Raw genomic sequence first — 60,948 nt, forward strand, 5'->3', positions numbered from 1 at the left:
TGTCTGCCGGTGTCTGCCGGTGTCTGCGGGTGTCTGCCGGTGTCTGCGGGTGTCTGCGCGATGTCTGCGGGTGTCTGCGTGCAGGCCGACATAGGCCGATGTGACACTACTACTCCCATCGGCCTATGTCTGTTCCCCCGTCCACTCGTGCCAGCAGGATCAGCTCGATGGGAGCAGTAGTTCCCATCAGCCTGATCCTGCTATTTAAATTGCCCTACTGTGTCCTTTAAACTGCCCCATATGTTATTTTGGCCCCCATAGGTTTATATTTTTCCCCCTATACATGTTTTATTTTTTTAGGCCCCCATATTTTTTTTTTGTTTTTGGTCCCCAATAAATTTTAAATACATTTCATTGGTGGCCAGTGGTTACCTAAAATAAATTAGTTTATACATTACCTGTCCCCGCCGATCGCCACCTAAAATAAAGTAAAAAATAAAAAAATACACCTATACTCACCTAGACACCTAATTCCCCAAAGCCATCGATCTCCTGTAATAAAATATAAAATAATAAACCACAATTTTATCCTTACCCCTCCGTAGTAGTCCAAATCGAGTGTCCCACGATGATCTCCAGTTTAGAGCAGCCACATAAAATGTGACCGCTCTAAACCGCTGCCGCCGCTGCAATGACGGGGCCGTAAAGCAGCCCCGTCATTGCATAAGTGGGTTCGCCGGAGTTCAGGCAGCTCTGCTCCGGTGACCTAATTTACGGCCCCGCTGACCGTGAGAAATTCCCACGGTACAGCAGGGCCGTAAAGGAGGTCACCGGAGCTGCGCTGACTGAATGCACTCCAGTGACCTCAGTCAGGGGCTCACGCTGCCGGGAGCTGACGTGTTCCCGGCAGTGTGAGCTTACAGCAGCAATGACAGCTGTCACATCTCCAGATGTGACAGCTGTGCATGGGAGATCAGCGCAGGAACGTGGACAGGTAACTATTTTTTTTTTTTAGTAAACTAAGAATTAAATAAAATTGTGTGTTTTATTTCAAATAAATTATTTTTTTCTGGGTGTAGTGTGTGTTTTTTCTTTTTAACACTTTGTAGGTTAGTAATGGGGGTGTTTTATTGACGCCCATCATTACTAACCTGGGCTTCATGGCAGCTGGCGCTGACATGAACCCCACCACTATTAACCCCTGCCACCGCACCAGGGCAGCGTGGGGAGCGGAGGATCGGGATGGGAGGCTGCGGTGAAGCAGTATGGGGCTGTGTGATTGTTTAAAAGCCGGCGGCTTTTTACCGCCCTCCGGCTTTTAAACAATCAGGAGAATTCTCTCACGCTGGGATGGCATTCCGATATTTGTGTCCCATTGACTTGCATTGGTTTCCGGTATCGGAATCGGTGATATCCTATATTTTTTGGGTATCGGTCCGATCCAATCCGATCCGATATTTCCCGATATCGGAAGGTATCGCTCAACACTAGCCACAAATAAAAAGTAAACTTGTTAAAGATGTGAAACATTGTTTTTACACTATTATTGTTATATCTTTCATTTATTGTTATAATGATATTCTTGATAATGCATTGCCTTTTTTTGCATGTCCATTGTGACAAATTAAAAAAAAATAAAATGTGACATTATACAGAAACAGAAAATTCAGGATGCCATTTTTTTTAATAATTCATAGCAGGGTTTGCCAATTGTTCGATAGACTACTATCTCTCCCAGGTCCTCCATACACAGGAACGTTCTGCTTAGCCAAATGATCTTATGTTCTCTATGAGAGCGCTGTCAGACTACTTCAGCAGCAGCTTATTTCCTGGAGATCAAAAGGATTGGATGTCGTAAACCCGATGAGCTGAATCATTCTCTCCCTCAACATCATCTAATGGGGAGAGTTGGGAGGTCCTCATACATATTAAACTATCAGCTAATCCCACTGACATTGGCGGGGACATGGGAATCTACAGGTATGAAATCTCCATCAGCCATCAGATATTGACACGCTGGTGGGTGTGGACACAGTACGCCACGGACCGGAGAGAGCCTGGAGGGGCATAACTAAGCAGCCAACTGGTTCTTCACTAGAGCCCCTGATGGTGTGGTTATACTTGAGCCTCAGGTGGTCGCCTGGTACCCCTGCAGGACAGACCCCGGAACCGCAGCAGCTGACCCCAGGAAATAAGGACGCAGGAGCGGACTCGGAGTCGTAGGCTGGACCAGATGCTGACCCTAGTTCAGACAGAGGGAATTCTGGTTCACAGACAGGACGAAGACTGGTGCTGGTTCAGAGAGTGCGGATTCTCGAATACAGACTAGACGGTCACTAGTGCTGGTTCAGACAGTGCGGATTCTGGTACTGATATTTGACAGGAAAATATCAGGTGCATCTGCTGGCTCAGACTAGGCAGGTTCAGAAAGACAGAACAGGTTCTGGGAACAGGACAGGTACAGGAACAGGGATCTGCCAACAGACTTAGCAGCTTGAAGATCAACTAAATGCTAATGTCGCACAGGCACCTTCCAACAGGTGCAAGTGCCTTAAGTACTATGTGCCTCCCAGCTATTTGCTGGGGACACATCAGGTGCGAGTGCGCTGTCTCTTTAAGAGTCAGTGAGCGCGCCCTAAGCACACTGCCAGGAGACCTGCTTGGTGTGTGCAGACCCTGGGACACAGGAGGTGCAGCAAGACCCTAAACAGAGTACGCGACTGGAAGTCCGTGGTGGTATGTCGGCGCCCCTGGTGATGGGAAGGGGGAAGCAGCGTGCAGGGATGCCGGCGTTACAGATATACACATCAGCAAAGCCTGAAACTGTAGCAACTAACAGCAGAGACAAATTGAGTCAAAATCTATAGAGCAATCTTACAGGGAATTTGTCAGCACGTTTTTACATATAGAAGTGGAAGTATGGCTGTATAGGCACATGTACCTCCCAAAAAAATGATACCTGTTGTATAGAGATCCAATGTAGCAGTCATTAGAAATCTAGTCTATATGCCATTTGTAAATCAGACTGGAAGTGCACTAAGAGCGGGTGAATGCTCTTGAAGCAAGCAGTCTGTGCATTAACATGTCCCCTGTGCACTTCCAGCCTGATTTGCATATGACTTCTGCAACTAGATTTCTCATGACTAGCACATTCGTTCTCCACAAGAATATATCATTTTTATTCGGAGACAAGCACCTCTGCAGCCAAACCACTATTTTCATATGTAAAAAGTATAGTGATAGGTTCCCTTTAAGGCCCCCTATACATATTAAATTAAAGTGTGCTGATTTTACAAGGAATAGATGACCATCTGATGTGTATTAGGACTTCCTGAGAGAAGCAATGAGCAGTTTAAATTTCAATACCTACCTTTTGTTTCCTGGAACGATAAGCCACTGCCAAAAGTACTTGGCAGTGACTTTCCCCCTCTCCACATTTATGTGTTTGGGAGGTGGGAAGATAATAGCCAACTCTTTAAATTGCATAGGCTTTTTAATGACCTGTCAAAACAGATAGTGATTACCTCCATTAGTACCTGTGGCCATAGCAGGCCTCTAATACCTCTCCAGTTGAAATATGTGTTATGAAACTCTAATTTCCTCCCGCCTGGGCGGACATTCGCCCTTTTTTCTGCCCAATATATATACGAGTGGCCTATCACCCACACTGTTGGCTTAGCATCACCTGTAAAAGAAACAAACCACGTTAGGATAACAAGTCCGGTCTTATGTATATCGCCAAACACGTGGAACGCCATCTCCCTATCCTCTGAACTTCCGTTTCTGACAGTTCTGCTCTTGCTGCTTCCGTGGCCGCGCCTATGCGGAATGAGTGTGTCCCTTAATCTTTGGGGTGGTTCCCTGCCGATGTTATGCATTTATTAAACATAGCTTGGAACTGGTATCTTGATAATGGCGTTCCATCAATGTGTGATAGGAAGAAATTACTTTGTGATCTGATGGTTATATATGTTTTTACTATTGTTACCCGACTCAGTGTACCATTTGTGGGTTGTAGAAGTACCCAAGTTCCCCTGCCCGCTGGAGCCGTTTTCAATTGGCGTATGCGTAGACATATTGCATTATTGGCTATGACTACGTCCTGGTGTAATAAGCCTCCACTGGTGGTAATTTTGGATTGAGGGACTAATTCGCTTATGCATAGTGCCCCGAAGAAGGCGATCGCAAATGCAGTAGTCAGTAGTGTTGCTTCAAATTGTGAGTGTCATGTTAATGGTGTTAGGGATATGATGTGAGAAATCAGTTTTAGTGACACGGGACGGGACGTCTACACTCCTGACTTGGCTGACCCCTTTTCCACCCTTTTATGGATTGTCTGATGATGAATCTTTGTCACATCTCCCCAATTCAGTAGTTGGAAGTGAAATGCTACTCCGGTCAGACACCGCTGCGCTGATGCCCCTGATATGCCCCTCATCATTAGCTGGTGGAGAAATTCTATGGTGACTTGTGATCTGGCTTGTTCACATTGGTCAACCCGTCTGCCTGCTACTAGTCGTGTCCACTCTTCCCATGCCTTACCGTATGTTTGCCACGTCAACGGGGCAACTGACGCTCTGATTAATGGCATCAACTATTCGCCACTAGATCCCATAGGGAGGGTGGGCAACTGTTGCCCGATGCGTGGGCGTTGGGGAAGAGCTCTGTGAAAATCTGCCAATTGAATTGTGATAAAGCATTAGCAGCAGCTTTAGACCCCTCAGCATCGTGGCTAGCGCGGACCCATACATTGTGTTTTAGGCACAGGAATGCTAGCCGGCGTAGTAGGCCTAGCACTGGAAGAGACGATGATGCCATCTTATAAATGCTAGGCTGGTGTTTTTTTTTATGAAGCGTATATTTTTGTTAGCCAGGCGCGCGCCCCATATTTCTATTGCTACCACTGTTGGGAAGAAAAATTATTTTCAGGGCTAGATGCAGCTAAAAATTATTATTAATTTCAAAGCTGGTGTAGCTTGGTATAGATGGCCTAATACAATGAGTACCACACACTGCTGCAAGCCCAAATATTTTTTTCAGAACTAGATGCAGATAAAAATTATTTTTAATTTGCAACCTGGTGGAGGTTAGTATAGATGGACTAATAGACCAAGTCCCACACACTGCTACAAGCCCAAATATTTTTTCAGAGCTTGATGCAGATAAAAATTATTTTTAATTTGCAACCTGGTGGAGGTTAGTATAGATGGACTAATAGAACAAGTCCCACACACTGCTACAAGCCAAAATATTTTTTCAGAGCTAGATGCAGAAAAAAATTATATTGAATTTGCAACCTGGTGGAGGTTAGTATAGATGGACTAATAGAACAAGTCCCACACACTGCTACAAGCCGAAATATTTTTTCAGAGCTAGATGCAGATAAAAATTATATTGAATTTGCAACCTGGTGGAGGTTAGTATAGATGGACTAATAGAACAAGTCCCACACACTGCTACAAGCCGAAATATTTTTTCAGAGCTAGATGCAGATTAAAATTATATTGAATTTGCAACCTGGTGGAGGTTAGTATAGATGGACTAATAGAACAAGTCTCACACACTGCTACAAGCCGAAATATTTTTTCAGAGCTAGATGCAGATAAAAATTATATTGAATTTGCAACCTGGTGGAGGTTAGTATAGATGGACTAATAGAACAAGTCCCACTCACTGCTACAGGCCGAAGCCCAAATATTTTTTCAGAGCTAGATGCAGATAAAAATTATATTGAATTTGCAACCTGGTGGAGGTTAGTATAGATGGACTAATAGAACAAGTCCCACTCACTGCTACAAGCCGAAGCCCAAATATTTTTTCAGAGCTAGATGCAGATAAAAATTATATTGAATTTGCAACCTGGTGGAGGTTAGTATAGATGGACTAATAGAACAAGTCTCACACACTGCTACAAGCCGAAATATTTTCTTCAGAGCTAGATGCAGAAAAAAATTATATTGAATTTGCAACCTGGTGGAGGTTAATATAGATGGACTAATAGAACAAGTACCACACACTGCTACAAGCCGAAGCCCAAATATTTTTTCAGAGCTAGATGCAGATAAAAATTATATTGAATTTGCAACCTGGTGGAGGTTAGTATAGATGGACTAATAGAACAAGTCCCACACACTGCTACAAGCCGAAATATTTTTTCAGAGCTAGATGCAGATAAAAATTATATTGAATTTGCAACCTGGTGAAGGTTAGTATAGATGGACTAATAGAATGATGCTATGCCCAAAAGGTTTTACTTCACTAGGTGCAGTAAAAAAATTGGTATTCTATACACAGGTGGTGTAGCTTGCAACACAGATAGGCTACTCCACTGACTAATACACACTGCAAGAGGCCAAAAAGGATTTGCTTTGCTAGATTTAGCCAAATGCTGTGAAAAAAACTTGCACAGCACTGGCACAGACCTGCCTGGCAAAAAGTGATAGGAACTGATGTAACCTAGCCCTGAAAATGACTGCAATTACAATTAGTCTTTACTCCCAACCAATCTATTTAAGAGCACAGACTTGCCTGATAAAAGTGATAGGAACTGATATAACCAAGCCCTGAAAAGGATTGCAATTACAATTAGTCTTTACTCCCAACCTACCTATTTAAGAGCACAGACCTGCCTGATAAAAGTCGTGGGAAATGCTGTAACCTAGTCCTTAAAAGGACTGCAATCACAACTATTCCCTACTCCCAAGCTATCTGTAGATTTGTGCGAAAATTGGCTTGAAATTAACAAAGTATAGCGCACACAGCAACAACGGTGCCGTCTAACACGCAGCTGCAGCAGTGAGAAAATGGTGGCGACAGGGAAAATGGCTGGGCCTTATAGGGCAAGGACATGTGACATACACTGCCAATGACACATGCCCTTGCTTGTGTGAAAAAAAGCACTTCGCTCCGTGTGTGCGCTGCTGATAGGCTGACAGATTGCACCTCCTGTTATGTTCTGCTACCAGAGCTAAGGAAAGAGAGGAGATCTGTCCCTACGATAGAACTCAGCTTAATCCCTACGATGTAACAGGGAACCTGATCCTGCGATCAGACCTGCTAAAGTCCTAAGCTAGTCTGTACGGAGACCTATAGATATGGGGAAGGAATCCCTACAAGTACTAAGGACTGGGAGGAAAATGGGACACCTCCTAACAGAAATAGTAGCAGACAGACGAACAAACAAAATATATAGAACAAAGAGGTCCGTAGACCAAGCAAACTAACAGAGTTAGATACAGAGCACAGGCTAGCTAGAAAGTAGTTATACAATGAAGTCCAGCAAAGCCAGAAGGGCGGAGCAGGATTAAATAGGCCAACGAGGTCATGTGACCAGCAAAGGAAAAAACCTAAGAGCAAGGTTCTAACAGTACCCCCCCTTCTAAGAGGATCCTCCGGATCCCCTAGGACCAGGCTTATCAGGAAATCTCCTGTGAAACGCTCTGATAAGTCTGGACGCGGAAACATCATCCGACCTCACCCAAGAGTTATCCTCGGGTCCGAAACCTTTCCAGGCCACAAGATACTGCAAACTACCTCTATACCGTCTAGAGTTAAGGATGCGAGAAATTTCATATTCCCCGTCCTCCACCACCGGAGGAACAGAGGCAGAGGCGTCACAATCCGATACAACAGCTTTTTTCAACAGAGAGACATGAAATACCGGATTAATTCTCCAGGAGGTAGGAACCTCCAACCTAACAGCAGATTGGTTGACAACCTGAAGCACCTTAAAGGGCCCTACAAACTTGGGACCCAATTTCTTAGAAGGAATCCTCAACCGCAGATTCCTAGAGGACAACCAAACCATGTCACCAACAGCGAACAAAACCTCCTGTCGTTTCCTATCAAAGTAGTCTTTAGATTTTCTGTTGGCCTCCTGAAGATTACCACGCACATCCGTCCAAACTCTCTCCAAATCACCGGAAAAATTCTCCTCCTCAGGCACGGCAGATCCCAACTTGGAGAACGACCCAAACGACGGATGTCTCCCAGAACAACAAAAAAAAGGCGAACAACCAGCAGAAGAAGATGTATGATTGTTCAGAGCAAATTCAGCAAGTGGCAGAAACTCAGACCACCCCTCTTGATTGTCTGCCACAAAACACCACAAGAACTGCTCAACATCCTGGTTTTTCCTTTCTGTCTGGCCATTAGATTCAGGATGATATCCGGACGAGAACGACAAATGAACTCCCAACCTGTCACAAAAGGCACGCCAAAAACGAGCCACGAACTGAGGACCCCTATCAGAAACAATGTCAGTAGGAACGCCATGAAGTCTGACAATTTCCTTGACAAAGGCCTTAGCGAGAGTTTTAGCGCAGGGCAGTTTGATGAAGGGAACCAAGTGACACATCTTGCTAAAACGGTCCACGACCACCCAGATGACAGTAAAACCCTCAGAGGGGGGAAGGTCAGTTATAAAGTCCATAGCCAAATGTGTCCAAGGAGCACTGGGAACCTCCAAAGGACAAAGCAACCCCACAGCAGGAGTATGTGAGGACTTAGATCTAGCACATATAGTACATTGACGCACCCACTTAATGACTTCCTTCTGCCATCCAGGCCACCAAAAACTGCGACCCACCAGTCTCTTGGTCTCAGAGATTCCGGGATGACCTGCCAACCGAGATTCGTGACACTCAACAAACAAATCTCTCCTAAAGGTCCCAGGCACAAACAACCTCCCATGAGGAGTGTTAGATGGGGCATTCTCCTGTGCTTTAAGAATCTCATCTTCCAAAACGGAGTCCAAAGCAGCTATCACAACACCTTCTTGTAAAATGTTCTCCTCTTTCTCAGCACCGACTATGGGAGAAAAACTGCGAGACAAGGCATCCGCCTTAACATTCTTAGTACCAGGGATGTAAGTAACGGAGAAATTAAACCGCGAGAAAAACAGTGCCCACCTAGCCTGACGGGCATTCAGGCGCTTGGCAGCATCAAGATATATCAGATTTTTATGATCCGTAAGAACCTGAACGGGAAATTCCGCACCTTCCAAGAAGTGGCGCCAGTGTTCAAATGCGAGTTTAATAGCCAATAATTCCCGATTACCAATATCGTAATTCAGTTCAGTCTCCGAAAATTTTTTTGAAAAAAAGGCACAGGGATGTAATCCATCCCCGTTATCCTGAGACAATACTGCGCCAACCCCCACAGAGGAAGCATCAACCTCAACCAAAAACGGCTTAGTCACATCAGGCTGCATAAGGATGGGAGCAGAGGTGAACCTCTCCTTGAGATAGACAAAAGCTTCAATGGCCTCAGAAGACCACTGAACCGCATCAGCACCTTTCCTGGTGAGATCGGTCAGAGGTTTGACAATACTAGAAAAATTTTTTATGAATTTTCTGTAATAATTGGCGAAACCTAAAAACCTCTGTATCGATTTCAAACCAATAGGCCTAGGCCATTCCTGTACAGCTTGAACTTTAACCGGGTCCATCTCAAAACCTTCGCTGGAGATAATGTAACCCAAAAAACTAATTTTCTGTACAGCGAACTCACATTTCTCCAGCTTAGCAAAAAGCGAATTGTCCATTAATAACTGTAATACCTCACGTACGCTCCGCCAATGAGACTCCAGATCCGGCGAATAAATCAAAATGTCATCCAAATACACAACCACATTTTTGCCGATCAAAGGTCTAAGGATGTCATTAATAAGATTCTGAAAAAATGCAGGAGCATTAGTAAGACCAAAAGGCATAACCAGATTCTCAAAATGACCCACAGGAGTGTTAAAAGCAGTCTTCCATTCGTCACCCTCCTTCATGCGCAACAGATTGTATGCCCCCTTAAGGTCAATTTTAGAGAACCACTTGGCCCCCATTAACTGGTTAAACAGATCAGGAATCAATGGCAGTGGGTAAGGATTGCGTACAGTAATTTTGTTAATCTCACGAAAATCCAGACAAGGACGTAAACCGCCGTCCTTTTTTTTTACAAAAAAAAATCCAACCGCCACAGGAGACTTAGAGGGCCTAATGTGACCGGCGGCCAAACTTTTCTGTATGTATTCCTCCAAAGCCTTCCTCTCAGGAATAGTAAGGTTAAATAAACGATTTTTAGGAAGAGTCGCTCCAGGGACAAATTCAATAGAACAATCATAGTCTCTATGGGGAGGCAAAACCTGCGATTCCTTCTCAGAAAAAACTCTCCAAAAATCCTGAATAGGAACAGGCAATTCCCCCCTATCCAAAGCTGCAATACGCCCGTTACAACACTTGTCATAACATTTATGGCTCCAGGATTTAATTTCACTGGTAGACCAATCCAGTACAGGATTGTGAAATTTTAACCAGGGCAATCCCAATATTACTGGAGAAGGCAAGTTATTCAAAACTACCAAATCCAATTTCTCATGGTGAACACCATTAATAGTGAGAGGAAATTCACAGACCTTGAGAGTAATATTCTTCAAAGGGGAACCATCCACAGAAACCACAGCAATGGGGAATGATAAAGGTTCGGGTTTTAAATTGAGTCTTTCCAAGAATCCAGCATCAATTACATTCAGAGTAGACCCACAATCAACAAACACCCGAAATTCCATTAATTTTTCCTGAGCAATCGTGGAAGCAGCTAAAAATACACCCTTGGAATTTAAACAGGCAATACGGGCATGACTGACCATTTTTTTTCTTTCTTCATACGAAGCTCACAGCCTTTAATCAAATGACCAGATTTTCCGCAATAGAAACACAAGCCTTCAGAAAATCTACGGTCTTTTTCTTGAGAGCGAGGTGCCACCGATCCAATCTCCATCGGTTCACCACTGTTAGTACACACATTCTCATAACCAGAAACTGACATAGCAGAGGATTTGCTCTCATTAACCCTTGCACGCAGTCTCCTATCCACCCGAATAGCTAATTGCATAGCCTGTTGCAAATCTTCAGGTCTAGGATAAGCAATTAGCAGGTCTTTAACCCTTTCATTGAGCCCAGCAAGAAATAGACTTTTCAGAGCAGAATCGTTCCACCCTGTTTGAGTAGACCAACGATGGAAATGAGTACAATATTTTTCCACATTACCTGATCCCTGTCTCAAACGTCTTAACTCAGTCTCAGCTGATGAGACACGGTCAGGATCATCATATAATAGTCCCAAAGCAGAAAAAAAACTATCCACTGATCTGAAGCATGTATCACTAGGTTGCAAAGAAAAGTCCCACTCCTGAGGCTCTTTGCGCAAAAGTGACATTATGAACCCTATGCGCTGGGATTCATCCCCAGAGGACTTGGGTCTCAAACGAAAATACAATAAGCAAGCATTTTTAAATGAAAAAAATTCTCGGTGTTCACCAAAAAATAAATCCGGCAAACATACCTTAGGCTCCAAGAAATGTGCTCCAGGACAGTTACTCACGTGCTGACGGAGCTCGGCCACCTCCAGAGAGAGTCCCTGCAGGCGTTTAGCCAAATCCAGAACCGACACCATGATGGAACAGAAAAATCTTTCCTTAGAGAATTTGCAGGCTGGACTTACTGTTATGTTCTGCTACCAGAGCTAAGGAAAGAGAGGAGATCTGTCCCTACGATAGAACTCAGCTTAATCCCTACGATGTAACAGTGAACCTGATCCTGCGATCAGACCTGCTAAAGTCCTAAGCTAGTCTGTACGGAGACCTATAGATGTGGGGAAGGAATCCCTACAAGTACTAAGGACTGGGAGGAAAATGGGACACCTCCTAACAGAAATAGTAGCAGACAGACGAACAAACAAAATATATAGAACAAAGAGGTCCGTAGACCAAGCAAACTAACAGAGTTAGATACAGAGCACAGGCTAGCTAGAAAGTAGTTATACAATGAAGTCCAGCAAAGCCAGAAGGGCGGAGCAGGATTAAATAGGCCAACGAGGTCATGTGACCAGCAAAGGAAAAAACCTAAGAGCAAGGTTCTAACACCTCCCCACTGTAAATGCGGGAAAGAGAAAAAAAAATGGAGATCTTCATTATTCCTGCAGAGATCCATCCCCTGCCCCTCCCCCGCCCCGCTGTACACTCAAACTGCGTATTAACATTAATTTTCAGCATTACTGAGAAAAAATCCAGTTATGATTTTGGTGCACGAACAGTTATCGAACATAACCTCGAACAGCCGAATTTTTTTCAAATCGTTCGTTTTCGCCGAACGGCTCGAACACCGCCCAAAACAGCTCGAATTTGAGATTGGCGAACAGTTCGAGTCGAACACCGCTCATCTCTACTACAGATCACAATGTGGCTCTCATTCGGCCAGGTAGACATCACCATTGAAGTAGTTTGTTTGCAAGTACTTTGTTTTTCCTATATTTTTTTTACAAATCCTACACTTTTCATATCTGATATAAGAATACCAGAATTCTGGTGATTTAGGATGTGGTTTTCTGACATCATTTCTGACATCATTGTGTCACTATAGAAAAGCCATGAGGTTGGATAAACTCAGAGACGCATAAGATACATAATTCATCTTTCCTTTATTTGCATGAATATCATTACTATTTCTTCTGTAAATGATTATTCCACAGTTTACATTTTCTATTCTTTATTTTCAGAAGATTTGTATATAGCTGTCATTATAATTATACCAAAGTGTCACTGTATATTTCAATAATAACATATAGAAGAATAATTTACACTGATGCCTAGTTTTGTATTGCCGCTTATATGGGCATCACAGCTGATGAATTCGCTTTGGAAGGACCAAATCCACATAGAAAGGTAAGTTTGATTCTTTATACTGGGTAAGTATAATCATTTCTTTAGTCAAGCTAAAAATAATACTTTCCATTAAAAAAAGTTATTTTTTCTTTACAATTTACTAAATAGTATAAAGCTTTCTGTTCCCTTATGGTAAAATATCACTTATTGATTTTATAAATATATTTTAATACAACTGATGTTAGGGGAATAATACATGACAGTACCTTAAAGCAGATATTATTCAATACAGTGTATTTTGTAGGTACTAGCCGCTAATATTTTGTTTTCCCATATTAATCTACTGACAAATTATGCGATTGCTCAACCTGTTACTACATCTAGTGTCATTATAGGAAATATCATAAGGCTTATCTCACATTTTGCACCATAAATATGTTGAATTATTCTTAATATTTATATTAGGTACTTATAGGGGTTATCTACTTTTATAAACTCTTTTTTTTGCTGAGAAGGTTCAACTATTAAAATACCTAAAAATGAACTTTCAGGAATTTGTTTCATTAATCTGCAGTGCCACCGCAGGGGAAATGAGGTATTACACAGATCCAACTAAAATCAATAGGCTGACTGTGTAAAGCATGGAAGGGCTAGGTCCTCCAGAAAGCGAGAATGAAAATTTGTAGACACCTTAGTATTTAAGCTGATAATATAAGTATGATATTGTGTTATTTGCCTTATAGGACTCAAAGTCAACAATATAGTGAAAGAAGCCTTATAATTTCAACCTTTGTGAGATTTGTTTCTTTAACTCCCAATTAATAAACTTAGTCAAATAGCTTATAATTCACTTGTCAATCACCAACAATCTGTCGTAATTACACATTTCTGTGCTGCTCCGCATAATATATTTTGTTGCAGGGGGTTCTCCCTGTTCGACTGAAGTCTCCACACTGCTGACAGAGGTAGATAGAAGTGTAGAGGGGTTTAACCATAGCTTTCTGTATGGTTTTAGTAGAAGCATGAGAAAATGTAGCTTTAATTTGCATGCAACTTTCCTGCAAGTGCTTTCTGGTCAATCTCTAACCCTGAAGTGCTGGGTCTGTGCAGTAAGCGCTCCATAACCTCTTACCTCTGCTGGTGCCTCCATACAGGAGCCTGTGGCAGGCATCTCTCAAGAACAGACGGGAGGGATGGTGGAGAGCTTACTGCACAGATTCATGGGCACTTCAGCATTAGAGACCCCCCCATAGAGCAGCTGATAGAGCTCTGTGTGTAAAATTAAAGGGAATCTGTCAGCTGTTTTTTTGCTATGTAATCTGAGAGCACCATGATGCAAGGGAAGAGAGCCTGATTATAGTGATGTGTCACTTACTGGGCTGTGTTCTGCTATTTCAATACAATCAGTATTTTATCAGCAGGAGATTATCACTAGAGGACAAGCTGCCTCGTGCCTCCTAGTCCAACCACACCACTAGTGAATAGCAGTTTTCTCTTACTATACAATATACACAGAAGGCTATGGTGTGGGCAGCTTTACACAGCCCAACAACTGAACTCTGCTAGATCTGCAGCAAAGACAATTGTGCTGCTATCATAAATGCTGTAACCAATAAACTAAGTGACACATCCCTGGAATCAGGGTCTCTGCTCATACCTCATGCTGCTGTCAGATTACATAGTAAAAAAACTGATAGATTCCCTTTAAAATTGCAATTCTTTTTCTATCATGCAGCTGCTAAAACCCTACAGACTGGTACGCTTGGACACTTCTACAAGTCTCCTTTTCATCGCTGTCAGCGGTTTTGCATAAAACTGCAGGCAGACTCCCTTTAGGGGCTGGCAGATTTTAGAATCATTTTTAGATTGCAGATAATGGACATACATGAGCTGCATGCCGGGAAAAGCTCACAGATTTACACCGATTTCTACAAGGTATAAAATCTATGTATGTGATAGAGAATACTTCTGATCATCGGAAGTATTCCTAATCTACGACCTACACAGCTCGATCCATGGATTGCTGCTTAATGCTTCTTTTACCACTTGTCTAATGCCAACTCCTTCACTTCGTTCAATTCCATTATAAAGCAAATGGACAAAGCTTTTCATTAAAGGAATATTTATTTCCATAAATCAACATTGATTTAGGAAAGTCAATACATCCTCGACCTTCTAATCCAACATTCTTTGCACAAATGGGGAATTAAAGAAATTGAGTTTATGGCATTAAATGATACTTTTGGTAAAGCTTGTTTCATCCAAATGAATGAATATGTTTCCTAAAGCACGTGCTATTAAAAGATAAAATGCCTGACATTCTAGCCCAAGATTGTCCTCTTGTATAAGGTTTTCTCCTAAGATCTTCAGTTATTCATGAGTTATTGTGGTCTCCTACACAGGTTACAGATGCTGAGGGACAACCATTAGTAGGTTTTTCATTGTAACTTAGTTCTTTTATGACAAGACCAGTTCAGGGTCTATGAAAAGCTAGTGAAAAACCTATGGGTGGGCACCGTAGTGACTGTGTCCCAGCATCTGCTCCTTGTGTAGATAGCACAGTAACTGAAGTGGCTTTTAATAGCCTACACACAAGAGGACAACTCAAGAATTATATTTCCAAAATATGTTCCGAATTTGGGAAAGAATTCTTTAAAGGGTTTTATCACTTTCATTATTTATAGGGTCAATAATAAATGTGAGATTTCTGGGGACTCGCTCAGCTGTTTATTCTACAGATCGGCAGTGAGAGCACTTGATTGCCCTTTTCCTACTATTCCTCCTCACTGTGGACGTGTTGGTGATAAGGTCCAGGACACTGGAATCTTCTGCAGTAGACATTGGTAGGTTCCCAGCAGAAAGGCCCCTAACGATCTAACGTTTATTGCTTATCCTTGTACCTGTTAAATGTTCTAAGTTGGAAACTCCCTTTAAGGGTTGGTACCATTAAAATAAAAGATATTCACATTAATGTGGGATACTTAATTTGCATACTCAATAAATAGTTTCTTAACACAAAAACCTACATCAAGCAAGGCCAAATATCCCCATAAAGATGCATTTACATAGCCATCTTTTCGGTTTGTGTTACATTAGTATATTTCTTGCCCAAAAAAAAAGGAAGAAATTTGACAAAGGGAAAATAGAAGACTTTTCCTGAAGTTTTCTAATTTCTTTTGAATGGATTTGCTCACCTTTTTATATGAAATATATAGAAATATATGGCTGTAACCTGACTGAAATTGTGACTGTGTAAATACCTCCTAGGTAGAAAAATAAATGATGAGTTTTAGAGAACAAGTTTCCTTACTTCAGCCACAGTGAAAGCAGGAGATACTCATCTTTCCAGATATCTATTTTTCTTTTACTTAGGTTTTTTATAAAACTTTATTTTTCTAACATTTTTTAGTTATCTCAATTTTTCAATGATAGATAACTTTTGTCGTATTTTGAGAAATGTAGAAGATTTTGTATGTATATTAAAAAAGATCCTCTATTTTGTAGTTTTGATATATTTGTTATTATGACATTGAAATTACATTCTTGATTTTTTCATAATTTTAATTTGCATAACTTTAAGTTGCTTTTTTTCGATTTCAATTTGCATTTTTATGTTCCGCTACTGTGAATATGTTTCATTTAGAAAGCAAGTATAACATTTTATTACATTTTCAGCCTGTTTGAAAAGTCAAGATATGGAAACAGTAATGGGAATTTAATGTCTGCATTATGAATGCATTTTTCTATCGTGCGTTTTGCAGTATTGCACCAAACCAGCATTATATTGCTTTGCAAATTCATTGGTTGTTTCTTCATTCGAGAAAGGCAATGCCAGCAATTTTATTTGCCATGAAGCTTACAGAGCACCTTAATATGGTCACTAAAAAGAAATCCTACAAAACGATTGTATGCAATGAATCCATGCCGAACGTGCTTTATTAGTTTTTACTCAGTGTCAAATAGCGCTAAATTAACTTAACACAGTTAACACTAAGGACATGTCAGGGTTAGGTTCTAAGAAAATAAAGCAAATTACCAGAATTTATTGTATATTAGTATTTATAAAATGGAGATATACTGTCTGTTATATAGTATATATACTAGAGATGAGTGGATCGCTTTATGCAATCCTGGTGTAACAGGACAAATGAACCCCTGTCCAGATTAAACTTGGGTATAATTTGACCCAGGCCAGAGTACACCCCGGGGGATACACTGTCCTAGGCCAAACTATACCCGGGGGTGCAAAATAACCTAGGCCAAACTATACCCCTCCAGGTTACAATAGAGCCCTCTATTTTATGAGCCCTTGTAAATGAGATAGAATTTACATGCCATTTTTTAATAACTTAAAACTGACTTACACGTAGTGGGAAGGTATTTGTGTTGATAATCACATGATAAAGATTGATCTTACAATGCAATTACTGGTAACGGACAACAGTCATTACATCTGAGATTACATTGTTGTCCATTAAGATCAGTGATTTTACTTTAGAATGCAATTGTAACTTGGTCATAAGTCTTGATCATAAGTTGGTTTTCTTACCCTGTCTCTGATTGGTTGAAAAGTGTGCAGATCTCTTTCTATCATACTCAGACACAAAGCTGCTTTTAATGTGTAACTACTGAGAAGTGCAGTAGGATTCTTTACCTCATTATATCTTTGTGGAAGTCTAATATTTTTACTGATTGAAGTTTTTCTGGTTCAAGTAATAAAAGTCTATGTGTTTAGAACTTTAAAATTTAAGTCAGTTATCTTCTCACATAACTTACCTGACAAACCTGAACCCCCAATAACAAGTTGGAAAATGAAGTAATTCTTGTGTATATCACTCAACACTGCTGATATCAAGGGAGGTATAATCTGGCATGAAGGGGTAAGAAATGGCCTAGGCCAATTTATACCCTTGAGTATAAATTGACCTTAGGCATAATATACCCGGGGTGTAATCAAGCCTAGGCCCCTTTAACCCCTGGTATAGTCTGGACTTGGGGTATACTTTGGCCTGTTACACCAGTCCATGATCCAGGTCAGTATTCTATGGTTGTGGACAGAAGCTGCACTGCGTTTCCGTGTTCCCCGGCACCCTGATTGATTCTCTGGCTTGGCGTGATGTCACTTGTGCAGTGTGCAGGTGACGTCTCGCCAGGCTGGCTAATTATAAGCTGAGCCTGGGATCCCAGAGGGTAAGGAAATTCGCATAGCTCCTGTCCACGGCCAGAGAAGTCTGACATTGACCAAGGACTGGGGTTGCAAGAAGCGATCCACTCATCTATAATACATACCATAGATAAATTTAAGCAGCACTTAAACTAAATACTGTACAAGAACTGTTCTACATGGAGCTTTTCATGTTAATACATAAATTTGTCACTGTTTGCTGTAACTTAAAGAGTAAATAAACTCTGGTATAGTTTTTTATATATTACTGTCCCTTAAATTCCCTGCAGATTGGTGCAGATCTGGGTACTAAGAACCCTAATGAGTATTCAAAACTCAGAAGTGTGCAGCTGTACTCCACTCTGTGTGTGCACTCCGGCAGGAGCTGTGGGTTACTGCCTCCTGACTTGCACGCTTCGGAGAAAGCGGTGGGATCTCAGGCACAGGAGCTTCTACTGATCTGTAGGTCATTTAACGGACTACATAATATAAGAAAATTGTACCAAAGTTTAGTTACAGTTTAAATACAGAGCGTTTCCAATTATAATATCTCATTCCACTAATGTCATAATCACAGGGGTCCAGGAAGTTAAAATAAAGGACTGCTGGGGCAAAACAGGTGGTTAATAGTGAATGCAGTGGCATTGAGGGGGTCAGATAAAACCTATATTTGAGTATTTGATAGAGCTGGGAAATAAAATTATTTTACAAGTGACAATCATTGCATCATTATAGTGTGAGGACATCTTCAAACTATCCACTAACCACTCTCCATATATTAGTGTTCTGGACCCTTGTAAGTATGTCATTGGGTTGAGGAAAATGATGCTTTGGGTCCTTATGTCATTAAACATTGATTAGTAGGCTGCAGCCACGATCAAACTCCAAAAATCAAATTAATGGAAAAATGACACTGAAAATGACATGGTAGCAGAAATGATTTCATTGGTAAAATTCACTTGTCAGTTTTGTTATGAAGGGTCAATAGATTAAGATTATATACAAATGTTAGGGTGATTTTATGTTTGTGTTCTTACACTACAGTAATGGAATCCTATCATACGCCTTCTTATTAGTATAATACACCTAGAAACCAAACGCTATCCCAGCCCCTAACATTTAAAATGCCTTTTAAAATTAAGATTATTTTTAACAAAAAAATCATCCAGAAATTACTCACCACATACACGCTCTAACAATACTAATTTACAAGAAAAACAATCACTTTTCATGCACCAAAATAGCCTACACCATCTTGTTTCAACTGGCAGTTCTCATTATCGTGAAATATCGGTCTAACTTATTTATTAAAAATTTTTTTATCTTCATTGTAAATGAAAAGCATGCTACAATGCCTTATGGGCAAATTATTACAATTTCCAAAGCAATATTAAGGTTTATATATATATATATATATACATATATATATATATATATACTGTATATATATGTATATATATATATATATTTTCTGATGGATCGGTTAATATTTCCCATCACTGTTACTAATAAATAATGCTTTGTCAACATCATGTTCTCCTTGATATTTCAAGCCCGAAGTTATAAAAATGGGCCAGCTGAGACAACTTAAAGAATAATATAATTACATTTTTTTTACCTTTTTTTTGTTATATTGGCCTGGTGCCTGAGAAGCAATGTGCTAATGTTGGTAATTGAATTCTCTTATTATTTCTCTATTAGTAATAAACATTTATATACTGACTGGCACTGAAGAAACTGAGCTTGCTCTGGATTCCCGTGTTTTAAAATGTGGCATGGTGATTGTACAGCAAGATACTCCTACTGTTGCCTCGGGTAATTCATCTTCCTCAGTCCATTCATTAAGATCAGGGTTGTAGGTCTGAATGCATTTCTTGTATTTCTTTTCCACTTCATTCCAGCCTCCAGCCAGGTAGATTTTACCGTTTAGTGCAGAAGCACCTGCAGTGCTCACTCCATTCTGTAGAGGAGCAACATAGCTCCACTGACCAGTATGTGGATTAAAGCACTCAACTGGGAGGACATCAACTCTCTCACCACGGCCACCAAGTTGACTACCACCCATCACATACACTCTTTCACCAAGTGTAACAGAGCAATGCCATCCTCTTGGTGTACTCAGAGCTGCCTTATCTTGCCAGATATCATTACATGGGTCATACATACAGACAGAGCGAGAGTATGCATTATTTATGTATCCACCTACGACCAAGATCTTACCATCAACGACTGAACTGGAATGGCAGCACCTTGCAACCTCCAGTGGTGCTTTCAGCTGCCACTGGTTAGTTGAAGGCACATAACACTCAACTGAAGCTAGGCAACCTTCAGAATTGCGACCACCAATTGCAAAAAGGAGACCACTGAAAACATTCAAGCTAAAATGGGTACGCTTCTGGCTCATGTTTGAAAGGTGAATCCATGTGTTGAAACGTGGGTCATACCTAGAAATACAAAAGAAAAAAAAAAGAGAAAATTAACAGAATGAAAGAGATTTTCCCTGAAAAGGGAAGGGATTGTTCTAATAAAAAAGAACTTATCAGTCTGTACCCCAGCCAGCACTACAGGGGTCTCTATCAGGTCTGGAAGTGATGATGTTATGTTCATACCGTCACCTAACTTTTAAAGTTAGTGATTGGCTGCAGATATCCCATCAAAAGTGATGATGTCCCATCTATCAGACAGCTTATCCTACAGTCAATCAGCAGTCTAAAAGGTCAGGTGACAATATAGACATGACACCATCATTGGAGACATCATCACTTGAGAGGCAGGGTTGTACCCCTTTATTGTAGGAATTGATGTGTAATAAGTTGTTGACATGTCCACATGTTATGTTGTCGAAAGTGTGTATATATATAAATATACACTGCTCAAAAAAATAAAGGGGACACTCAAATAACACATCCTAGATCAGAATGAATGAAATATTCTCATTGAATACTTTGTTCTGTATGAAGTTGAATGTGCTGACAACAAAATCACACAAAAATCATCAATGGAAATTAAATTTATTAACTAATGGAGGCCTGGATTTGGAGTCACCCCCAAAATTAAAGTGGAAAAACACACTACAGGCTGATCTAACTTTGATGTAATGTCCTTAAAACAAGTCAAAATGAGGCTCAGTATTGTGTGTGGCATCCACGTGCCTGTATGACCTCCCTACAACGCCTGGGCATACTCCTGATGAGGTTGCGGATGGTCGCCTGTGGGATCTCCTCCCAGACATGGACTAAAGCATCCGCCAACTCCTGGATAGTCTGTGGTGCAATGGAATGCAATGGTGGATGGAGCGAGACATGATGTCCCAGATGGAGGGGGCCGTAGGAGGGCAACAACCCAGCAGCAGGACCGCTACCTCTGCCTTTGTGCAAGGAGGAACAGGAGGAGCACTGCCAGAGCCCCACAAAATGACCTCCAGCAGGCCACAAATGTGCATGTGTCTGCACAAACGGTTAGAAACCGACTCCATGAGGGTGGTATGAGGGTCCGACGTCCAAGGATGGGGGTTGTGCTCACAGCCCAACACCGTACAGGACGCTTGGCATTTGCCACAGATCACTTGGATTGGCAAAGTCGCCACTGGCGTCCTGTGCTCTTCACAGATGAAAGCAGGTTCACACTGAGCACATGTGACAGATGTGACAGAGTCAGGAGACTCCGTGGAGTGTGATCTGCTGCCTGCAATATCCTTCAGCATGACCGGTTTGGCAGTGGGTCAGTAATGGTGTGGGGTGGCATTTATTTGGTGGGCCGCACAGCCCTCCATGTGCTCGCCAGAGGTAACCTGACTGCCATTAGGTACCGAGATGAGATCCTCAGACCCCTTGTGAGACCATATGCTGGTGCGGTTGGCCCTGAGTTCCTCCTAATGCAGGACAATGCCAGACCTCATGCGGCTGGAGTGCGTCAGCAGTTCCTGCAAGATGAAGGCATTGAAGCTATGGACTGGCCCACCTGTTTCCCAGACCTGAATCTGATTGAGCACATCTGGGACATCATGTCTCGCTCCATCCACCAACGTCACGTTGCACCACAGACTGTCCAGGAGTTGGTGGATGCTTTAGTCCAGGTCTGGGAGGAGATCCCACAGGAGACCATCCGCAACCTCATCAGGAGCATGCCCAGGCATTGTAGGGAGGTCATACAGGCACGTGGAGGCCACACACAATACTGAGCCTCATTTTGACTTGTTTTAAGGACATTACATCAAAGTTAGATCAGCCTGTAGTGTGTTTTTCCACTTTAATTTTGGGGGTCACTCCAAATCCAGGCCTCCATTGGTTAATAAATTTGATTTCCATTGATGATTTTTGTGTGATTTTGTTGTCAGCACATTCAACTTTGTACAGAGCAAAGTATTCAATGAGAATATTTCATTCATTCAGATCTAGGATGTGTTATTTCAGTGTTCCCTTTATTTTTTTGAGCAGTCTGTATATATATATATATATATATATATATATATATATATATATATATATATATATATAACACATCCTAGATCTGAATGAATGAAATATTCTCATTGAAAACTTTGTTCTGTACAAATATATATACACACACACATTCAACACACTCTCAAGTGCTAGCTTGATTTCTAGAATCTGCAATTACCTGCAGAAATTGCTGACTGCGTGTTTTGCTTGGTTCCTAGCATCATTCTGGTCTTCACCACCAGCAATGTAGAGAAAGCCATCCATCACTGTGACACACTGGTTAAAACTTTTAGCTGGCAGCTCTGCAAGCCTTTTCCATCCATTCTCAGGATCCCTATACAAGATCTCCCTGCTAAGAGACTTTTCTGTCAATGCTGGACGGCCTCCTACAGTTACAAGAACTCTTGTTCCTCCACGTATTTTTGTTCTTCTTGATTGTAAGGTGTTTTGATGATATGGAAGCAGATGATAATTCATGGCTTCAACCAGAAGCCTATGGCAATCTGTATCTTGCATCATTCTTGGCACTGATTGGACGTAGTTAACCAAGTCTTGAGCTGAAATAGTGCCAAATCTAATATTGCCTAAAAGACCGGAGGCATACTTTATTCTTTTTTCATCGTGATCTAGCCATTTCATTGCAATCTGGAAGGCAACAATCTCAGATGGTAACTGCAGCTCATCATCTATAAGAAGTTCATTTATTTGATCATATGTTAGCTTTAGAAACTGATCAGTTTCAGAGAACTCAATAAAGTTGTCCCTGATGAATTTTTGTGCTGCTTCTTTTGTACTTTTAAGTCCATAGGTTTCTGCAATATTAGCAACATACATGCAATTTTCAACATTGATTTCTTGCATTAAAAAGTCACAGCACATGTTTACAAGGCTGTTTATCTGAAGGGAGATGGCTGAAGATATGGTACTACCGATTGTGTACAAAGACAGAGTAATTTTACCAGTGTACGCATAGGTAATTACTGTAGCTAGACCAAGAGGAGATAAATCATTAAGATCAACTCGCTGAGTGGAAGGATCCTTCTTCAGAATGTTGTGGAAGTACTCACTGCAGGATGCCATCACAACCTTGTGGACCATGAATGATTTTGTTTTGGTACCAATGGTGAGGTCACACAGGAAACTGTCTTGTCTCATGCTGCTTAACCCTTCCATGAGATTGGTTCCATATGATGAGTCAGAAACCTCTGTGGAGATGTAACTAAAGCCATTTCCCCCATCAATTAAGCCACTAATCCCATTGAGTTTACTTAGTGGACCATCTTCTACGATGATGGTCATCTCGTTAATTTCTGATTTGCTTTTCTTGACATTCTTCTTTTTTGGTGCCATGACTGCAATACAAGAATCACAGCCAAGACTTTCCTGTAAGATAAAAATTAATAACAATTAGAAATTTATATTACAATGTAAATAAGAAAAATAAATTAAGCCTTAATAATTTTACATTTTTATAATATATATTAGATAATCCAATATGCTAGGAATTAAAAAAAAAAAATGATTAAGAACTCATAGTTCGAAAAGCATTTGCTGATGTCCTCCTAAGGTTGTTTTAAAAACTTTTTTCATGACCTATTAAAGTTACTGATTTTAGAAGATTCGCTCAGCTGGATTTCCCTGATTTCCTACTTATCCTCCCAGCCGCACTGCTGACTCTGTGCTGCAATCTTCTACATGGGTGAGCTGATATCCATTTTTTCTCTTTTGCATTATCCACAAATGGCGAAAACATGGAACAGTGGTCAACCTTCCCAGGAGTGGCCAGCCAACCAAAATTACCCCAAGAGTGCAGCAACGACTCATCCAAGAGATCACAAAAGAGCCCACGACAACACCCAAAGAACTGCAGGCCTTACTTGCCTCATTTAAGGTCAGTGTTCATGACTCAACCATAAGAAAGAGACAGGGCAAAATGGCATGCATTGCAGAATTCCAAGACTAAAACGACTGCTGAGCTAAAAGAACATAAAGGCTCTCCTCAGTTTTGCCAAAAACATCTTGATGATCGCCAAGACTTTTGGGAGAATACTCTGTGGACTAACGAGACAAAAGTTGAACTGTTTGAAAGGTATATGTCCCATTACATCTGGTGGAGAAGAAAAACTTAATTTAAGAAAAGGAACATTATATGAACAGTAAAATATGGTGGTAGTAGTGTGATGGTCTGGGGCTGTTTTGCTGCTTCAGGACCTGGAAGACTTGATGTGGTAAATGTAACCATGAATTCTGCTGTCTACTAGGGTTGAGCGAGTATGTTCTGTCCGAGTATACTCGGGCCGAGCTCCGATTATTTGTAGCTGCTCGGTGATATGGTTGAATCACTCCCGTGTGCATGATTTGCAACTGTTTGACAGTTTTATTACATGTGAGGAATGTGTAAGAAATAGACATTCCTCACATGTAATAAAGCTGTCAAACAGTTGCAAATCATGCACATGGGAGCGATTCAACCATATCACCGAGCAGCTATAAATACTCGGAGCTCGGCCCGAGCATACTCGGCAAAAGGGTTAATAGAACATACTCGCTCAACACTATTGTCTACCAAAAAATCCTGAAGAAGAATGTCTGGCCATCTGTTTGTGACCTCAAGCTGAAGCACACTTTGATTATGCAGCAGGACAATGATCCAAAACACACCAGCAAGTCCACCTCTAAATGGCTTAAGAAATACAAAATTGAGACTTTGGATTGGCATATGTGACAAGCAGAAGTAGTGCTGTTGCTTCAAAAGCATCCAGCAACTGTTACAAATAACACAAGCACAGGAGACAGGAAGTGTTGTGATTCAAAAGCATCCAGCAACTAAAGGGGTTAACACAGTCACAGGAGACAGGGAGTGCTTTAGCAGAGCCCCAGGGGGATTGTGGGGAACTTGTTATTGTAGTTTGGCTGAAGAGAAAGATGGTGTGTTATCTGTATCTGACAGAAGGCAACTGAACAGGATTCAGATCAGGAGAGAAACTAAACATAGGTCAGATAAACGCCCTGAACTAACAGTGCAGAGTATTAATCGGACAGGAAGATAAGTACTGGAAGGAATTGTGTCACAGAGATCGTCTCCCTCATCAAACCCACCCTCCATCTCCATGCAGGATAAAGAATGCTGTGTACTATTGTGTCCTCGTGAAGGAAAAGCCTGTGGTTGTGTTTTTCATAGAAGTGTGCTGCAAAGAGATCTAATCTGTGCTGAATTATGCTACTGAAGAGACTGTAACACTGTGCCTTGTGAAGAAACTACTGTATTGTTACTGGAGCCTGTTGCTCAAGAAACTCAGACTGTACTGTAATGAAAATTGTTGCTGTAATATCCCTGAATTGCACTGGCAGTTCTTCAGATTAAATTCCACTGTTAAACTGTTGAAAAAGACTCTTGTCAGATGTGTCTGGTCAGCAATTGAATCTATGGTGTGCCTTAGAGAAGCTGCAGCCCATGGTCGCCCTGAGTAATGGTTCCCCCAGGATTCCAACGAATTCATGAAACCCATCTTGCCCTGTCTGAACCTAGAGGCGTGCGTGTAACATATAGTCACAGTCTTGACCTTAATCCGATTTGAGATGCTCTGGCATGACCTTAAAAAGGCGGTTAATCCTCGGAAACCCTTCATTGTGGCTGAATTAAAACAATTTTGCAAAGATCAGCGGGCCAAAATTCATCCAGAGCGTTGTAAAAGACTCACCGACAGTTATCATAAATGCTTCATTGCACTTTGGATTTCTTTTTCCCTTAGTAATAAAGACCTTCATTTAAAAACTGCATTTTGTGTTTACTTGTGTTATCTTTGTCTAATATTTAAATTTGTTTTGTGATCTGAAACATTTAAGAGTGACAAACATGCAAAAGAATAAGAAATCAGGAATCAGGCAAAACACCTTTTTACTCCACTGTACATCACTATAGACTGATGTTCTGAGGTGTATCATATGACAAAGAGACTACTTGAATGATTGATGTTGGTGGCTCACCATCTGTAGATGCACGCTGTGCTGAATGCTCTCTGTGCATCATGATTGTGACGCTGTGTAAAATGATCTGCACGTCAGGTGACTATATGCACCTACACATGATCTCCTATATGCGTCACTACTCTGACGCCCTATCAGATGATTACCTGACACGTTGATCAGATGACCATTACATGTGACGACAATGCATAATATGCACACTCGATGCTATGGTATACCCTCTATGCGCACGTGCAATGCCAGATAACATTCCCAAGTGCGCATGAATTAGCGTGCATGCCACACATGGTAAGTCTACTACAATAATTATATGCTTAGTCATTCTATTTAAACTGCACCTGTAATTGTCTTAAATGGTTGTATTTGATTGGTCAAATGTGCCTTAAATCAGTGACTCACCTCTCCACCAACTACCGCTGACGAAGCATTTGCGAAATGCGCATTGGGTCCTTGGTGGGTGAGTAAGTAATTTAAAATGTTTTTTATATGATTACCTTATGTTCTCTTACTTGGCAATACTTCTTACCTTATACAGTTGTGCTCAAAAGTTTACATAACGTAGCAGAATTTTTCCTTTCTTGGCTTTGTTTCAGAAAATATGAATGGTAACAAAAAACTTGTTCTCCACTCATGGTTATTGGTTGGGTGAAGCCATTTATTGTCAAACTACGGTGTTTTCTCTTTTTAAATTTTAATGACAACCAAAAACACCCAAATGACCCTGATCAAAAGTTCACATACCCCAGTTCTTAATACCGTGTATTGCCCCCTCTAACATCAATGACAGCTTGAAGTCTCTTGTGGTAGTTGTGGATGAGGTTCTTTAATTTCTCAGATGGTAAAGCTGCCCATTCTTCTTGGCAAATAGCCTCCAGTTCCTGTAAATTCCTGGACTGTCTAGTATGAACTGCGTGCTTGAGATCAAAAGTTCACATAACCTGGTGATTTAGGCCTGATAACTTGCACAGAATTTAACACAAATGGGTTTGAATGGCTACTAAAGGTAACATCCTCACCTGTGACCTGTTTGCTTGTAATCAGTGTGGGTGCATAAAAGCTGAGTTTTTGGGATCCAGACAGACTCTTGCATCTTTCATCCAGCCACTGACGTTTCTGGATTGTGAGTCATGGGGAAGGCAAAAGAATTGTCAACGGATCTACGGGAAAAGGTAGTTGAACTGTATAACACAGGAATAGATACAAAAAAAATCCAAGGAATTGATAATGCCAGTCAGCAGCGTTCAAACTGTGATTAACAAATAGAAAATCAGGGGCTCTGTAAAAACCAAACCATGGTGAGGTAGACCAACCAAGATTTCAGCCACAACTGCCAGGAAAATTGTACGGGATGCAAAGAAAAACCCACAAATATAACCAGCTGAAATTCAGGACTCTGAAAACTAGCGGTATGGCTGTATCAAAATGCACAATAAGGAGACACTAGAAGAAAAATGGGCTGCATGGTCAAGTTGCCAGAAGAAAGCCATTACTGCGCAAATGCCACAAAGTATCTTGTCTACAATACGCCAAACAGCACAGAGACAAGCATCAAAACTTCTGGAGCACAGTAATTTGGAGTGATGAGACCAAAATTGAACTTTTTGGCCACAACCATAAACGTTACATTTGGAGAGAGGTCAACAAGGCTTATGATGAAAGGAACACCATTCCTACAGTAAAGTACGGAGGTGGATAGCTGATGTTTTGGGGATGTGTGAGCTACAAAGGCACAGGAAACTTGGTAAAAGTTGAAGGAAAGATGAATGCAGCACGTTATCAGCAAATATTGGAGTCAAATTTGCACTCATCAGCCTGGAAGCTGCGCATGGGACGTACTTGGACGTTCCAACATGACAACGATCCAAAACACAAGGCCAAGTTGAGCTGTCATTGGCTACAGCAGAACAAAGTGAAGGTTCTGGAGTGGGCATCTCAGTCTCCTGACCTCAATATCATTGAGCCACTCTGGGATGATCTCAAGTGCGCAGTTCATACTAGACAGTTCAGGAATTTACAGGAAATTGAGGCTTTTTGCCAAGAAGAATGGGCAGCTTTACCATCTGAGAAATTAAAGAACCTCATCCACAACTATCACAAAAGACTTCAAGCTGTCATTGATGTTAGAGGGGGCAATACACGGTATTAAGAACTGGGGTATGTGAACTTTTGATCAGGGTCATTTGGATGTTTTTGGTTGTCATTAAGATTTAAAAAGAGAAAACACCGTAGTTTGACAATAAACGACTTCACCCAACCAATAACCATGAGTGGAGAAAACGTTTTTTTTGTTATCATTCATACTCTCTGAAGCAAGGCCAAGAAAGGAAAAATTCTGCCGGGGTATGTAAACTTTTGAGCACAACTGTACGTATACATGTTCACTTACTTTAGCTGAGTATGTATCATTACTATAAATTTACTATGTGATTTGTCTATCATTTAGCATATGTAGCACTTATATTATACCACTCTATTTATTGTGGGGTCCCCTCAGCCACTCTACCATTATATGCACTTTTGTGCCTGTATTTTGGATTTTTATGGAATCTATTTTACCATTTAATAAAGTATATATCTTTTTAAATTTACTAAGATGACTTTAGTCCTTGCATTATTTTTCTTTATGATTTATATTTAGTTGATAATGCCTTTCGGGACACTGCACACATACCAGGGGTTATTTTGCAGTTTTTTGATATTCATGTGGTATATATGTAGATACATCAATATAGACGGAGGTTCTGCACCAACTGAGGTGTATTATGTGTTATATATGTAGATACATCACTGTAGACTGAGGTTCTGCAGCAGCTGCTGTGTATTATGTGGTGTATATGTAGATACACATACACTCTTGCACACACAAATTACTATAGACTTCACTTCACAGTACTCATATGTCAGAGTTGATGTGGAGACATGTGAAGATCTATCACCACTGTGGATGTAATGTGGGGACAAGTGAAGCTCTATCATCACCACTGTGGATGTGATGTGGAGACATGTGAAGCTCTATCACCACTGTGGATGTGATGTGGAGACACAAGAAGTTCTATCACCACTGTGGATGTGATGTGGGGACTAGTGATGAGCGAGTATGAACTGTTAACCCCTTTGGCGAACATGCCTGTTTGGTAGGCAGTCCCTGAATGTGTCACAGGTGTTTAATAGGTTTGAAACATGCAGCTGTGGAGACACTTACATTAATGTCGAGCACGCCGCAGATACTCGGTGAGCACCCGAGCATAGGTTAACAATTCATACTTGCTCATACACATGAAGATCTATCACCACTGTGGATGTGATGTGGGAGACACGTGAAGCTCTATTACCACTGTTGATGTGATGTGGAGACATGTGAAGCTCTATCAACATTGTGGATGTGATGTAGGGACATTTGAAGCTCTATCAACACTGTGGATGTGGTGTGGAGACATGTGAAGCTCTCTTACCACTGTGGATGTGATGTCGGGACATGTGAAGCTCTATTGTGGCACCCTGCTACTACAGGTACCACAGGACCCAAAAGGGTGCATGGAAGGACTTCTCCACAAGAGGCCCTCACTACAAACAGACACCTCCACCCTTCCACCTCATACCACCAGAGGGAGCCCTGTTAGGGATATATATACTGGAGGGTGGAGTTAGGCAGTCAGAGAGTCTCTCAGTCTGAGAGAGAGTGTGCTGACACTGAGAGCAGTGAAGACGCAGTACGTCTGCTGCTGTGCTGAGGGCCCCGCGTGTGGCCGAGGCAAGGAGAGAGGAGAGAGGAGTTGAGGGGGCAGAGGAGCATCACAGGCTCACCCCAAGACACAAGCCGGACACCGGGTCTGCACCTACAGGGTTCTCTACACCCAGTAGGGACAACCTGCATACCAGGAGGCATCCAGACCCCTGGTCATCCTGAAGCTACCAGCAATAACAGGACTAGGAACCACGAAGGCCCCGGCGTCCAGGGATAGTGGTTGCCAAGGAAAAGTCCTACTACCAAGTGGTCAGGTGAGAAAGCAACACAACATAGAAGCTAGGCCAAGTTCCAGGCTGGCTAGAAGCTTAGAGAGAGGAAGACACGGATCAGGAGGCCTTATACCCGCTCACTGGGGAGAGTCCTGAAGTGCACCCTTCCTAGCAAGTACCCTGGACCATACCTGCCGTTACACCAGTAAAGGTACTGAAGTGAATCCCCCTGTGTGCGTGTCCGTCATTCCCCCTGACCCGACCGGGCCATCTCTCACCTGCATCCCTTCTATCAACCCTGCCCCGGGGGCCCGCTCCCCCTGTGGGGAGCAGAAATATCCCAGCTGCCATCCCGTCACCCCGCAGAGGTCTGCAGCAGCGCTGGTAACCATTACCAGAAACCACAGGTGGGGTCACGAGACAAACAGTTAAAAAAAACCTTTTAAAGAGTGACCCAGAGGACGGGCCCGGAAGCCGACTGCCGTGATATCCTACAAAGAAGGTAAAGGCCCGGGTACCGAGTCTCCCCCATATATCCCCCTGGGCGAGACACTATCACCACTGTGGATGTGATGTGGGGGACTTGTGAAGCTCTATCATCACTGTGGATGTGATGTGGGAGCCATGTGAAGCTCCATCAACATTGTGCATGTGATGTGGGACATTTGAAGCTGTATCACCACTGTGGATGTGATGTGGAGACATGTGAAGCTCTATCACCACTGTGGATGTGATGTGGAGACATGTGAAGCTCTATCACCACTGTGGATGTGATGTGAGGACAAGTGAAGCTCTATCACCACTGTGGATGTGATGTGGAGACATGTGAAGCTTAGTGATGAGCGAGCATGCTCGCCACTGCTCGGTACTCACCCGAGTATCTCAGTACTCGAGATGTTCGGAGCTCGCCGAGTACTTGCGCGATGCTCGGGCGGGAGCTCGGGTCCCCGTCCTGTATGTTTGGCGCTATTTAGAGCGCCAATGAACATGCAGGCATTGCCTGCCACTCACTGTAATGCTGCAGCCATGTTGGTTGTGGCATTACAGCGATTGCCCAAATCGATGGGAACAGTGCTCAGTAAAACATGAAAAGCCAGCAATTCATCAGCAGCATACATCGGTACCCGACAATTTAGAACAGAAAGAATAGAGCATCACACATAGATTAGATAGATAGAAACATGTCAGTCGCATATATAATAAGTACAGTGACAGTTTTGGCTACTGTACTTGTCATTTAGTGTTAAAATAAAGGATTTATTAAAAAAAAAAAAAAATTGGCGTGGGGTTCCCTGTAATTTTAGTCTCTAGCGGAGGTTAAGCAGACGGCTGGGGCAGATGTTTGAAGCCAGGGAAGGGGGTAATACCCACAGAGCTTCCCGGGCTACTAATATCAGCCCCCAGCTGAATACCTAGCCTTTACTGGCTATTAAAATGGGGGACCCAAAAAAAATGATGTTGGGTCCCCCTATTTTAATAGCTAGCAAAGGCTAGGCAGACAGCTGGGGGCCCCCTCCCAGGCTAGAAGCACCAGCCCTAAACCGCCCCAGAAGTGTTGATGTTTTTTTTCACTTTCACTATGGGGTTAGTAATGGGGGCGTCTTATAGATGCCTCCCCATTACTAACCTAGGCTTGATGTCAGCTAGCATTATAAGCTGACATCAACCACGGCCCTATTACCCCACTGCCACCGCTACAGGGCAGTGGGAAGAGCGAGGCTAAGTGCCAGAATTGGCACATCCTATGGATGTGCCATTTCTGGGGCGGATGAGGGCTGGTGTTTTTAGCCTGGGAGGGGGCCAATATTCATGGCACCCTTCCTGGGCTATTAATATCAGCCCCCAGCTGTCTGCCTAGCCTTTGCTAGCTTTTAAAATTGGATGGACCCCACGTCATTTTTTTTTGGGTCCCCCAATTTAATAGCCAGTAAAGGCTAGGTATTTAGCTGGGGGCTGATATTAGTAGCCTGGGAAGCTCCGTGGGTATTACGCCCTTCCCAGGCTTCAAACATCTGCCCCAGCCGTCTGCTTAACCTCCGCTAGAGACTAGAATTACGGGGGACCCCACATAGTTACATAGTTACATAGTTTATAAGGCTGAAAAAAGACAAGCGTCCATCCAGTTCAGCCTATTTCTTGTGCACTGCAGCTATTCCGCAGCGTTGATCCAGGGGAAGGCAACAAAAAACCATGTGGTATAGGCCAATTTACATCATTGAGGAAAAATTCACTTCCCGACACCAATCTGGCAGTCAGATTAAATCCCTGGATTAATTAACTAAGCATAAGATGTAATTTTATTGTTCTCAAGAAAGGCGTCCAGGCCTCTCTTGAACTCTTTAAGTGAGTTGGACATCACCATTTCCTCTCCCAGAGAGTTCCAGAGTCTCACGGCTCTGACCGTAAAGAATCCCCTTCTATGCTGGTGCAGGAACCTCCTTTCCTCCAGACGCATAGTGTGCCCCCTCGTCTTTGTCACCATCCTTGGTATAAACAGGTCATGGGAGAGATCTCTGTACTGCCCCCTGATGTATTTATACATGTTTATGAGGTCTCCCCTAAGCCTTCTCTTTTCCAACGTAAATAGGCCTAATTTTGACAACCTCTCTGGGTATTCTAGTCCCTCCATTCCCTTTATTACCTTAGTCGCCCTCCTTTGTACCCTCTCTAGCTCCAATATGTCTTTCCTGAGCACCGGAGCCCAGAACTGTGCACAATATTCTAAGTGCGGCCTTACCAGCGCTTTATACAGAGGAAGAACAATGTTCTCATCATATGCCCCTATTCCTCTTCTGATGCATGCCATGACTCTATTTGCCTTCGCAGCTGCTGCCTGACACTGGGCACTCCAATTTAATTTGCTATTAACCAAGACGCCCAGGTCCTTCTCCATGTCAGATTTCCCCAACGGTTTCCCATTTAATATGTATGGATGACTGCTGTTTTTCTTTCCCATGTGCATGACCTTACATTTATCGGCATTGAACCCCATTTGCCATTTTTTGGCCCAACTCCCCAATTTATCTAAATCCTCCTGTAGCTGTGCCCTATCCTCATCTGTATTAACTACTTTACAAAGTTTAGTATCATCTGCAAATATTGCTATTTTATTATGCAACCCTTCTGTAGCACCCTGAGGATTCGGCTGCTACAGGGGTATTGCACCTCAACCCAGAGGTGTGATATTCCACTCCCGGGTAAGGAAGGAGTGTGGAACTGAGCTCAGATAGACTGCATGCACTACATACATCCCATTCCAGAGGAGCAGGCCGACGGTACTCCCACTTAGAAATGTGCAGGTACAACCGAGCCTGTTCCTGGCTGGAGTGGGAGGGGGGTGGTACATCCCATGTAGTGTAGGGGCAGATAGGGGGAGCAGTCTGGGTAGTGATAGGAGCTCATTGGGTGCTGGTCACCTGAGCTCACACATAGAGGGATATATAAGGAGGGCACCAACTTAGATCAGGGTCAGACGCTGAGAACAAGTCAGTTGGAGAGGAGAGAGAAGGAAACAGCAGCCCTGGAGAGAGAGAGAGTGGAGCAGAGAAAGACCCAGAGGGGGAAGACTGAAGGGACCCAAGAACCCAAATTAGAGCACCGGGTGAGGAGTCAGCAAGAGGGTACCGGAACCCAAGCTGGTGGGGGCAAAGACATTCCCCAGCCAGAGACCGGAGACCGTGGGCAGTGTCTGTCACGGTCACCCACCACATTCACCCCGAAGGCACACCACATGAAGGGTCAGGGAACCCAGGGCCAAGGGTGTCCCAAAAGAAGGCCCGAGGGAGCTGGACCTAGGTGGATCACTGGTGGGGACGGCTGAAGAAAGGACAGAGGGAGAGCTCAGGGCCACGCTCTGGACTTGTTTGGGGGTTGGCTGGATCCAGGACCTGGTGGACGCAGCACGGCTCGGGTGGTCACTAGCAGCTGGAGTGACCAGTACAACATCTGCAGTAAGTAAACACCCTTAACTGCACAACCCGAGTCTGTCTTCATTGCCGGCTGCACCGCACCACCACAACCCCCATCCTCTGCGCCTGTCCCCTCTGAGGCTATACCCCTCCCGTTGGGGGTTATCCCACCAAGCTGCGCATCCACCATCAGCCTCAGCGGACCCTGCTGCAGCGGCGGCCACAGTGACCGCATCACAACGGGTGGCGTAGTCGACACAAAAGAACTTTCGTAACATCTGTAAAGCTGCCACATAACACTGAGCTTGACGCCCTGGGCACGGGACCGGGTCACAGCCGCTCGGAGACTACAACCCCCCATCTGATCCGGTGCCGGGTATTCCCCTCAAAAAGGAATATGTCCCAGGGGGCGCGTCACTTCCACTAGAACATTAATAAATATATTAAATAATATAGGGCCCAAGACAGACCCTTGAGGCACCCCGCTAGTAACCCTGACACACCCTGAGCTTACTCCATTGATAAACACCCTCTGCTTTCTATCACTCAGCCAGCTATTTACCCACTTGCACACATTATCCCCCAGACCAAGCATTCTCATTTTATATACCAACCTTTTGTGTGGCACGGTATCAAACGCTTTGGAGAAGTCAAGGTATACAACATCCACTGACTCTCCCCGGTCCAGCTGTGAGCTCACCTCCTCGTAGAAGGCTATCAGGTTTGTTTGGCAGGAGCGATCCCTCATGAATCCATGTTGATATGGAGTAAGACAGTTATTATCATTAAGATATTCTACAATAGCATCTCTAAGAAATCCTTCAAACAATTTTCCCACAACAGACGTTAAGCTGACTGGTCTATAGTTCCCAGGGTCACTTTTAGACCCCTTTTTGAATATTGGTACCACATTTGCTTGGCGCCAGTCTAGTGGGACAGTCCCTGTCCATAAAGAGTGCTTGAATATATGATACAGCGGCCTGTCTATCACATTACTTAATTCTTTTAGTACCCGGGGGTGTATGTCATCTGGGCCTGGTGACTTGTCTATTTTGATATTATTTAGGCGTTTCTGAACTTCCTCCTGGGTTAGGTGGGTGATATTTAGCGGAGGGTTTACTTTATCACTCTGCATTTCCTCCGATAAATTGTTTTCTTTTGTGAAAACAGTGGAGAAGAAGCTATTGAGTAGGTTTGCTTTACCACGCCAATTTTTTTTTAATAAATCCTTTATTTTAACACTAAATGACAAGTACAGTAACCAACACTGTCACTGTACTCATTATATATGTGACTGACATGTTTCTATCTATCTAATCTATGTGTGATGCTATATTCTTTCTGTTCTAAATTGTCGGGTACCAATGTTATAACTGTATGCGACTGCTGAATTGCCAGCTTTTTTAAAGAGACGGGTGCGTGAAAATCGCTGGGCACTAGTGTGTTCCGAGTGCCCTGCTATGTTTTTCATGCACCCTCCTATATACCCTGCCTGCCTGTCGGCCGATATATTCTGCCTGCCTGCCTGACATGTTTCATTGAGCACTGTTCCCATCGATTTTGGCAATTTTTGACCTTCTGCAGACCGCCGGTGGGGGGACGGCCAGAAAATGCTCGAGTTTCCCATAGACTTACATTGGGCTCGTTGCTCGGGTCGAGCACCCAAGTATCATGATGTGCTTGACCCGAGCTTCGAGCACCTGAGCATTTTAGTGCTCGATCAACACTATTGAAGCTCTATCACCACTCTGGATATGATGTGGAGACATATGAAGCTGTATCACCACTGTGGATGTGATGTGGGGACACATGAAGCTCTATCACCACTGTGGATGAGATGTGGAGATATGTGAAACTCTATCACCACTGTGGATGTGATGTGGGGACACGTGAAGCTCTATCACCACTGTGGATGTGATGTGGAGATATGTGAAGCTCTATCACCACTGTGGATGTGATGTAGAGACACGTGACGCTCTATCACCTCTGTGGATGTGATGTGAAGACATGTGAAGCTCTATCACCACTCTGGATATGATGTGGAGACACGTGAAGCTCTATCACCACTGTGGATGTGATGTGGGGACACGTGAAGCTCTATCACCACTGTGGATGTGATGTGGAGACATGTGAAGCTCTATCACCACTGTGGATGTGATGTGGGGACTAGTGATGAGTGAGTATGAATTGTCAACCCCTTCGGTGAATATGCCTGTTTGTTAGGCAATCCCTGCATGTGTCATAGGTGTTTAACAGGTTTGACACATGCAGCCGCAGAGACACTTAAATTGATGTCGAGCACGCCGCAAATACTCAGTGAGCACCCGAGCATGGGTTAACAATTCATACTCGTCCATCACTAGTGGGGACACATGAAGATCTATCACCACTGTGGATGTGATGTCGGGACATGTGAAGCTCTATCACCACTGTGGATGTGATGTGGGGACATTTGAAGCTCTATCACCACTGTGGATGTGATGTGGAGACATGTGAAGCTCTATCACCACTGTGGATGTGATGTCGGGACATGTGAAGCTCTATTACCACTGTTGATGTGATGTGGAGACATGTGAAGCTCTATCAACATTGTGGATGTGATGTGGGGACATTTGAAGCTCTATCACCACTGTGGATGTGATGTGGAGACATGTGAAGCTCTATCACCACTGTGGATGTGATGTCGGGACATGTGAAGCTCTATCACCACTGTGGATGTGATGTGGAGACATGTGAAGCTCTATCACCACTGTGGATGTGATGTCGGGACATGTGAAGCTCTATCACCACTGTGGATGTGATGTGGGAGACATGAGAAGGTCTATTACCACTGTTGATGTGATGTGGAGACATGTGAAGCTCTATCAACATTGTGGATGTGATGTGGGGACATTTGAAGCTCTATTACTACTGTGGATGTGGTGTGGAGACATGTGACGCTCTATCACCACTGTGGATGTGGTGTAGAGTGCAGTGATTGTGCTGCTTTCCACAGGTGAGGACACTGTTCTGTTATTTCCAATACTGGAGTGATGACAGAGGTCAGTGCTGGGGCAGATACTGACAGCTAATGAGTGTGCAGTGGGTGGACAGAAGCCGGTGCTGGACACTGAGGCCAGGTGGTGCCAGATCTGGCTGTGAGGTTAGATAATACAGCAAAGGGAACTGTCAAGTTTGGAAGAGCCGCAGGTGAACAAAGTGGGTGCAGGGAATAAAGTGAAATTCAGGAGGAACGAAAGCAGAAACAAGAGAAAAAAATTATAGGGGTGATGTATATTACAATACAGCACAGATTAGCTTAAAAAAATGGATTTTGGGGTCTGACAACCTCTTTAAGGGAGGTAAGAGGCACCAAAGTGTCAAGTCAGAAAATTCAAAACCATTTAAATGAGTGTGGTCTGCGTGCTAGATGACCTGCAAGGGTACCTGACCACACCACCAAGCACAGGCGTCATCATCTTGCATGGCGCAGTGAGCATCTACGCTTTATGAGGGACCAGTGGGCCTCAGTGCTGTTCACTGATGAAAGTCGATTCACGCTGAGCAGAAATTATGGCCGCCAACGATGTTGGAGACGTCAAGGAGAGCGTTATGCATCAGTCACTGTTGTCACTAGATGGTGGTGATGTTGCAGTGTGAGCAGGTGTGTTTAGTCAAGACAGAACTGCCCTACACTTTGTGAATGGTACAGTGACAAGCCTTAACTACTTGAATAACATCATTAATCCAGTCATTGTGCCTCTGCACGAACAACACAGGCCTAATTTCATCTTCATAGGTGACAATGCTCCAGCTCATTGAGGTTGCATTATTGGGGAATGGCTGCTGGAGACTGGTGTACCTAAAATGGAGTGGCCTGCACTTTCTCCAGACCTGAATCAATCAGCTGAGTCGCCGTGTAGAGGCTTGTAACTCTGTACCCCAGAACCTCAATGACCTGAGGGCCGCCCTTCATGAAGAGTGGGAAGACATGCATCAGCAGATAATAACTTGACTTGTGAATAGCATGTGTAATGCAGCGGCTTGCGGCATTACTGTAATGGTCCAGGGTGTGTTCTGGCGGACTATGTACCTCTCCCTCAGAAGGACTGATCACATGACTGTGACATCACTGCAGGTCCTGTGTGCACTGAAGGACTGATCACATGACTGTGACATCATTGCAGGTCCTGTGTGCACTGAAGGATATATAAATCCTGGTGCTTTTGAAACAGGGTGTGGAAGGCGTGAGGCCTGTTCCCCGTGTGTGGGACACCGTTAGAGTGTGAGGCCTAGTGAGGCCTAGTGAGGCCTAGTGAGGCCTAGTGAGGCCTAGTGAGGCCTAGTGAAGCCTGAAAGGCAGAGGCTGGATCCTTGTGTGTAAGAGATCCCAGTAGCCTTGGAAGGTACGAGGGTTGGAGACCCCCATCTGGGAAGCCGCAAAGCCACAGCTGTGGCAGAAGAAATCTGATGGAAACCGCTAGACCCGGCAAATGGTAAAAGCGGTGAGTTATATGGACATTGATATAGTTACTTTGCTGAAGGCTGTAACTGGAGCCAAGTGGGCCTGTCTGCCACTTGAAATGCTCTTGGATGTTATGTGTGTTAACATGCCGGTGAGCCACTAAGATGGACTGTGTGATAAGCAGTTATGAAGTGTAATAAACTGCTGGATTTCATGTTACTGGAAAACATTGCATGTGTGCTTTAATTGACCCGGTGAAGCGAGTGTCCCCCAGCATGATGACTAGCGCTGCCTTACACATGATACATCATTGTCAAGCTGTAATTGATGCTCAAGGCCACAAGTTATTGAGACATTGACATTTTTTGGGGTATACCCATCACTGTTGTTGGCTTTTGTTTCAATAAATTGTTTGAGATGAGGAAATCACTATTGCATGCTTCTGCTTAAATGCCCTACTTTCATGATAAAATATCACTGTAGCATGAACTGTTTACATTCTCTATAAATTTCGCCGGAAGGCCAAATATCTCTAACATTTTGTGAGTAGTGTATTTTGTTTGAACACAGCTTTAAGATTAGTTACAAAAAAATTTTTTTAATGCATCCATGTTTTTTTTTAATATAATGTTTTTATAATGTTTGTTTTTTTCAATTTTACAATTCACTAGCTATGTAAAAAAAACATCAGCAATCTTTCAAATTTTCTCACTTGAGACTAGGGCTAGTATTAGACTCATACTTCTTGTTCTGTACTTATCACTTCTCAGCAGTCTTATTGACATCAATTACAGGATTTTAGAAAGGTAAATGCTTGATAAGCGTCAAAATCTCTACTACCGTTTGGAAGATGTCTACTTATTTGTGGCTGTGGATTTTTACCAAGTGGGACTTCTTGGTCTATGGTAGTGTCCCTCAACTCCAGTCCTCAAGAGTCACCAACAGATCATGTTTTCAGGATTTCCTTAGTATTGCTCAGGTGATAATTACATCACTTGTACAATACTAAGGAAATACTGAAACATCTGTTGGTGACTCTTGAGGACTGGAGTTGGTTAACAATGGTCTATGTTCTCTGCATCCAGCTGATATGAAAGTGCTCCTGACCACTGCATATACAGTATGTAAATGGCATCATGGTAGACATAGCAATGTAAACATTAAAGAGTTAACAGCATTTGCATAGCAAACACTGACCCTGCAAACAGCTGGGAACTGAGAGCCAGACCTTTGCCGATCTGGTTCTTTCCTAAGGATAGACTACCAATATTGTGAACCCGAGAAGAAACCTTAGACACTTGGCGCCATCCATAATGTTAACTTAATTGTTAGGTAATTAAAAGTAATTAAAGGCTATAGGTAGATGAGATTTATATATATCATAAGTGTAACTTAATACTTTTATCCTATGATTAATTTCCTTCTTGTACATGTTGTCGCTAGCAAATTACTTGTCAGATTTGCTGATTACCCATGAGATATATGGATCACTGCTTCAAGAATTAGCACTTTAATTAAAAAGTACACAACAAGCTTGTACTCTGCAGAAAATGTTTCTATAACTGATGGGAGAAAAGCTAGAGTCATCAGTTTAAAGGGTACCAGATACAAAAACTTTACAACAGTGGTCACATTCACTTAGTAAAAAAGTGACGACTTGCCAAAGACAGCTTTGTAGTCTTATTAAGAGTCTTGATAAAAAATGTTCAACTTTATAAAACTTGTGGAAGTGGCAGCAATGATCATATTGCTTTCAGTCATGTTAATCCTTATTGAAAGTAAAATTTAAAAGTATAGAATTACATTTAAAGGGCTTGCCCTATCTTCTTTCTTTAGGAGAGCACCACTCTCGGCCCCTGGTCACTTGCTTGCCAGGGGGGAATTGTGCTTTTGAAGACTGAAAGTTCACACCAGTGGCATGATTGCATGGCTAGTCTGAACTGTGGACTCCCCCCCCATGCTGCTTTCAGCTTTGCCTCTGAAACATCGAAAGAGCACTGAAGATGGCCAAATCTAGTGATCGAGAGAGATTCAAGACTGTACCTGAAAACAGCCATCTCTGATAGATTGCAAAGGTTGCCAGTAACCTAGGCAATGAGCAGTAAACTATAAGATTAAAAATCCATCTGTTCTTCAGAACGGAGAAGATTTTTATTAAGAGTTAAATAGCAACGTTTTTTTTTTTACTAGCACTTTGCAATTTACCGATTTAAATTGAACCAATCCCTTTAATCCCTTGCTGGTCATCCGTATGCTGACTCACAGCACAGCTATGGTCATATGTGTAATTTATGTCCCTTGTACATTCCCTGCTGTGATATATAAATCTTAATGTTACATGGCAGGACAGCTGGGGTTTATTCTGTTACACCACTTGCTGAAGCTGCGATTAAGAAAGCCTTATAAATGTGATCAGAGCACACCTCAGTAAAAGTATTCATAAAAGCTAGAGGGAAAATGTTACTTGCAAAACAATACTAAATTTCATGCCTGGGAGTACTGTGGAAGTTCTTTCATGCTTGCATTATGTTTGCTCTATCATGTTTATTTATCTACATTTTCAAGTTCTACTAAATGTGGCTAACACAATTAGAATCATGCAGATTTTTGCTGTGTAATCTGAGAGCAGCATGATGTAGTGGAAGAGAGCCTGATTCCAGCGATGAGTCACTTACTGCAGGGTTCCCCAACTCCAGTCCTCAAGGCCCACCAACAGGTCATGTTTTCAGGATTTCCTTAGTATTGCACAGGTGATAATTCCATCATCAGCACAGGCAATAGTTACATCACCTGTGCAATACTAAGGAAATCCTGAAAACATGACCTGTTGGTGGGCCTTGAGGACTGGAGTTGGGGAACCCTGACTTACTGGACTGTGTTTTGCTCTTTCAATACAATCAGTGTTTTATCTGTAGGAAATTATCACTGCAGGACTAGCTGCCCTTCTGCCTCTTGGCTGAACCAAGCTCCCAGAACTGATTAGCAGCTTTTTGTCAATATACAATATACACAGAAAGCTGGATTAAAAAGGGTCAACATTCTGAGCCCTGCTAAAATTGCAGAGGAGAAATCTGTGATTCTATCACAGTTGCTGCATCCAGTAAACTAAGTGATACATTGCTGGAATCAGGGTGTCACGACTCTGTTGTCGGGTATCCCAGGGCAAGGGGCTCCTACCCTGTCCCTAATGCTAGGGGCACCCTAGCTGGCCCTGTTCCCCCTATTACTTCTGAAGGTGAAGACATCGGGGCCATGTAACTTATCTGAGCTCCTCATTCTGCCCTCCTTCTGCCCCCTCCAACCCTTCCAGGGAAAAGAAAAGAGGAGTAGTAGTGTATGGCAGTACACAAACCAGACTAACAAGGTAATACAAACAGGGCTAAAGGAAAATACCAATTATACAAATATATGCACACAAACAACAGAGGTCAATACTGGAGAGTGGAGGATGTGGAACAAACCAAAATAGGAGAAGAATAAGATTAACACGCAACCTAAACCACACAACAGTCTAAGCTGAAATCCACCAAACGCCTTCTCAAATAACCACTCTCCACCACACTCCTAGAATCATGCAGCATAAGCTAGCTCTGGCAATGATAGCCTGCCAAAGCCCAGTATATATAGGAACGGGAAGAGGCTAACACTGCACAGCTGAGAGCCTAAATGAAGGTAAGCTTCCAGGAGCTCACAACTGAGCAGATTAACCCATGCACTGCTAAAAGAATCCTGCACCATTTAATATGAAGGCAAAAGGCTTCTAATGAGCGCAGGAGTGGGAGGAATCAGACTCTGCGGTCTTCTGGCTCCTCTCTGTCGCAGTAAACCAATGACACAGGGTTTCTGTCCCTCCATCATGCTGCTATCAGATTACATGGTAAAAACCTGCTGACATATTCCCTTTAATGTTCCTCAATACTGACCTGACAGAAAGCTACAAATTGCCTTTTGGCACATTACACCGTGAGTCCCAACTGTAGGTTGTACACAGTTATAAACACTACCAACATGTAGTTTCCAGGCAGATTTATGGGCAACTGCAAATGTTTGCTGATATGAAGAAAAGGAGAGTACAGGGATCAAATGGAACCAAGCTGTAATACCAGACAAAATATCTGGATGACAGCTCCTTCATACTTTCATGGGGATTCTAATGGTCAGACCTCTACCAAACACACAATGATAGAAAATCTAAAGAATATACAATCAGTGTTATACCTTGGAAACCCTGTAAAGATGAACTATCACAATGTCAAAAGTGGACAGTTTTTTCTCTTATTTTATCTACATTTCTACATTACAAAATTGTGCTGACAGGTTCTCTTTAGGCTTGCACAATCCAGAAAGTTACAAGAAACAGAAAAAATTGTAGTCCTGAAGTAATCTAGTATTTCCTACTGACTCTTTGTTATCATGTTAATTAAAAGAGAACCAATGTCACCAATTGGGTGTTTGTTCCTGAAAATTGTGTTTTTTATGACTATTAATCATGAAATGTGGGCATGTACGCATAGGCTAGGGAAAGATTTGCCAAAGAACAGTAGTACAGTAAGTTATGCATGCTATCACAGCTTAGGGTGCTCTCACAAATTGCATTTTGCCACCCATTCATTGGTTCCGTATGGGTGTCCACCTCCAGTAGTTTTTTCGGTCTGGTTGCAGCTTTTACAGGTGAAAAGAAGCAAAAGGATTCAAGCTGATGTTCAGGAAGCAAACAATGCATTCTCATTAGAAACTTGATTCTAACTACTCCGACAATCAGTTGCTTTAAGAAACCATGGTGCTTGTGAGAGCCCTGAAGCATTTTCAAGTGAAATAAATGGGACAATATCCAGCACAGCAACTGCTATGTAGACCACCACAAATTAGGGTGCTTTCACATTGCGTTTTGCCACGCATTCGTTGGTTCCGTCTGGGTGTCCACCTCCAGTAGGCGTGCACAACCGAAAATGATGCACGTCAGAGAGCACGGTGCAGCACGGTGGCTCAGTGGTTAGCACTGCAGCTTTGCAGCAACGGGATCCTGGGTTCAAATCCCACCAAGGACAAGGAGTTTGTATGTTATCTCTGTGTTTGTGTGGGATTCCTCCCAGTTCTCCAGTTTCCTCCCACACTCCAAAGACATACTGATAGGGAATCTAGATTGTGAGCCCCAATGGGGACAGTGTCGATAATGTCTGTAAATTGTCTGAATTGTAAAGCACTGTGGAATATGTTGGCGCTATGTAAATAAAAATATTATTATTATTAAATAGGTAGTTGAGATGAAATAGAAATTCATTATGTCTAATACATAATCGCTATGTTTATATATTATATATCTACAGATAATACAGGATACACAATTCATAGTAGGTGATGTTCCAACTTCCCTCCTTTTTTTCCTTTACAATAACCAATACGATTTTATACAGTATAAAATACAGGATGCACTATTCACAATAGTGATGTTAGGGCTCACCTCCTACTCCTTCCTGACCATGAAAAACTGGAGCATGGTCAGATAAATACCTTCGTAAATAATAGGCTGTTTTTTGATGACACATTCTCTTTAAAAGCACTTGACTTCCCCTTATCTCACAGTTTGATAGGCAAATATTATAAAGTAAATACTATAGGGCAGAGGTTTACATAGAAATCGTGTTTCCCCATAGCAAGAGTTCATAAGGTTCTACCCCCCCAAAAAAAAAATTCAAAAGAGTAGATGGGGTTGAGGTACATGGGTGCAGTCACAGAAGGGCATACCTCCCAACATTTTTTAACACAGGGAGAGGGCCATTTTTTGGGGGGCATGTACACAGAAATAGTGCCCGTGCCAGAGCCCCTTAGTATTCTCACCAACTACAATACCCCTTTCATACAGCATGATGATGACAAAAGTTCCCCAACAGACAGTATTATACCTCAGTAAATTCACCCACATAATTTGTTCCCACAGTACCCCCACACAGTATAATGGTCCCACAGCCCCTCACACTATATTATGCCCCACAGCCCGCCGCACTCCGTATTATGTCACACAGAATCCCACACACAGCATGATGTTCCACAGGACTCCAAATAGCATGATGCCTCATTAGCTAACAGCCCCTTACCTAACAGCCTGCCACACAGTATGATGTCCCATAGGCCACTACACAATTTGATGACTCCACAGCAATCCACACAGTACGATGGACCCCACAGCTCCCACACATAGAATGAAGGACCCCACAGCTCCCAATACAGTATGTTGGCCCCACAGCTCCCCATAAATTATACTGGCTGTACAGCCCCCCATACAGTATGATGGCTCCACAGCCCCCCACATTATGTATGATGGCCCCACAGCCCCTGACATATTATTATGGACGCCGACAGACCCCCATATCATGTATAATTGCTCCCCACAGTCAATGCACAATCTTCCCACAGCTTTTCATACAGAAGACCTTCACACAATGTATGATGGCCTAGACTGACCCTCACACAGTATGCTGGCCCCCCACAGGCCCTCACATAGTGTGATAGCTCCACAGCCCCCACACAGTATGATGGCTCCACAGTCCCCCACACAGTATGATGGCACCAGAGCCCCCTATACAGTATGATGGCCCCACAGCCCTGCCCACAGAATGATGGTCCCATAGACCTTTGCTCAGTATGATGGCCCACAGCCCCTCTACACAGTATGATGGCCCACAGCCCCTCTACACAGTATGATGGCTCCCATAGCTCTCTACATATTATGATGGTCCCACAGCTCACAACACAACTTGATGGTCCTATAGCCCCCACATATATGATGGCTTGCCACAGTCCCTTACACAGTATAATGAATCCCCATGGTCACCTAAAACATGTATGATGACCCCACAGCTCCTCACACCATGTTTGATGACCCCGCAGCCCTTAAAAAAAGTATGATGGACCCACAGCCCCCACACATTATAATGCCCCCCACAACACAGTATAATGGTCCCTCACGCCAACCGCACAGTATGATTTACCCCACAGCCTCTCACACCAATTATGATGGCCCCTTAAGTCCCTCACACAGTATGAATGTACCCCACAGCCCTCTAAATAGAATAATGGCCCCCTCAATATCCCATATCATGTATGATGACTCTCACAGCGCCTCGCACAGTATGATGGACCCTCACAGTCCCCCATGCTATGTATGATAGCCGCAAATTATCCACCTTTTGATTGGCGAAATAAAATAAAAATCCTCACCGAATCCCGTTCCCCTGCTCTAATGTCCGCACAGTAAGGGTGGTGTAGTGTCATCATCGTGCCGGCTGTGCTGAGACTCAGAGCTCAGACACACAGGGAGAATGATGAAATAGGGAGCCTCGACTTCATCTTCCATCATTGTATTCAATGATATCTGCGTCCAGAGGATATAGATACCATTGAAATTGGAATACGAGGTGTAAAGGCAGGTGTGATTTCATGTAATAAAATATGCACCTCAGGCACAACACTTTTCTATCTCTGTGTTTTTTGTTCATGTGATTGTTTTGTATGAATCCTTACCCTTCTTTCCCAAATCTCTCCTGTCCCTTTTCCCTTTCTGCTCCCTTTCTGTTATCCCTATTATACAAACAATTTTAGTTGTATGCTAATAAAATTTGTCCTTCCCGCTTTTCCCTCCCTCTTTCCATTTCCCTGTTAAAAGTTCATTATTATTTATATTGTTGATATACCATTTACCTATTGCTAAACTTGTTAAACTCAATAAAAATAATTTAAAAAAAAAAAGAAGTTATGGCTCTTGAAAGAACAGTAGGAGAAAAAGAAAACGCTAAAGCAAAAAAGTGAAATGGTACAGTTATATGAAAAAGTTTGGGCACCCCTATTAATCTTAAGCTTAATGTTTTATAAAAATTGGTGTTTTTGCAACAGCTATTTCAGTTTGATATATGTAATAACTGTTGGACACAGTAATGTTTCTGCCTTGAAATGAGGTTTATTGTACTAACAGAAAATGTGCAATCTGCATTCAAACAAAAATTGACAGGTGCATAAGTATGGGCACCTCACCAGAAAAGTGACATTAATATTTAGTAGATCCTCCTTTTGCAAAAATAACAGCCTCTAGTCGCTTCCTGTAGCTTTTAATGATTTCCTGGATCCTGGATGAAGGTATTTTTGACCATTCCTCTTTACAAAACAATTCCAGTTCAGTTAAGTTTGATGGTCGCCGAGCATGGACAGCCCTCTTCAAATGATCCCACAGATGTTCAATGATATTCAGGTCTGGGGTGCCCAAACTTTTTCATATAACTGTAAATAAATAATGTATTGGGTTTGTACTGTGAAATCTGGTGACAGATCCACATGATAATACCTGTTTCTATTAACGCAAAATACAATTGTTTTGGATAATAATAATAAAAATATATATATATATATACACCTGAGATCATGGTGTATACATAATCTCCCCAGGCTAGACATTTTTTAAATTACATTTGCTGAAATTAAATATGAAATATCGTTTGCCAAAATGGTCTTTAAATTGAATAACCATGCATGTGTTTGGGCCTAAGCTGTCACTCAACCCGGCATGGTCATCAGCTGTCCCACATTTCAAGAGATTGTATCCAGTTTCAAACAAGTCTTCCTGGAAATTTTTGTCCCTGAACATGGGTCAGTTTTCTTAGTGCTGTGGAGATAGGTTAAATTTAATTGTGGCTATATATATAAATATATACTGAACACAACTATCTGAAAGGTGAAATAGGACAATATACTTTTCTAATCTAGTAACCACTGTAAGCATTAATAGTTATATACTGTAATTACATAGTCATTATGGTAAAAAAATGGCACATTTGTCAAGGTCAACCGGGGATTGGGAATTAATAAAGAGAAGGGGTATTCGCATAGTTTTCCCTCCTGATCCCGATCAACATTCAGATCAAGAACTTTACACATTTACATAATTATTTATATCTGCAAGGAGTTTGTATGTTCTCCCCGTCTTTGCGTGGGTTTCCTCTGGGTTCTCCGGTTTCCTCCCACACTCCAAAGACATACTGATAGGGAATCTAGATTATGAGCCCCAATGGGGACAGTGATGATGATGTCTGTAAAACACTGTGGAATTAATGGCGTTATATACATAAGTGATAAAATTAAAAAATAAATATTATTTTCTTATAACCCCCCCAAATCTTAGCCTTTCTTGAAACCATCAATAGTTCCTACTGTGTCCAGTTCTTGTGGTAGACTATTCCACAGCTTAATAGTTCTCATGGTAAAGAAGCCTTCCTGCTATGGAGATTGGACCTTTTTTCTCCAGATGGACGGAATGTCCTTTTGTCAATGATAGAATAACCAACCATTGGGTCCCAGCATTTGCTTTATTTCCCCAAATGTGCGACTCTCAATTACTATTTTTATTATTAATTTATACCGTAACTCAAATGGAGAATAGTGCTTTGTTTCTATCTGATTTACCTGAAGCACTATGTACGCTGCAATATAATTTTGCTTTGTTTTAAAATGTTGCTAATTATGACAGGGTGTCGGTCATACGCCGAGGCTTTAGTCACACATAAGGGACGAAAATCAAATCGTTTTTCACCAGTGGGCTAGATCTGATTTACAAACTGTCTGAGACCTCCGTCTCTGTAGATTGTAGGTGCAATTGCAATTGCAAGATCAAATGCAAATAATAAATAAGGAGCTGAATTACACCTTTTAATATTTTTTAAATTGTTCATGTAAAAACAAAAGACATACAAATGTCACAAGCAGGCATATCGATGAAATGCGGACATGAAAAATGGACATACGGAACAATACAGAATAAGCAGTCTAAACATAGCCAAGGAAGATAGAATGAAAAGCAAGGATCACTGTATTTTGCATTTGGTTCTGGGATCATTTTATATTGAATTTGGGTCTCTTAACTATACTGTCTTTAAGGAGAGACAGTACAAAAGGCCTAGTTGTATACAGTCTAATAGTGTCACGTCAATTCTGTACATCAGCTGCTGAATGATATCTTCCCAACCTCCCAAAACTGAGCTTCAGCCCCCCTACTTCACATTCCACTGGCTGCATCTGTTTCAAGAGATCAGCGTCAGTTCTAGAAATAGCAGTATAGAGTGGCCAGATAGAGAACGTCCAAAGATAGGTCACAGCTCAAGACTTCTCAACACCAACACATTCCAGTGGGTCCCTACCAGTACATGTGCAAAGCAAAAGTGTAACAGAAAAGAATATATGTAGAAAAGTCATTAGAGAGATAAACAGAAAGATGGCTGGATAGATAGATAGGTAGATAGATAGATAGATGCGGGCAACATAGTATAAATAATAAAACTGTGTTAATACATTAATATTTGTCAGTGATTATAATAATATAAAGGATTTTTATATCCAATAACATCATAGTCCCTATTTGTTTCGTTTTGGTAAAACAAAAGTTAGAGTAGACACAAAAGGCAGAATAAAAGTTCAGCACAACTTACCCTTTCAGATCAGATGTGGTCTCAAGCTGTGATCTTGCTGTAAGCAGAGAAAATGTCAAGGTTCAGACAGGGCTGAATGACAGCAACCAGTCGCCCTAGCACACACTCCGCCACCTGACTGCACCTGTCACCGGAGAGACGTCCCTAAAGCCTTTCCTTTCACATTGAGAAGAGACCAAACTGTGTGCATATTGAGCTTTAAAACTGTCTCCACCTCTGCTGTCCACTGCACCACCTACAGGGAGGGACGGCACCACCCTGTGACCCTTGTGTTATTGTAACTCTTCTTACGTCATGGTGCCATTGTGCTCTACTGTATCTTATGTGGAAGTTATTTTTCCTATTGGATTAACAGTGACCAATAACAATATTTACATCAAACAACATTTAAAGTATAAAGTGCATGAAAGGTGATTTCTTTACTGTCCATGTAAATCATGATCAGGCACCTAAAAACCTTGGTTTCCAGCGACCTTTCTTTTACTCCTTATATATAAGACATTTATGTTTGATTAAACTTTTATGTTACATTGCACTTTTTCAATCAGTAACCAATCTTTGGTATAACCACAAGATAAAATAAGCACTTTATTTTCACTGACATTTAGCTAAAATGTAGTTATTCACTGAGTAAACTTACCTGCCTTTTTATAACCTGTGTACCTAGATCACATCCCTAAAAGGGTATTCACATCTCCAAGATCCAATCATCCCATTATCTATTAGGTATAATAATAATATTAGCAAATACCTCCAATTAGAAATGTAGTAGAGTTCTTATGATTAGCTATGTCGCTTGCCATATATGCATGGTATTGCAGTAGCTTAGGTATCCATGGTTACGACCACTAACAACTAACTATCACTATATGAGTGGTCATAACGATGGATACCTAAGCTACTGCAGATGGGGGAAGCGACATAGCGAATCAGAAGAACTATAGTACATTTCTAATTGGAGGTATTTGCTAATATTATTATACCTAATAAATATTGGGATAGGATATTGGAGATGGGAATACCCCTTTAAGGTATACATGTTCTTTCACACAAAACCTATAGAAAAGCATTGTGTTGCCAACTGTTGTCACCATCAACAAGTTTATAACTGATTTGAAGCACATATCAGTCTAATATGCCCAGAAACAAACCCCATCCTAATGCTCTTTAAATTGTCATCCACATTTCTTTTAATAAGCGGTTGCTCTTGTTCAATATTCTTTTAGCATTGTAGATACTAGAACTTTCCTTCTCTCACTTCCTAGCATGCATTGTTAATAATATTGTCCAATGGCTTGCCTGCCCTAAACTTAAAGCCCAAATCTCTGTTATGCCCATATGCAGTTTGCAGAGGAGCAAGAGCAGAGAGACAAAGACCCTCTCCCATTTATTACAATCGGTCGACACGTTTCTGCTGTTAGAAATAGATTACAATTTACAACAGGAGGTGGAGAGCAATTAAGACAGATGAGTGACTCCTACTGGCCAGAACTTTAGAGTGATGTTTCTGGTGTAAGACTACATAATTTTTAAAGAAAATAATTTACACATTGCGGGGGGCAGTTTACACACGTATTAGTCACTGCTTTGAGCTATGGCCACTGTTTGGCTGCAAAGATTACATGATATCTCCTGCTGAAAGAAGAAGCGAGAGACCAGTGAGGTCCATGGCAGCAGTACCAAGAAACTGTCACGAGAGTACATGTTTTTTTCAGAGTCTGTCATGAGAGTACATGTTTTTATCAAGGTATGTCACAATACTATGTGTTTTTATCAGGGTCTGCCACAAGAGTATGTGTTTTTTTTTTTTTAATTCAAACCAGTTTACAAGTGGCGTAGTCTGCAGGATTCAAACATTTCAAATGAAGAAATCGGGGAATCTAATTCCTGTAATACGGACAGGATGCCAGACAACGTCTCGAATCCCAAGATGGTGGACCGCATTGTGAATTCCAAGATGGTGGAGAGCAGTTCGGGCCCCAGGATGATGCCGTTCTGTGGTCTGAGTCAGGGAAGTCCAGCACACCGTGGGAGTGGATGGAGTCTGAAGGTACGAAGAAGATGCGCCCGGCCCACTGCAGCGACGACCTCGAAAATGAGGTGTGCCAGAGCCAAGGTCCGACCCAGAAGAGGTGGAGCGTCGCAAAAGGAGATCCAGCAAGGGAAGTGGCCCATTGGATGAGAAAAACAGAGTGAAGGAAGCTGACCAGGGTCGGACTTGGGTGTCTGGGGCTCACAAGGGGAATTGACCCTATGGGCATACCCTACAGCAAATATCTGTTAGCCGTTATCCCCGTTATAGTGGAGCATCGACTGTAAAACACAGACGGCTCCTGCACATCCACTGTGTGCCACTATAACTGGGATGTACAATTACAATAGTTTGCATTAAAGTGTTCTTTGATTAAAAGAAGTGATAATAATACCACATACAAAGGAGAAATACCGCCACACCATGACTGGACTACATATTCCACCACATAGTGACCAAATAATACCACATACAAGGGACAAAAACCGCCACATCATGACCAGACCACATATTACCACCACATAGTGACCGAATAATACCACATACAAGGAACAACATATAAGGGAGAAACACCACCACACCGTGACAGAATACTACAATACTAATCATGAATAAAAACCACAATACTAACAACACTGTTATTACTACCAGCGATATTATACACAGGAGTGTATAGTGTACAGTATAGTGTATAGTGTCAGTGTACAGGTAATACAGGGATCACCAGTGTCATTATACACAAGAGTTCTGCATATAGTGTCAGCGTACAGGTAATACAGGGATCACCAGTGACATTATAAACAGGAGCTCTGTATATTGTGTCAGTGTACAGGCAGGTAATACAGTGATCACCAGTGACATTATACACAAGAGCTCTGTATATAGTGTATAGTGTACAGGTAATACAGTGATCAACAGTGGCATTATACCAAGGAGCTCTGTATATAGTGTCAGTGTACAGGTAATACAGTGATCATCAGTCACATGATACACAGGAGCTCTGTATATAGTGTAAAGTGTGCATGTAGATGTGATACAGTGACTCACCAGTGATGTCTCTAGGTGAAGTCCTTCATCTTCACTTTTCTTCTTCATCTGGCACAGGCTGCCATCACTTCTTCCTGCCGGGACTTGTCTCTGCATAAAATAACAGTCATTTATAGCTCATCTCTTTTAGAGCACATTCCCCACTTTTCCCCCAACTTCTACACTACGCCAGATGAAGAAAAAAAGCGACATAGTGCCGCCCTGCACAGTAAAAGGACCCCCTTTTGTTCCCCCTCGTGGAAAACAGTCTCCTAAAAAGTAAATTATATTACAGCAGTAATAATGTCCCTCACTTGCCACCAAAAAGTAATAATGTTTGTTCCTCATTCTGACCCCCATACATTAATTAAAGGGAATCTGTCAGGTCCCCCATGCCCTCCAACCCAGCAGAATTCACTTATTTATGAGTAAACTCCCCGCCTAACCAGCCTTGTATAAAGTTTTTCTGTAAAAATGAGGTTTAAAAAAAGCATTTATATTGTCCCCGTTTCCTATGCTAATGAGGGCTTTGACTAGTCGATGGGGCGTTAGTTGCCCATGACCAGTCAGCCCTATTTCCATGGCCCTTGTGAGCATGATAACATAATTTGCAGGAGCTGTCGTCATCGTCAGCCTCTGCAAATCTCGTGCACGCCCGCCGCACATTTTGGCAGCGTCACTGCACCTCTGCAGCCTGGTGTACGCTTCCCAGCTCCAGAGACGCACTGCGCATGAATGGAAGCCATCTTCAGAACTTCCGATCGTGCACCTCTGAACCCCATGATTACATGGAAAGAGGATGCACATTCAGTTGAACCAGCGGGCCTCCTCTACATCCTGCTCGGGGGCTCGCTAAGGACCCGGGGCCCACCAGAGAATGCACCGGTGTCCTGCTCGGCCAGTCTGACCCTGAAGGCAGCCTATCTGGTGAGAAACGCAGAGTGAAGTAGGCATGTCCGGTGTCAGAGTCACTGGGAGTAACAGAAGGGGTGGCGGTCGTGTCACTGGTATGACCTCTGGAAGGGTGGAGCCAGTCAGGCGGGAATAGATTGGTGAGTGACTGGCCAGCTCCATTTTGCCCACAGCTAAGAGCCGCAGCAGACATACCAGACATTAGCCGAGCAGCGATGAGCAGAGTCTACAATGGGAGCATTGAGGTAGAAGAAACGGAGATGGAGACTTCCTCCGATGAGGAGGTGATTTACCCCGTGACCGCCAGGGTTGCTTCAGGAGTCGACAAGCCAGAAGGTGTTGATGCAGGCCATGTGACACCTCTGCCAGTTTCCATATAATGGCAAACGACTCCTCCAGCCTAAAGTATGACTGTACCAACACGAGGTCCAAATCCAGTACTGGATGCCAGTCCTTGATGAGACCACAGCATCAGGTCAGTCTGACCCAGCAGGAGAGACCTCGCCCTAGGTGACGATGAAACACTGTCCCTAAGAAGGTATGAGAGACCGGGGGAGGAAGAGGAGGAGGAAGGAAGGGGTGCCCCGAATCCTGCACCTGTACCCCCAAAATGAACCTGGCCTGAAGAGTTTGACTGGAGCAGGGGGACGTGGGGGCCTCACTCACTGTAAATAAAAATTATTGGAGGAACCTATGGCCGTGGGAATAGACCAATGTGGTGGAAGAAAGGATGAAAGCAGATGCTCTGGCCCAGAAGTGGATGGCAGGCCAAAAGTGGGCACTATTTGAAGAGCAGTGCGCCGAAGGCCGGGTGGTGATCTTCAACCATGTTAAAAGGTTTCGGCTTCATCCGGGAGCAAGGAACAGGAGACGAGGTATATGTAAACCTGGCCATGGTGAAACGAGACACCCTGTCTTACCGCTTGTATAGCCTGTATGTGGGGGAGAAAGTGAGTTTTTGCAAAGTATGGTGCCGCAAAGGTTGCTACACGGTGGGGGAAACTCACCTCGTGACCATTGAAGAGCATGAAAAGTGGGAGGAGGAGGCTGAATTTGAAACTTAACACTGGCAGAAGTGAATCAGCGGGGTCCGTGGATGAGGAGATCACAAGTCATAACTGCAAGGAAAATATGAGGACCCAGACTCCTGTTTGACCGGATCCAGCACTAGCATCTGTTTGTCCAGAAACAGCTTCGCCCAGGTGTTCATGGCCAGTACAGGACTTTTGCAGGACAATCCTGTGCAGCAACAAATTCCTGAACAGCCCTGGAGATGGGATGTACCTCCATCATCCAAATACTGGGAGGCCTGGAAGAAGAAAAGTGTATGAAGGAAGAAGGTTGTTCCATCTGTGGTTCCAGTGTCCCTTGAGGCCGTGTTATTCGAGCCTTGTTTTACTGTTCTCTGGGTGGAGAAAGGTTCAGTTGGATCCGAGGAACTCTTACTGCTGAAGGAGTTTGAGTTGTGCAAGTTGACCAACCTGTTGCTGCATTGGGCTTAGTGCCCCTCTGTTAAAGGGGCATGAACATTATGTCCCATTGTCCCAACCCAGTGAGACCGGCGTCGTAATGACCCAGAGAAAAGGAAGACGTCATTCAGCTGGAGAAGCAAAGAGTTAAAATGTGTTTGATGTTGCTGTGATGCTGAGTTTGCTTTTGTTTCAGATTTCGGTATGGTCAGTGACGACCATTTTTAAAGAAGAGGGATATGTAAGAGGGTGGCAGGAGTGCTAAAAAGTTATGTTCTGTGGTTAAAATGTATGCATATTATAAAAAGTATTTTATCCCTATGACGGGTGTGTGTGTCAAGTTCCTGCAGGGTTAACTGTAAGGCCATCCCCAGTTAGTACGGGAGGGTGGACCTATAGGGGAACCAGTGGGAAGGTTTTAGGGATATAGGAAGTACTTAATCAGTGTTGAGAAGGCTGTGTTTGGGAGAGGAGGTGAAAGGGAGAAGACAGGTTTATTAGCTGTGGAACTACAAGGCTCAGCATGGAAAGAAGCTAGTTACAGAGGTGGCAGGATATCACAAGCAATTGGGGGCCCCTGCAGAAAGGAAAGCTTATAAGTCCAGGAAATGCACAATCCAGCAGAAAATGGGGACCTTGGGAAAAGGTAGCACCCTGCTGTGAGTACTGAAACTGTCACGGGAATACAACACCAGAGAGAGACCAGAAGTTTGCGGCGTCTGGTTTCACAAACTCCTGTGCTGGTTAGAAGTACTACACCATCTTAGTAAACAATGTAGTTTTTTTCCTTGCTAGCAGTGCACGGGTTAATCTGTTTAGTTGAAGCTCCTGGAGCTTTCCTAACTAGATTGTCTCAGCTGTTCAGTGTTGGCCACTCCCCTCTGCTATATATGCTCACCACTGGCACTTAGAAATTGCCAGTGTTAGTTATTACAGCCTGGTTTGGAGTTGGAGGTGTAGTTTGTGGTTGGAGTTGGTGTTTGGAGATTTGTTCAGGAGATTGTGGCTTGGAATTTTTGATTGTGTTCAGTTACGCAATTGACTGATGAGTGATGGAAGAAGCTGCAGCTGCGTCAACTACTGGGTTGGTTATTGGAGAACTCACAGTGAGAGTATGGTATGTACACATCCGATTCCAACACAGGGAATATATATATACCCCTATACAGTCACTGCCAACTCGACAATAACAAAAGAAATAATAGCTACGACCACCAATTATTTATACAGGCCGATTGGACACCCGTTACAGGTAGCGTATAATTTCAGAGGTGCGGTTTACAGAGCAAAAGGAACAGAGCTAATTTTATATATTTAATCCAGAAAGGTAGGCAGTGTTTATAAAAATATACAAAGATAGTACAAAATTGGAACAAAACAATACAGTATATACAATTAGATAAGGTAAAAGGGATAACAAAAGAAAATTACTAAACCTGATGTCACGGAAATGGTTTAGACCTTAGTGGAGGGAGGTACTCCTTAAGAAAATGGACAGAACCCCTTGGTGAGCTCATGTGGGGGATGGTTGTGAGATGTGCTAGGACCGTTAGAATTTTATGACCCCTAACATACAGGATATCTTCACCCTTAGAGGTTCCAGGTGGTAGATATTGTCGTCATGTTTCTTATCACGATTTTACCTTTATATAGAGATGAAACAGGCCTGGATAGCATCATCAGCCGTTATTAAGTTGGAGGGGTTAGAATGGCCTTAAGGTGATGTAAGATAGCTCTCAGACACATAGTTGATGGGAGGTATGTATCACAGAGATAGTTGTTGTCTGTGACGTAATCCTGGAATGTTGCTCTAGTGCACATAAGCACTAAGATGATTGTTTGGTGCATCCGGGACTAGGTTTTATGGGCAACCTGAGAGACGGGCGAGTCTGGTTGCCCACATACCTCACCTCTGGGTGTAGTTAAGAGGTTAAAATAGAGTCCTTTGTTTGATACATGGTCTGTGTATGAAGGGGGAAGGCCTCCTGTGTGTTGTTATCTCCACACTGAGCCAGTGTACTGGATGCTATCCAGCCTGTGTGTCCACAGGACTGGCTAACCAGAGACTTTGCCTAAATGACTGTTTTCTTTGTTTTTCCTGCACTAAAGGCTGTTTGTTTATCTTTTGCTTGTGGACAGTTGATGAGGTAATAAACCGACATGGACATTTAAATGGAAACGCTTCCTGTTTTCCTCCCGACACACCCAAGTTAGTAGAACCCCCACAATTGGGTGTTAGAAGTGGGTGCAGCATTCCCAGCAAATAAGTGTGACTGCTACAAGACATTTTGCATGTCCTGAGTGAAGTCTGCCACAAGCCAGCAAGTGACACCAGACAAAATGGAGGACCTGCTTAAACAACTGGTGCAAGCGCAGCAGGCACAGCACCATCAGCACCAGCAATTGTTACAGCAACAACAAATGGTGCAACAGGAGACCACTAAGCTGCTTATGCAACAGATCCAGGTCCAGAAGCAGCAGCAACAGGATCAGCACCGTCAGCAGCAGAAGAAAATTGATCTCGCAGAGGTGATTCGTGGCACAGTGACAGCTCTGACAAGGTCAGTGGACGATTTTTTCATCCGGAAGGTGGTAAGGAGAGCCCAGCAGAAATGACCCCGGGGGATGACATAGAGGCCTTTTTGACTGTATTTGAAAAGATCGCCAAGAGGGAGAAACTTTCGCCAGAGCACTGGGCAGAGGTGCTGACGCCATACTTAACGTGGGAACCCCAGAAGGCTTACTTTGACTTGACCTTGTAAGATGTCAAGGAGTATGGCAAGCTAAAAACTGAAATTTTGGCGCGGTTGGAGGTGACGATAACTGTCAGGGCGCAGCGGGTCCACCGCTGGGCGTATTACCGTGACAAACCCCCTCGCTCCCAAATGTTTGACCTACTGCACTTGGTCCAAAAATGTCTGCAGCCAGAGTCCTCTACCTCTGTGCAGAAGGTAGAGAGAGTGGTAATGGACCAGCTTGTGCTTTCCCTGCCACAGCCAATACAGACTTGGGTTGCCCGGAATCCCCGGAATGCTGATGAACTGATTAGTGATGAGTGAGTATGTTCTGCTAACCCTTTCGGTGAGCATGCTCGGGCGAACACCGAGTATCTTCAGCGTGCTCGGGTGTTATGCTTCAGTCTCTCTGTGTGCATGATTTGCGACTGTTTGACAGCTTTAATACATGTGAGGAATGTCTGTTTCTTAGACATTCCTCACATGTACAGTGGTGGCCAAAAGTATTGGCACCCCTGCAATTCTGTCAGATAATACTCAGTTTCTTCCTGAAAATGATTGCAATCACAAATTCTTTGGTATTATTATCTTCATTTAATTTGTCTTCAATGAAAAACACAAAAAGAATTGTCCTAAAGCCAAATTGGATATAATTCCACACCAAACCTAAAAAAGGGGGTGGACAAAAGTATTGGCACTGTTTGAAAAATCATGTGATGCTTCTCTAATTCGTGTAATTAACAGCACCTGTAACTTTCCTGTGGCACCTAACAGGTGTTGGCAATAACTAAATCACACTTGCAGCCAGTTAACATGGATTAAAGTTGACTCAACCTCTGTCCTGTGTCCTTGTGTGTACCACATTGAGCATGGAGAAAAGAAAGAAGACCAAAGAACTGTCTGAGGACTTGAGAAACCAAATTGTGAGGAAGCATGAGCAATCTCAAGGCTACAAGTCCATCTCCAAAGACCTGAATGTTCCTGTGTCTTCCGTGCGCAGTGTCACTAAGAAGTTTAAAGCCCATGGCACTGTGGCTAACCTCCCTAGATGTGGACGGAAAAGAAAAATTGACGAGAGATTTCAACGCAAGATTGTGTGGATGGTGGATAAAGAAACTCAACTAACATCCAAACAAGTTCAAGCTGCCCTGCAGTCCGAGGGTACAACAGTGTCAACCCGTACTATCCGTCGGCATCTGAATGAAAAGGGACTGTATGGTAGGATACCCAGGAAGACCCCACTTCTTACCCCGAGACATAAAAAAGCCAGGCTAGAGTTTGCCAAAACTTACCTGAGAAAGCCTAAAACGTTTTGGAAGAATGTTTTCTGGTCAGATGAGACAAAAGTGGAGCTTTTTGGGAAAAAGCATCAGCATAGAGTGTACAGGAAAAAAAAAGAGGCATTCAAAGAAAAGAACACGGTCCCTACAGTCAAACATGGTGGAGGTTCCCTGATGTTTTGGGGTTGCTTTGCTGCCTCTGGCACTGGACTGCTTGACCGTGTGCATGGCATTATGAAGTCTGAAAACTACCAACAAATTTTGCAGCATAATGTAGGGCCCAGTGTGAGAAAGCTGAGTCTCCCTCAGAGGTCATGGGTCTTCCAGCAGGACAATGACCCAAAACACACTTCCAAAAGCACTATAAAATGGTTTGAGAGAAAGCACTGGAGACTTCTAAGGTGTCCAGCAATGAGTCCAGATCTGAATCCCATAGAACACCTGTGGAGGGATCTCAAAATGGCAGTTTGGAGAAGGCATCCTTCAAATATCAGGGACCTGGAGCAGTTTGCCAGAGAAGAATGGTCTACAATTCCAGCAGAGCATTGTAAGAAACTCATTGATGGTTACTGGAAGTGGTTGTTCGCAGTTATTTTGGCTAATGGTTGTGCAACCAAGTATTTGGCTGAGGGTGCCAATACTTTTGTCTGGCCCATTTTTGGAGTTTTGTGTGAAATGATCAATGATTTGATTTTTGCTTCATTCTCTTTTGTGTTTTTTCCTTGCAAGCAAATTAAATGAAGATAATAATACCAAAGAATTTGTGATTGCAAACATTTTCAGGAAGAAACTGAGTATTATCTGACAGAATTGCAGGGGTGCCAATACTTTTGGCCACCACTGTATTAAAGCTGTCAAACAGTCGCAAATCATGCACATGGAGTGAGTGAAACATAACACCCGAGCACGCTGAAGATACTCGGTGTTCGCCCGAGCATGCTCGCCGAAAGGGTTAACAGAACATACTCGCTCATCACTAGAACTGATCGGACAGGTTGAGAGGTATCAGGAGGTTGAGGGCTCCTTGGGAAGGCAGCCCACTCCATACTGGAGATCCCAACAGGGGGCGGAGGCCCAAAAGAGGGTGGGGCATCCAAGGTCCAAAGGGGCAGTGGAGGTAATGCCAAAGGTCCCTACTGGTGATATTATATTCTGGAAATGCCACGGCCCATGCTATATAACCACCCGTTGTCCCCTGACGAGCAAATGGACTGCAGCCTGGCATGCTGCTTTTCATACTATGCGTATCCGGCCTACAGTGTGAACTGTCCACCCAGTGAGGGGCCACAAGCTTGTCCCATAAAGGTAAATGGCTGGTAAGTAACTGGACTGCTAGACTCCGGGAGTCTGATGACCCTTGTGAGGGCTACACTTTCTCTCCAGCTGATCCCAGGGAAGAAGGTTGGCGTCCGTTGCATTCATGGTAATGATAAAGACTATCTGCTGGTCAGAGTGAACATTGAAACGGCCCATGGTACTGAGTCCCTCGAGGTCGGCGTCATCCAGGACTTATGTCATCCCATTATTTTAGGCCAGGACTTTTGTTTGTTTTGGATTCTGTGGTGGAAGGGTTCAGGGCTCGGTTGCTCAGATACGAAACCAGTTAGCCGTAAAGATGTATCGCCACACCCAGAGTCAGACGGGTTTCCCTTCTGTGTCCTTGTGTAAGATGAGGAGGTAGTGTCCTCTGAGACAAGCATTCCTGAGTTAGGGGTGACCAGTGAAAATTTTAAGTCCGCCCAACATAGGGACTTAACTCTGAGGGATGCATTTAACAATGTCACAGTCATTATGGTGTTGCACAGGAGCTGGGGAATGACACAAGATTTCCCTATTTTATGTTGAGTTGGGAGTTATTGTACCGGGTTACAAAAGTGAGGGAGAAGCTTGTGGAACAGTTATTGGTACCAGAGCCCTATAGACGGAGGGTGTTGGACATGGCACATTTACATGTCTTGGGTGGCCATCTGGGAGTGGAAAAAACTCAGGAACGGATCATGCAAAGGTTCTATTGGCCCGGATGTCACCGGGAAATCTTAAAGTATTGCAGGTCCTGTCCTACATGCCAGTAAACTGCCCCCACCTCTCACTTTCGAAGTCCCCTCGTGCCATTGCTCATCATTGAAGTGCCGTTTGAGAGAATTTCCATGGACTTGGTCGATCCCCTGGTTAAAGCTGCTCCTGGGCATCAATAAATATTAGTCATCCTGGACTATGCCACACGCTATCCTGAAACGATTCTCCTGAGAAATTCCTCGGCAGAGAGTATAGCTCATGAATTGGTCCACGTCTTTACCTAGACAGGATTACCAAGGGAGATCAAGACCGACCAAGGGACACCCTTTATGAGTAAGTTGCTGAGGGAATTGTGTAAAACCCTGCAAATCACCCATCAGTGTACCATCCTCAGACAGATGGCCTTGTGGAGAGGTTCAATAAAACTCAGAAGAGTATGCTGAAGAAGGCTGCAGAAAAGGACGGTAGAGACTGGGACTGTCTCCTATGTATCTGTTGTTTTCTATCTGAGAGGT

General features: G+C 42.9%; 1 protein-coding gene across 1 annotated transcript; it reads right to left on the reverse strand.

Moving 5' to 3' along the window:
• Positions 1-12,395: 12,395 nt before the first annotated feature.
• KLHL31 (kelch like family member 31) lies at positions 12,396-49,169 on the reverse strand. Its single transcript, XM_073675415.1, has 3 exons — positions 48,964-49,169; positions 22,377-23,581; positions 12,396-20,200 (listed from the first exon to the last, which is right to left on the reverse strand). Exons 2-3 carry the CDS (start codon positions 23,546-23,548, stop codon positions 19,468-19,470), a joined length of 1,905 nt encoding a protein of 634 aa, XP_073531516.1. The 5' UTR covers positions 23,549-23,581; positions 48,964-49,169; the 3' UTR covers positions 12,396-19,467.
• Between the last annotated feature and the right edge of the window lie 11,779 nt (positions 49,170-60,948).

The sequence above is a fragment of the Phyllobates terribilis genome, unplaced genomic scaffold (genome assembly GCF_046119375.1).
Source record: "Phyllobates terribilis strain yellow unplaced genomic scaffold, ASM4611937v1 Scaffold_3__8_contigs__length_932513732, whole genome shotgun sequence".
Lineage (NCBI taxonomy): Eukaryota > Metazoa > Chordata > Amphibia > Anura > Dendrobatidae > Phyllobates > Phyllobates terribilis.

Coding starts and splice junctions, on each gene's coding strand:
- KLHL31 (XM_073675415.1), bottom strand. CDS start 23,548: ATGGCACCAAAAAAGAAGAATGTCAAGAAAAGCAAATCAGAAATTAAC. Junction 20,201..22,376: donor GCAGTCAGCAATTTCTGCAG/GTAATTGCAGAT, acceptor TTGTATTTCTAG/GTATGACCCACGTTTCAACA.